The 72089-nt window shown below is 37.5% G+C and overlaps 4 protein-coding genes across 5 annotated transcripts; 2 read left to right on the forward strand and 2 right to left on the reverse strand.

Annotated features, from left to right (window-relative positions):
* Window positions 1-1112: 1112 nt before the first annotated feature.
* On the forward strand, window positions 1113-1523 carry LOC143576179 (uncharacterized). Its single transcript, XM_077060334.1, has one exon. It carries the CDS (start codon window positions 1113-1115, stop codon window positions 1521-1523), a length of 411 nt encoding a protein of 136 aa, XP_076916449.1.
* A 507-nt stretch (window positions 1524-2030) lies between these two features.
* Window positions 2031-2483, forward strand: LOC143576171 (uncharacterized). The gene has a single exon (XM_077060327.1). The coding sequence runs from the start codon at window positions 2031-2033 to the stop codon at window positions 2481-2483; it is 453 nt and encodes a 150-aa protein (XP_076916442.1).
* A 9818-nt stretch (window positions 2484-12301) lies between these two features.
* LOC143576178 (protein PIN-LIKES 3-like) lies at window positions 12302-21063 on the reverse strand. 2 transcript variants are annotated; one of them, XM_077060333.1, is made up of 10 exons: window positions 20704-20742; window positions 20546-20625; window positions 20334-20463; window positions 14677-14798; window positions 14323-14580; window positions 14145-14237; window positions 13977-14077; window positions 13567-13619; window positions 13293-13478; window positions 12302-12588 (listed from the first exon to the last, which is right to left on the reverse strand). In XM_077060333.1, exons 3-10 carry the CDS (start codon window positions 20449-20451, stop codon window positions 12464-12466), a joined length of 1056 nt encoding a protein of 351 aa, XP_076916448.1. In that variant the 5' UTR covers window positions 20452-20463; window positions 20546-20625; window positions 20704-20742; the 3' UTR covers window positions 12302-12463. The 2 variants fall into 2 exon arrangements, with proteins under 2 accessions (XP_076916448.1, XP_076916447.1); XM_077060332.1 differs by having other exon boundaries at window positions 12313-12588; window positions 20334-20458; window positions 20704-21063.
* Window positions 21064-40699: 19636 nt separating this feature from the next.
* On the reverse strand, window positions 40700-44486 carry LOC143576177 (protein PIN-LIKES 3-like). Its single transcript, XM_077060331.1, has 10 exons — window positions 44269-44486; window positions 44103-44182; window positions 43814-43938; window positions 43049-43170; window positions 42688-42945; window positions 42510-42602; window positions 42343-42443; window positions 41918-41970; window positions 41654-41839; window positions 40700-40958 (listed from the first exon to the last, which is right to left on the reverse strand). Exons 1-10 carry the CDS (start codon window positions 44401-44403, stop codon window positions 40834-40836), a joined length of 1278 nt encoding a protein of 425 aa, XP_076916446.1. The 5' UTR covers window positions 44404-44486; the 3' UTR covers window positions 40700-40833.
* Between the last annotated feature and the right edge of the window lie 27603 nt (window positions 44487-72089).

Genomic DNA, 72089 nt, shown 5'->3' on the forward strand with positions numbered 1-72089 from the left:
GGTCCAAAAACCTTAAGCAAAGATGGAAATGGTTTTCTTAACAAAAACTAACTTAGAAGAACTGAAAATATCATAAGCATATACCTGAGAAGGTTTGAAATGCAAGATTCGGTCCTGTTGACTTTCAAAGTCAAACTTAAGCAAAACTAGTTAGAACAACTTGCAAGTTCAAAAAATTCGGGAGAGAAAAATGAAATGTGCAGGGAAAAATGGTTGAGATGGGTGGGTATTTATGGGGAAAGATTAGGGTTTGAAGGATTGGGTAAAAGCTTTATCCAATTGATAACCGGTACACTTTGATGCTTTATCTAAAAATGAGTTTTGATTTAAATAAATTATAACCAGAGATAGAAACATGTTTAGAGGGTTCTAGAACAATTAGGGGTTGAGAATTGGTTGGTATGGATGGTACAACACGAGTTTGGACCTTAAACAAGCTTAAACGAACAGAAAACATTAAAAACTGATTTTCTTTTGCTGAAACAAGTAGGGGCTACTCTGCAGGGGGCTGAGGCTAGCCCTAGGTGTCACGTGAGGTGAGGTTCTAGGCCAAACTTTCCTCTTTTTTTTTGGCAATTTTAGCCCTTATAGTTCGTTTTAGGTCGTTTTGAGCACAAAATAAGCGTTTTAAATGCCGTTAAAGACTTTGGAACGAAATGATAAGTATGAAACATGATTATAACATAAAATTCTTTGTTTTAACAATATCTAACAATCTGAATGCCAAACGGGCCGGGTTTACAATACAAAACGAGTACAAATGTGCACCAAAAATGTTGCCCAACATAGATTAACCACTAGACTGAACCTTTGAGAATGCGAACATATTAGGTATCCCAAATATGACCAATACAACCCGAAAACCATATGCTACTAACTATAAAGAGAACAAAATTTTAGCATGGAAAACTCATCTAAATAAGTACAAGAGTGATAGGGTGTAGCACCTTTAAGACTAGGGTGATATTCGGTGAGAACACCCCCCCCCCCCTATCGCGACAAGAAGGGTGATAAGAGGGGGGTGTATTTGTCATTGTGAACCGTTGAAAAATACTTTCGACATGGTTGAACAATTTGTCGAGAATAAGAAGATAGATAAGATCATGTAAGAGATGGCGGAGCAGGAGGGTAAGATTATTAGTGCATTTCGGGCTGCATCACATAAAATAGCTTCTGGTCCAACTAGTTCTCAGCCGCGCAGGAGGCGATCGTATATAATTCGAGACCTTGTGGATGCGAACGATCGTTTGATGAAACACTACTTCAATGACACACGCCTAGACACTAAGTTTGAGCATCGTTTCGGATATCTGGACGTTTATTTTAGTGCATTGGAGAGGGAGTATCCGTATTTTCAACAAAAATGCGACGCAAGTGGATATTTAGTATTCACCGCCATCCAAAAGTGTACTTCGTTGCTACGCATCCTCGCATACGGAAACACAACCGACATCAACGATGAGTATTTAAAGATGGCGGAGAAAACGACAAGAGACACGCTAGAGAATTTTTTTCATCAATAAGATTTGATTTGTTTTAAATTAATTATTTTAACCTACTTGTTTTAATTAATTGTTTTAAATTGTTTAAATTAATTATTTTTAACCTACTTGGTTATAATTTTAATTGTTTTAATCATTTATTTATATAGGAATAATACAATTATACTGTCCTTGTTATCTAAGGATTCCAACTTTAAACGACCTAAGTCGCATATACGATGTACACGAAAGTAAACATTCTTTTCCCAGCATAATCATGTGCATAGATTGAATGCATTGGGAGTGGCGCAACTGTCTAACTGCATGGCAGGTCAATACATTCGTGGTGACCATGGAGTACCAACGATTAGTCTTTAAGTCATTTGTTCACAAGACCTTTGGGTTTGGTCAGCCTACTTTTTCTTTGTCGGGTCCAACAATAACATAAATGTTCTCAACTCGCCGCCTGTGCTAGAGTATTACATCAGCCGTAGCATACCGGGCTTACCGTTTAATGCCAACAATACATAGTACCGTCATGGATACTATATGGGAGATGGGATATATCCGGAGTACTCACTCATCGTGAAGACGTTTCAAGACCCGATCGAAGAAAGAAGAGGATATTTTAAGAAGAAACAAGAGTTTGCACGAAAGGATATCGAGAGGTGTTTCAAGGTTCTAAATAAACGTTGGCATTATGTGAAAAAACCCTGTCGTGTATGGTCGTTGGCAAAAATGAGCGATGCCATGTATACATGCATAACATTGCATAATATGATTTTAGAAGACAATGGCAAAACATTATGCCAACCAGGGAGCGTTCCTAAACAATTTCCTGAACCAACCGAAAAACAACGAACACGAAACAATCACGAGCTCGCGTCAAGTGAGATACATAAGGAACTTAAGGCGGATTTGGTTCAACATGTTTGGGATAATTTTTCCGTTGAAGACGAAGACGTAGACGGAGACGAGGACAAATATGAAGACGAGTCTTAAATTAATATTTTTATACGTATTTTTTACTTTTTGGTGTATTTATTTATTTAATTTAATGAATTTTTATATATTTAATTTAATAAGTTTTTATTTGTTTAATTTAATTATTAAAAAATTTAAAAAAGATGACGTAAAAAAAGTGATGAAGTTACAAAACCATTATACCACTAAAATGAAAATCGCCCTCTACTGACGTGGAGCTACGTGCCGAAAGCCCTAAACTGCACATAGCCTAAGACAACAGTTTTTTATAGATAATATTTATTATTATTATTGTTATTATATTTGAACAAGTTAAAAATGTGGTTTTTTATCAATAATAATTTTTCACATCAAAAGAAGAATGAAAAAGACGGAGAATCTATCATCGCTTGGTGTCAACTTTCTGACTTATTCTTCTTTGAATTATTATTCTCTCCTTTAATATTATCTCGTTGTGCTACAGATTCAACAGCTTTTTTCAAATTTCGCACCACATAAAAAGATGCCACAAAACCCTATCGTTTTATTTTATATGGATGCGCCGACCCGGACCTGCTTGTTCTAGCCCTCTTCACATTCAAATTCTGATTTTAACTTTAGATGTAGTCAAATATATACTAGAAGTGAATAAAAGAAATCAGTTCCTGAATTGCAACGAGTTCCGAAGTCGAACCACTCTAAAAATTGGTCTGAGAGACGCTGGTTTGAGACCAAAATGAACCGTCGTTTGAAACCGAACCACGTTGTCGATTTGTAATCAGTTTGAGATCTACTTTGTATAACCGGCTTGGAACTAAACCTTGCGTACTTGATATGATCATAAATAGTATTTAAATTTATCTTTTATTTAGTTTCCTTATTGTACTATAATTAGGTTTCCTTATTGTTTATCTTTTCCTATTTTTATGTCCTTGTTTTCATATATATTGTAATCTCGTTTGAGAAAAAGGATAAAACAAGTAATCAGAAAATTGTTCAAACTTTGGTTCCTTCTTCTCTTCTTGTTCTTGGAGCCTAACCCTCTCTACGGGTATATCGGGAGATTGACCTCTCGAATCGGTCTCTATCAATTTGGTGCTTTCATTCATCGTCCTCGTGCCTCCTTCATTGCGTGAAGACCTGATTATGGCCATGGTCGACAAAATCGATCGGCTATTGACCCAACAAGAATCAAGTGCCGCTCAAGCCAAGTTCCAATTTGACTCCCTCATTACCACCATGAACCAAATAACCGCAAATCTTACCGCCGCCCTCACCAAAATTTCCGGCACCTCTTCGACGATACCCGAACCAAAAGTAGCACTCACACCCCTAATTCGGGCACCGCCACCATCTCCTGTAACCGATTTGATGCCACCATCTCTAGCCATAATACATCCCACAACCCTAAAACTAGTATCAGCAACTCCACCGTTTCCACCAACTTTTGTGTCACCGCCCCATACCAATTTCAATATGACATTTCATCCCTGTAACCAATCTAAGTTTTCACTCAATAACCTTCAAGCCTTCCACCAAACTCAAGACTTTGAAAAATTAATTGAAAAGAACTTCACATTCCAAATTGAACCTAAGGTTGACTAGACTGTTGGTTCATTGAATCCAGTAGCAAACTTCGTTCCCAAACCCACAACCACGTTGAACAAAATTCCTCTTCAAACCTCCATATCAAATTCAAAAATCCATGCACCCATTCAAGCCGATAACATCCCATCAAAACCGAAATCGGAAAACAAATCAGAGCCAACACCAAAACCTTTCTCAACCTTTCAATGCACCGAACGGACAATTCCGTTGAACTCCAAATCATCGCTCGAATGTGAAGTTGGGGGAAGGGAGTGGTGCCCACCATGGTATCACGTCGAGTCGAACGTCACGGGGATACATAAGTGCCGATCATCATGGTGGGCTGTTATGACTGCACCGAATGCGAATGGAAGGGTTGAATGGCGACCGCCATGGAAAACGCTTTCCGTTCTTGAGGACAAGAACGTTTTGAAGGGGCGAGGAATTGATATGATCATAAGTATTATTTAAGTTTAATATATTAATTAAGTTTATCTTTTATTTAGTTTCCTTATTATACTATAATTAGGTTTCCTTATTGTTTATCTTTTCCTATTTTTATATATTTGTTTTCCTATATATTGTAATTTTGTTTGAGAAAAAGAATAAGATAAATAATCAAAAAATTGTTCAAACTTCGGTTTCTTCTTCTCTTCTTGTTCTTGGAGCCTAACCCACTTTACGTGTATATCGGGAGATTGACCATCTCGAATCGGTCTTTATCAGTACTGGACCGAACTAGTCTTGAATCGAAACCCATTAAAATGGAACTGAACCTTTTCAATTTAGAAATAGGGATAAGCATTTGAGAACCGAGTACCGATACTAGTACTCATGTAGTATCAAAACCTTACTGATAGATTAGGTATGGTATTCAGTACCTGCTTTTGTTGAATCCGGTCGGTACCGATACCATATAGAGATAAACATTTTGTAAAATATGACAATACTGGTATTGTTGTTGGAAAAATGGACCGATCTGATTAATTAGCGTGGCTGACCGAGTTATGACCCATAAGAGTTACATCGTGGGCAACGAACTAAAATCCACTTAACTAGTTTAACTGATAATTACGAACGATATGCGAAACGAATCATAGCTATATTTATGATCATTAACGGGTTCGTATTATTAATAATTTAAATGTTTATTTTAATTAATAAGCTTATTGCATGTATTAAATGAGAGACAGATATATGGATCAGTTGAGACAGATACATGAACCGATGTAATGATGCATATGCAACTCACCTCGCCACTTGTCGCCCATGCACGTTTGCCTCTCTACTTATTTCGTATGCATGTTTGCCTTGCCATTTGTCCAACCTATGCATGCATGTCTGCTACTTGACAAACATGCATGCATCTCCATATTCTATGCAAATGGATGCATGGAGTTTGAGATTAGAGCTTGGATGATTGCACAAAACTCTCTAAAACACCCACAACCGCTATCGACAATACCGTCGGCCATAGTCGTTGCCGCTACCGCCGGCCTACATCGTCGTTGCCACCCGGCATTGTTGCCTCGCCGATGCTCCTATTAACCATCGCCACTGCAGTCAAAGCCCACCGCTATCCGTGTTTTGTCAGTTCGTTTCACTAGCGTGTGTTTGTTGAACCTTGGTATCTCAACCGAATTATTATTAACCGAGGTACATCTTTCTCATAGTAGTTAGATTATTAATTGTTATGCTTGTATCGTATATAATTGTGATCTTGTCATGTTTCGTTTTTTTTGTTGATTACTCGCTTATTTTTCCATTGCGTTTATATTTATTAACCCGTTTAATTTATTAACTATTATCGAATCGGATTTTTGATAATAAAATTTTGACTGATCATAACTGAAATCCAACGATTGTATGAATAGATAAGTCACGGTAGGTAATTACTGATGGCGTGGGTACCCTGACCCACTCATATGTCACACCCAGCCTAAAGCGTAAATGCCGAGGCGTGAGCATGATTGTTCACAGCTCGAAGATACTATCTGTCACACCCCGACTAACACAATGCGGAAGCGTAAAACGGGAATGTAACAGACACCTCTGGTATCAACACATTGTTTATAAAGAAACATCACAAACTAATTTACAATATATTACAATTCATTGTTCTTTCATTGTTTTACAGTCTAGACGATACAAACAAAGCTAGTTCGTTAACTATACGATCTTACTACTAGTATCCTTGCTTCTTTCACATAGCATCAACCACACACTTTTGGGAAAGTAACAGATCACCAAATCATTCCGATTTAGGTACACCTGAAAAGCAGTTTAAAACGGGTCAACTACTAGAGTTGGTGAGTTTCACGAGTTTCAAGAAAACAGTAATGAGTATTCACAAGTTAACACTTGTAATCATGAAATAAGTATGTATGTATGTAAATGATGTAATTATGCTAAGCTACAGTGAAGCCTTGACTGTATGTGCTGCGTGCATCCATTTCTCACGCTCAATCAACCACTGTGGCCCCTTTCCGCCCACAATATGCCCCAAGTAGCTATGTCTAACACTACATAGCGTGTTGTATAATTATGGTCATGTGCAAACGGGGTAAAGTCTCAGTAATACATGCCGGCTCCGTTTGGGTTTGTCAAACCAATAGTACTATTCACAAGCCACCGGGTCGAAGTTAATCACTGTGATCGTGGGGACTTTCGTGTGTTAGCACTTAGATAATTCACATCAATACATGTTTCAGGTATGTATATGTAATCAAACATGCTTTTCACCCCAAAAGTTCGTAAAACAGTTTAGAAGTGGGGTCATGAAACTCACGGTTTAGTAGATAATCAGTACCGTATCAGCTCGTGGTTAAACTCACGGTTTAGTAGATAATCAGTACTGTATCAGCTCGTGGTTTGTTCGGTCCGCTATCAGTAGTTCCTATAATCAATATTATAATAATATTAATATTTTAATATTATTATAATCTCAATACTAAACTGGGCTGTATAACTAATCTGAGTGTAGCTGGAACGCCCAGAAAGTGGCAATAGGCTTACGTTGTGATGTTGTTCAATGTCTAATACTTAGAACTGAACTTGGCTTAGATTCCCGTTTTCCCAGCTGGGCCAAGTTGTTCGTTTACGCGTTCAGAAAATAGTTATGGGAAAATAAGCTTGGGTAAATGTATTGGTTAATAAAATGATTAAGTTATAAAGAAGGATCACATACTGGGGTCCTGGATTAGCCACGGGGCCCGTTTCCGTTTATTCAGTTTGATTTAAGGAGAGACGCGCACAATCCACCCGGATTGTCCAGGTTTCTCATAGAAAAGTTTGTTTTTACTTAATTAGTCCAAAAATATGATTTTTGATCACTCTTGGTGTTTTGATATTCCCGCAGGTTCGTTAGTCGCAAACTTGCCGGTTTTTATAAAAACTGAATTTGTTTAATATTCAAATTAGCATAATTAATTAACCGTTAATCATTAAATTATGAAAATTTAGCCACTTATCAATTAAAATATGTAGATTTTTATAAAAATATTTCTGGAATTTATTTACTGATTTATTAATTTATAAAAATTCATTTTCTCAGCTATATTTCGCCTGAAAATCGTCCGTTTACCCCAAATAATTTCCAAAAATTCCATGAAAATTACTGAATACTCAAATCATGTCCCAAAATAACCTGTATTAATTCCAGAATGTAAAAAGCTCGTGCGATATTCTTTTCGGCCCAAATTCGGCTAAAAAAATTCACAAGAACGCATATCACAAAACACCTTTAGACTTCTCCAAATGATCCCAAAATTCATATGTGATCAAAATACATCAAATTTGAGTTCCCAGAAAAATTTCATATTTTTTGAAGTAATTTAGCTATTTTTCCCAAATAAACGTCCCAGTTCGGTAATAAATTCGCCAAATATTTTCGGATGGTCGAAAAATTACCAAATTTAAAAACGGACTCATTGACATGGTTCCTGATGTTCCTGCAAAATTTCAAGGCCTAAAAATATGCACATCACAACCATAACTTTAACAGCCCGTAAGCAAGTGTTTCGGCATTACCTTAGCGGTTTTGGCTCGTTTCCGCCTTTCTAATCAACTTTTCAGGCTCTTGTGCTCCTATGTAGGCTAGATACAAGTCCTATATCACAAACCAAGCATGTTTCATCAATAGAACAGCCCTTTAACTTAGGGTTTCGGCTAGGGCACAAAAACGAACTTTTGAACCGTAAAAACGCCGTTTCAACCCTTTAATCCGTGTTTATGGCCAAAAAAAACTATCAAAACAGGTTCCTTACCATGTGTACGATTAAAACATGTTTATGGACCATTTTTAGGATTTTTACATGAATAGGAATGATTTTTAGTAATCAAGACTTGTTTTTATGGTATTAATCAAGGTTAAACAAGTACAAAAGTTACTTATTTAAGCTCCTTACCTTAGGGTTTGAAGGATTCTGGAAAATCAGGTTTAGAGCTTCTTGGACCTCAACTTCTTATCAACTAAAATGAATGATCAAGCTTACAAAACAAGTTTTATAAAAAAAATGGGGGTGGGGTTGGCTAGTCCGATCGGAAGCCATATGGGCCCACTTTGGGCCCATTTTGGCCCAAGTTTCTGATTTCTCAAGCCCAAATACGAAAAGCCCGATCCAAATTTAGTTCGGGTTCGGTTTTTGGCACGGAAAACTTATCGGGTGCGTTAAACAACGCGGAAATGAGTGTTTTTCGTCTAGTTTTGTGTAAAATTATAAAAAAACATACTATATGTTTGTAAAAATCAAAAATATTTTCACGGATCACTTAAAACATTTCAAATAAGTGCTTGGTAAGTCTTTTTCGACTTAACGGATGATACAATGCTTGGTTTGTAACTATCTTTCGCGTTTAAATCTATAGCGGGTAGTTAAACGAGCATGTTTTCGTTTAACTTGTTTGCTATCGAACTAAGGCCATATTACTAATATTTTAGCTTGTATAGATCGTATATCACTTATAGATGGTCCCCCGAGATATCTGGGTCATAACCCGACCCGTTCGGTTAATCGTTCGTTTGTTACGCCAAAGACTTTTATTTGCTTAATCGGTAAATACGTACTGAGGTGTACCTTGTTTTGGCTCAAATGCCACACTATCATAAATAAAATGTGACAATATCTATTAAGTTAATTATTTCCAATTACAGTGCACAAATATTCATAATACAAACCAATAGTATAATACATGTAATCCAATCAAGATTTGAATAATATTTGTCTCCATTAAAATCCTAATGTCTTTCTAAGTGTCCATAGTTCAACTTCAATTCAATGGCAACCTACATATGCGTAGAAAATGGAGTTTGTCAACAACACATGTTGAGTTAGTTTATCACCAGTTTTTGACACCAAAAATAATATTAATACAATAAATTAAAGAAATAAGCAAAACGTAATAAATGCAGTAAGTGAATCAAACCATGAACAAATAAGGTGTCAATTAACCATTGCCAAGAGAATTGCGCCATGAGCAAGTAATAATGAGACTGTTGCCTAGCGAATCAGACGCGGGTAAATAGTAATGAGAACCCCAGACAAGGGAATATGTTGGACCTCTCCAAATATAAATGGGCACATAAACAAGTAAGCACATAATAAGTATATTTGATCAATCACACATAATTATACGTTCTCTCTCTCTCTCTCTATATATATATAATATGAAATATGCATATGTCCCCAAAACGTTGTGAAAACTTAGTAAAATAGGGGAATGATAAAACTCACCTTGGTTTGAAGGCAAGCGATTAAAAATATGATAAACCAACTAAGATTTAAACGAGTCGTCCACTAACGCGTCAAACGAGATAAACAACCAGAATCTGAAACTTTGAGATATGATAATATAAGTAAAAACAAACTTAATGCCGCTGGAATCGATCCAAACGGACGTCTAGAACTCCGGTTATGTTAAATTAAACGTTTAAGCGAGTCAGTACTGACCATAATCCGAGCAGCGAGTCGGAAGTCGGGTTTTGATCAGTAGCCTTAAAATTTGTTACGAGAATAAAATTTTTCTGGACCGAACGTTGAATCCGACCAAAAGTATGAGAAAACGTAAAGTCAAACTTGTTGACTGTTTTGCCCTTTAACGAGTTTTAAATGAATTGACCAGTCAACACCCTTCAACCACCGAAATTGATTGAAGGTTATTGACCAGGGAATATATATGAACGATTTCTTAGTTTACAACTTACCCGTAAAGTGAAAGGATCAATCACAACGAAGATTCAAAGGTCCAATTATAAGTAAAGTCAAACGAACAAACTTGTATCTTCAACAAATAAGCAAAACCGAAGATTTTGATGAGGATCAGAGGCATGTGATGGCTAGGATTAGTGAAATAGTGTTTAGGGAAAGTTTATGGCAAGAGAAATAAGGGTTGTTTCTATAGGAAACACTAAAACGAGATGGGGTAGCAAACTTACCCATCCCACGTACATGACCACGTTGTTCCTCAATACCGAGGGCCTGCATAAGCACATCATGTTGTCCACATGTTTTCCCTACATTACATCCTGATTGCTGTAGTTATCCTGTAATTGGGATAAGAACAAAAGATATTAAATTCAGCCCCTGTTCTAAAGCAAAATATATTAAATCAGTTGACTTCATTGCATTATAAGAATTGAAATCAAAAGAATATGAACCTTGATAGGAGAAAGCCACTTATATGATTTTATTAAAGTTAACGAACTTCGGATTTAACTAGGCTATCAACAACTAGGTTAATTTAGTTAACCGAACTTCCAATCTTAAACGAGCCATCTTTATGAACAGGTTCGATTTGCTAATCTTATGAATAGGTTCATTTTGCTAATCTTATCTGTTAAATCTATACATGACTATCAGTAAAGTGTAAGCTACAAAGGGTAGTTGATAAAATAACATGGTTGATAACTTTAAACCCTAATCGATTATGAAACCATCAATTAACAGTAGACCAAAGTAAAATTGAAGGCACATACCTCACTTGTGGCGGTGGTTGATGGCGATAATACTTCAATCAACTCAAAACCCTAACCTAACAGAAGTAAAATTGAAGACGGATGAGAAGGGAGAAAGAGGCTAAGTGAAATTGAAGAACTCCTACCAGATTTTAAGGACCGATGAGAAGGATCTTCGTATGGCGGCGGTTGACGGCGTATTGATGGTGGTGGTGGAGAAAGATCGTCGTGTGGCGGTGGTTGTGGAGAAGGGAGTATATCTGATGAGAAGGGAGTATATTTGGAGTATATCTGATGAGAAGGGAGATGGGGAGTATATGTGATGGGCGCTAAGTTTTTAGGCACACGGGTGTTAAGTTTTTTTTTATTTGGAATTTCAAGATGACAAACAAATATGACACGCATTGTTTATTTTTGAAATTATGACATTGATTTAATGACGTACAAAAATAAATGTCATAAATTCTCTAATTTTTAAAAAAATATGACTTTTTTTAATGGCACTCACATTTGTGCGTCATAAATCGATGCATGTCATTGTGAGCATGTTATTAAAGGCCTTTTTTCTAGTAGTGTAAAGGTTAATCCTATGAGACTCTTCCTACGGTGAGGTTAACAATGTTGTTGTTCTTAGCAGATAACTAGGACGTTCTAAGTTGAGGAGATCCTCAAACCCTTAGCTGTGTCCTTGTTGTAGCAACACTAACTTTTCTTGCAATTCGATACCGCTATTTTCAATACAGTATTGATCACATCCTTACTTTTCTTGAGACTTTTGATAAAGATGACGAAGCCAATGAATTCCCATTATGATGCCTTGAATTGTGAGAACTTTTAATGGGTGTTTTTCAGGGGAATTTCTAGATCATCGATTAGGGTTGTATGTTAGGATTGTATAGTCTGCGTCTCTCTACTTAATGTTAGGCATCTAAAAACAAATTACTGTAATACCCTTTCATACATAGATGGTTACTCCCATCAAGTAACCTAATATATATTAAAGGGTTAATTAGGTCATATTGTTAATCTTAATTAAATAGGCTGATCAGGTCATTAGAGGCATTTCTAACAAGGTTTTTAGTAAAAACTGAGGGAGGTGTTTGGGTGAGATTCTAAAAATTGCTTATTTGCTATTTGAAAAGCAAAAGCAATTTTAAAAAGCTCCAATTTGAAGCTTTTGTATGAGCTTTGCCAAATATCTTTTGCTTTTCAAAATTCAAATAAGTAAATAAGCAAGTTTTAGAATCTCGTCCATACACCCTCTGAGTTTCAAATGCACCTACAATTCTTTCTGTAGTGGAACCAGGACCACTGGTTCAACCATTTTTTCATGATTGACACAAGCATGACCATCATGAATACAACAATTATAAGTCTCAGAACTTTACGGTACGGTTTTACATGATACACAACATTGTCATTGCCAACAAATAATAGTAAGTAAACTTTACTAGGTTCTTTATTTTGTGACTTCCTGCCATCAAGAAACAAGCCACATGAAAAAGGTGGACCACAGCGTGAGAGCTATTGCAGCCACGCCATAAGTCCATAGCATAATCACAGAACACTCGCTTTCACCCACCTCAAACAATTGTGTTATTGTACCTGCCAATTTAATCAAAACATTAATACTACGGTTTTAGAAATCATGTATGGCACATGGGTTAATTGTAAAAAATCAAAATTTTGAATAGGAACAACCAAACGCGACCGGTTATGAAACTCGTCTGACTCGTTCACCTAATCATCTATAGTTATTTTTATGATTTTTTTCCCTTATTTTGTAAGTTTATAGAGTAATAACTAAGTTTCATAAGTGTTTCACTAAAGTCATTTTATTTTATTTTATATTTTCTGTTTTTTTCCTCTAAAAATAAAGTATTTCAATATTAAGTTTTTTTTTTTAAAAAAAAAAGCCAAAAGTAAGAAAAACTGAGTAACTTTAATGGAACATATGTGAATCCTCTTTGCTATTTATATTCCTGTTGATTAATTTGAAGTATGGAAAACAAAATATTACTAAATTATAATCAATTTTAATATTTACATAAAACTAAAGAAAAATTTAACAATCACTAAATAGTAATATATATTCCATTTAGCTCAGTTAGCTTTTTTATAACTTAAAATATTTTAGGAAAAGAACTCACAAAATGGGAACAATTAATAAAAGTTAAGTGAATTTTGGAAAAAAAAAATTAAAAAAAAAAGTTTGAGTGACTTTAGTTATACACTTGATAAACTTACTATCACGTAAAATTTTCAGACTGTTTTTCTTTATCACAAAAATATGTAAAATATAATCATACCAATAGCCATCGCAGGAGGAACAGAGTATTGGATCAAAAGAATAAAACGGTATAACGAATCCGATCCCACGAATCCAAGATGGTGTGCAACTTTCACTATGCCAACACCCACGATTGGCAAAGCGACATAACGAACCGCTAGTATTCCTATCATCAGCCACACCCCTACGCTCGATTTCTTCATACCTAATTGAAAATGAAAATGACTAACAAAGATGTTCATTTCCAAATAGTTAAAGAAGGAAAAAGAGCTACATGAGAAAAAGAAAAATACCCTTATAGAGATTAGCCCCCACAATCAATGTCATAGCTGGAACTGTTGCCTCACTGTTAATTTGATCAAAAACCAGAAAAGATAATAAACAATCAAAAGAAAGCATAAGTTGAACTTAACATTGGACTTAAAGATGTAGAGGAACGTTCTTTTTAGAACCAATATCATGTCGAGAACTGCATTAAGTATAATGCATTCCCACCCACTTTTTCGCATCCCGAGTTGTTAAGAGTTGTAGTCTCATCATGATCATTAATGAATAGGTTTAGATTATATGTGAGTTAGTCGTTCTAAAAGTAACTCACTTTCTCGAGCCCATTAAATCAGAAAAACATTTTGTGCAAGTGTATTATATGGTTTTTCCATTCACGACATAATATTTATTCTGAAAAAGGTAATTATGTGCATACCCGAGAATACTTGCAGAACCATCAATGACACGAAGAGCAGCATTATCGCCGATCATTAACTTTCTAATCGGAGAGATCACTCCTATCAGAAGCCCAACGATCTGATGGCAAGAAATGGTTATATGAAAACATTTTCTCTTACATAAAAAAAAGGTTGCAAGATCATACCGTGGCAATGGTGACCGGTGTTAACCACATTTTGAGGTTGATTTTATCAGAAAAGGCATTAAAAAGCCTCTTAATCTTTGTAAACATAGTCACCTGCTTATTCATTGTTTCATTACAACAAACATCATGTAAAAACATGAATTCTTGACATTTTCAATATAAAAAAAAAGGTTATTACCTTTTTGTCTTCGACATCTTCAGGTACTATATTGTGTTCCTGCACTTCGTCATACTCATCATCAGGAGCTTCGCAATCTTCAAAACTCGAGCGCCGAGATTGTAGCAATGACTGGGTGTAGTTTTCCGTGAACATATCCAGAGTTTTACCTGAACAATCAATGCTAATAGTCGATGCTTTCGCGACCTCTTTGCCACTCAAGTTCCCGTACTTCTGTATGATGTTGTAAACATATGACCAAATATAAACCGCGCCAATCTGAAATTCAAAACCCACGAAAATAAATCATTTGAGACCAAATTCAAGCCAAAACTCGAAATCAAAGTTAACACGTGATCAATTCTTGACATTTACCGCCATAGACAGTGAAACCAAACCTTGCCCGTTAGTCGAGCAAGCTAATTTGTCCCCAAACGGGCTGTTACTCTCTTCACAAAGTGAAGGAATGATGATTAGAAGCAAGTTTCCATGGTTTCCTGCGAACAATAATAGATTACAGGATTGCAATTTGTAATCGTATTACTAATCTCACTGTGAATAATATGCTACAATAATGATCTTCCTGATCGACTATTTCAACCTATATATAAACAAAATTAATTGTATTTTTAAACTCCTATATTATCTCTACTCTTTTAACTGCTGGATTATCAATTCCTAGTTTTCCAAATAGGTATGTCTCAACACTCTATCCCTTAGTTCTGATTCTGACCCGCAAGCATTTTGACACCCAACAGGAAGTAACTCTCGCTTATCAATGAACTTGATTATTGGGACACACGACTCTTCTCCACTAACATGTTGTACCATTATTTGCTTCTTTTTCCACACATTCTTGAATAAAATGATACCGAGCGTCAATGTGTTTCCTTTTCCATGAGGCACGATAATCTTTATCTACCCTTAGTTCTACTTTGCAAGTTTCCCGCCTGATTAATTCCTCAAGTAAACTTTGTTACAACTTGCATGACACGTTGTTATAGTTGCAATTGTAAATTTTGCTTCACATGCTGTATGGCCAAAGTTTGTTGTTTTTGACTACCTCATCAAGCAACCGGACATGAAAAGTAGAATACCATCCCCGTGGTGCTCCTCTCGTCACTCTGAACAGTAGAATGACTACTGACACTATATTGGATTATTTCTTGCCTACATTCACTTGTATTGAATCCCAAGTTGAGCAGTTCCTTTAATTAATGTATCTAAGTATATGCTTAATGGCTTGCAACTAGCTCTTTTTAGGGGTTGTAATTTATTAACTATGGGTTTAAGTAATCTCAACACCATACCCGATATAAAATATTGTCCCATACCTAGCCTAAAACATGTCCGGTATGTAGCGGATAACTGGTAATCACTTATTTTTAGAAATCTTATGGTTTGGTGGGAATTGTGGGATTGGGAAAGATAAGTAAAATAATTTCGGTGTATTTACATAAAAAAAATAAAAAGTAAAGAATGTCGGGTATATAGTTTGCTAAATGGGTATATGTAATCAAGTAATTGGGTCAAGTAATCGAGAATATCACCAAATCCCATACCTGTCCCGTACTCATGAAAATTTCAAAACTAACCCCACACCATGTCCCATACCTAGTTACCTGACACTACACTCGTCCCAGATGTTTTGGGATTCGGTTATTTCCATCGGGGTTCGGACTACATTGTTATCCCTATGACACCCAATGAGGCTTCCATAACAGTTTTCCATAATTAGAGTCGTTTTTCATCATTCAGATTCCATTGGATACTTAATCAGGTTGGATTCCGTCATTCGGGTTTAGTATTTTCTAGCTCCACGCCACTTTGTGTAACATCCTGTTTTTGATATATAAATAAAGATGCTTAAGGATAAAAACAATGTTAGTGGATGTACTTGATAGGGTTAAAGGACTAAAAATGATCTTGCCTTATACGTTATCACTTCATTTGCATTTTTTTTTACTTTGTAAACCACTTCATACCAATGGATTTGTGGTCTGTTGGTAACTTAGTCAAGTGTCAAATCTTGTTTCTTTGGACTGACTTGATCCTGTTCCTAATTACCTGTTCCTAAAGTTTATTACAAGATACATTTTGGGTGTGTACATGTGTACACATCCACGATGGGTCTAAGACTTCTTGTTGGTGTCTGGTCAATATTCAAAGACTTACCAAGTGTTTCATCAGCTGAGCTTTGTGTTGAAGGTGACATAGGATCCATGGCTATCGAGTTTGAGGCATTTGGTGTTGAGGGTAATTTGCTCGAACTAGGGGCAATATTAGTTAAGGCGAAGATGGTTTAACCGCATTTGGTGTTGATTGGTTTTCCCCACTCAGCCAAGATGCAGGTTGCTCATCTTCTGATTGAGCTAGATGTTTTTCTTCTACAACTAACTCAACCCAAACTTGAATGCTTTTGATGTGTTCTTCCCAAGTGACTACTCCAATCGGATTTCTTGTGTTCATTAAACAACCCACTCGGACTCACAAAAATTTTCGAGCTTGTAAGTCATACCAACAATACGTCTTTCTACCGGGTGCGGTTCCTAAATGTACCATTGCATTACTACAGTCTCCAACTTTATGAGTTTTGGAGATGGAACTTTTACGTGTGAAAGGCACACAAAGACCTTTAAATGTGCAAGGTAAACTTCACTCCTTTAAATACTTCATATGGTGTCTTTTTCTTCTAGGATTTGGTTGTAACTTGGTCGTATATAAACAACATGACGGACAACCCCTCCCTGAGTGATTTGTGGAATTGTTATTGTCTTCAATTAAATTTAGGTTCTTCCAAGAATAAATCAATTTTACCCCTCTTTCACACCTTTTTACTGTGGAGTGTATGGTGCAATTAAGTTTCAACCGATTCCTTCCTTTTAATAATAATCGGTAAAACTTTGAAGGTGAACTCACCACCTTGATTGGATCTAAGGGTTTGTACCTTATAAGTTTCAGTTCATTCCTTCACTTCCCAATGTTGGGTGAAACTTTAAGAGCTGAACTCACCACTTCGATCAGTTCGAAATGTTTGTATTTTAAATGAGCTCAAGTTTTACACCAATTCTTCTACTTCTTGGGCCGAAAAGGCTTCATCCTTGGACTTTCTCATATAAGCTAGCATATACCTATCGTAGTCATCCAGGAATTGAAGAAAGTACTAGATTTCCATTCCATATACTAGCCCACAGATATTCACATAAAAAACTTGAAGCGTTTCATTTTTCTAGGAATGCAAGGCTATGTTACTTTCTCACAAGCCTGGCTACAAAAACATGGGTTAAGTGTTAAATAATTGGCACTCCAGGTACTAGCTACTTACTCATCATATGGCGCGGTACTTGGAAGTTTAAGTGGACTAGATGAGCGTGCCACAACTAGGGGCATTCCTCCATGTGGGATTCCAAGCACAGGGGTGAGGCCATGTAAAGTTTGACTTTATACAACTTATTTACGATCAGATTACCTTAACGAGCCTCCCATCACCACCACTATCATAAAACTAAAAGGAATTCACCTGTTATAATTACATTGCAACCTTGTTTGGTAAGTTTACTAAGAGTTAGAATGATACTACATAAGTGTGAATAAAATACACATCTGTAATATGATGCTGCTTGCCGGGTTTGCATTTCAATAAATTAAAACTATTTTTATTTCCGCCACGGATCCATCTCCAAATCGTACCCTTCTAGCAATTTGTTCAACAGTATTTGTAAAGTAAGATTTCTTAACCACCATGTGGTTTCTTGCCTCATCATCCAAGCCCCAACACTTTTTTTCCTTGGCGTGCTTGTTGGATTACACTTTTTCTCCATTAAGTAGAACATAGTCTCTCTTTTGTTGCACGGTTGCTATCGTTAGCAAGACAACTTCATCTTCCTGAGCTTGTTTGAAATAATTCTCTACTTTCTGGCATCTTGGACTCGGCCATTCAAATGCGTAGTAACTGGAGATATTACTATGAAAGCATTTTATATGCCCTTGTCTCGATTTCAATTGTTATCTTTCTTATTGTCACTATTCCTTGAATGACCTCCTCGTCCTCTTTCAAAACCACAATCTCTACCATTGCCATGGCCTTGACCATCGAAACCAGAAGACCCGCAACCTCGACCTTTGTTTGCTTGTTTTCAATGTTATTGCCTCTCCGTTTTGTTTGTGCACTAGACCAAGCAAACAAAGGCTTCCCTTGAGCATCTCCGCTTGCAGGTCGTACTTTTATACATTCTTCATGGGCCTTTATTCGTTCAGTTGCTTCATGAGTCTTGTTCGATTGATGCCACAAATTGAAGAAATTTATGTGGCAAGAAATTAAGAACATATCCAACAATAGTTGCTTCACTAATGTTAATTCGATCGCATACAAAGTATCGGATCGTCAGAGCTTTTTTGAGAACTTGTCAATCGTTTAGTTTCATTCTTTTGAAGTGTCTCCAGTTCATTCTTTAACGTCTGTAAGCAGACCTTCAAAACCTAGTCGTCTCTATGGTATCAGACCCACAATGTACCCTAATTAAACGTCTTTAGCATGCCAATCCTTTGCAATTTAAAGTAAAACATATTCAGGTAATTCTTGGAAGATGAAGTCCCTTGCGGTCTTACGCTTATCATCATCTAAAAAAGTCATGGACCTACGTTAGACCACCTCAAATGTACCATGAATGTCCATGATGGCATCCATCTTGATAATCCAGGTTGTGTAATTAGTGGGTGTCAACACCGGACACTGACACATTACTCCAGTGTATTCTCTTACCGAAATGGTAACAACAAAAATGTTAGTGGTTGATATCTTTTAGATTCTTAGCTGTTAGATTGTTCTAACACGTTGGCCTAATCAGTTGTAATATGTCGTTCGTGTAAATTCTTGATTGCTTGATCTTGATTGAGTGACTATGATATCAATTGTTGTAACATAATTGGTATATATATAGCACCAATAGGTCAAAGAACAAACAATGATTTTTGAGAAACACTCCGCATGTGGTTCTTTTATTAATCACACTCAATAATAATGCGTTACAACAACGATCATCCCGATCAAAATTTTAAACTACCTAAAGATAACTGTAGCTAGACTACTGAGATTAAAATTTGTACCTAGAGGGAGGCTCATTACAGAAGATGATTTATTGTGAGAGAAAAAAGAATAAACCAAAATCGATAAGATAATATATATATGCGATGGATAATTTGAGAACCTTTTTGAATTTTAAGAAATTTAAGAACCTTATTTTTAACACACATCTAATTAAATATGTTAGAGTATATAGTTCAGACTAAATCTGATTAAAAAATTAAGTAGGAGAGAATAAAGATTCACAGTGATTACACTAATTTAAACGTCCGTTACACCTATGTAAATAGTCAATTCGGTGCATAAAAAATGTTGTAATTTTTCTACGTACATGTAACCTACGTATATTACGTATATGTAAAAAAATTCAAAAAAAATTTTTACGTTGAATTCTTTCGAGTTCTTAAAACTCAAAATGATTCTCAAAAGAAATCAGTCATATATATGTATGCGTGTGTGCACGCGAGCGCACACGAAGTATTAAGCTAATTTGTTGGTATGTAATTTGGTTGCTATTTTAAACATTTAAATATACATGTGTAGGTATAATTTGTCTCAACACCCATAAGTTTATTGTTTATTGTGTATAAGACATATACCTACACATAATACACAAACCTATACATGTGTTTGCATATTTGTTTAGAATGTTTGAATCGATTGATATATCATTGTATTTTAACCATTTTTTTTGCTTTTTAAAATTGTAATTGTAAAATTGATTGATTAATTCGGCAATTGTCTAGCATTAATTAATTATAAAACTAAAACAAGATTAATTATATTTTCATGAAGCTCCAATGTTATCTCTGATCCTTTTTCTTTCAGGTGAAGCTCTTTTACTTTCTGACATTCGAACTCACCCTATTTAAAAAAAACACTATTGGAGGCGGTAAGTGATCAATAAATTAGTTGAAAACAGAGAGAGAGAGAGAGAGAGAGAGGGCACCCGCAGCGCATGAGCCGATGACTAGACCATGCAAGTGTTGTGGGGTTCTGGTGAGTTTAACAAGTACCCATCCAAGCCCTGATCCGATTATAAATGTGAAAAGGATGTTCACCGGCATGAACCATCTACACTAAATTAAATATTTAATTAACTATATATTTATAAAACTAACACTACAAATCACGATATTTAACTAACACAATTGGACTCACAGAGAAACTATGGAGGAGGCTGTGACAGTATCAGCAAGGCTACCGCCCACAAGTGCTGGAATGAAGACATAGAACACAACCTGTTCAAGAAACATAGGTAAAACTATTAGTTAACTGATCATTTTAAAGCAAGATTCATTTTCATGCGTATGACTTACGTTGTTGAGATGGTGGCGAGCGGCATCGCCCAAGATATTAACACGGGGTACACCAAGGAGAAAGCCGACTGCGGTGATCAACAGCGTCTTGATAACCGGAATCAATGCTACGACAAACAAATCTAGAAACGCCATCGACTCCACCGGTGTACTTGGAACAGTTTTGCTTAAGAAAAATGATATTAAATTATGGGACACCCGAATGCCGGGATAAGTTTGGTAACGAATATTCTTGTTAAAAGTAAATTTGGCAATGCAACTGATTAAAAGAAGGAAGATTCAGGAAGGAAAATGACAGGAAGATCCCTCTTGGAACTTATACATTCCAAATGATATGTTCGGGAATAAGTCGATTAACATCCATTCGTTTTAAAGAGAAAAAACGTAATGCGACCTGCCAAAAAAAAGGTGCCGCAAAAATAAACCGCTAAAGTGATAATACTTTTTTATCATTAAGTGATCAATGAGTAGAAATATATATAGAACTAGCTAGGTCAGTAAGAGTAGAAACATAATTTACATATATAAGAGTGGCATCCGGTACAAATGGAACTTAACATAATTTACACAAATAACTAGAATATTTATTATTGCTCTATAGTTTTGAATTAGAGTAATTACACTATAAAAATAAAATAAATCAATAAAAATTACTCTTGTTCAAAACTTATAGAATAATGCAATTTTAACATAACTACTTTAGTTATTTGTACGTTTTAATTTATATATATATATGGGAGATTTCAAATAAGAACCCCTTTGAGTTTTAATAATTCGAAAGAACTCAACGTAACGAATTTTTTTTACACATGCGTAATATATGTAGGTTGCATACACGTAAAAAAATTACATAATTTTTTACGCACCTAGTCGACTTTTTACACATGTGTAACGGACGTAAAAGTTAGTGCAATCACCTGCATCTTTATCCTCTCTCCTACTTTGACTTTTTTGCCAGATTTAATCTCAACCACATATTCTAACCAATTTAATTAAATGTGTGGCCTAGAATGAAGTTCTTAAGTTCTTAAAACTCACCATGGTTCTCAAAAGATCCATCCCCTATATATATATACAGGGAAAAGTTAATGTGCAAATAAAATTAACGTGCTAATTGTGAGAATCAAATAGAGTAATTATGATGATTACTCTATGATGTAATTACATAATTATTCTACTTGTATATATAATTACTCTATTTGATTCTCGCAATTAGCATGTTAATTTTATTCGTATTTAATCCAAACCCTATATATATATATATATATATATATATATATATATATATAGGTTAGAATAAAAACCCACTTGAGTTGTGAAAACTCTAGAAACTCATTCTTAATTACATGTTTTTAATTAAAGATTAAATCTTGTGCTCCACAATTAAAGTTAATAAAAAATGTTAAAAGTTTATTTACATTTTCTTTCTCCAGAAAACATATATAAAAATTTATTAAAAAAATGTAAAAAAGTAGAAAATTTTTTTTTTATGTTTTCGATGTTTTGTATTAAATGTAACAACATATATTACATGTAACACAAAAAAAACGATGTTACATAGGGTTTTCACGGATTTTCTCAACTCAAGAGGGTTTTCAAACTATACTTCTCCTATATATATGTATATGTATATGTATATGTATATATATATATATAGGATCAGGATCATGTGAAAACTTTTTGTGAATTGAGAACTATAAGAACTATTTTGGATCACAAAAAAACCCAAAAATAAAAAAAATCATAAAACAAAAAAAACACAAAAATAAAAAAAGTAAAAAAAACCAAAGTTCTTATTTATCATCCCGGTTTCTAAAAAAAACATAAAAAAAATTCTCGGTTTAGCTAAATTATACATATACATATATGTATAATATGTACATATATGTACACACATGTTTTTTTTCCTATACACATATGTATAATTTAAGGTAAATGATAATGTACATATGTGTACATTACATAACTAGAGATTAAATGAAAGTATACATATGTGTATAGGTATAATACGAATTAAAAAGAAAAAAAATCGGTTTTTTTATTATACATATATGTATAATATGTACACACATGTTTTTTCCTATACACATATGTATAATTTAAGGTAAATGATAATGTACATATGTGTATTGTAAGGCCCCGTTCCCGGAAGCCCTACTTTGACGTTGGATTTACTCATAAACATAGTTCTTAAAATCAGAGTTAATTAAAAACTTTTCGCGGAATACATAATATTAAACATTCACCATCACATTACAAAACAATAATTCTTGTCTTAACATAACACCACATTTCATAACACTTCTATGCCAAGATGCCAGTCTCTCCAATCCCTGCCATGTGTCCCACCTCACGCCAGCTGCCTCAACCTATTTGCCTGCATGCATACTAAAGGTCAGCTACGCTGAGTGAGTTCTAGTTTAATAGTTTACAGGATTATTCTTTCACATTCTTACAAACATACAACTATTCGTACATTCTTAAGGGTCTGCCACCCGACTTCTTATACAGATATCGTAGAGTCGGCCACTATATTCTTGCCCAGGTATTAGAAGGGCTTGTCACCCTGACTCTTACTTCACATTCCTTCTAGATTCTTACAAACATGTTAAGTTAAACAACTAACATATACAAGTTCTAACCTCTTTCTTTCATTCTTACATTAACCATTTGTGTTAATCACATAGATATATATATTTCTTGCATTAATCATTCACGTTAAGCACATAAGTATATAGGTTACTATTCTTACAAGTATGCACACAGCCCCGAAACCATCTCAAAGAAAAATGGGGCTAGAACTCACCTGGAGACGATTTCTCTCGCCGTTAATGGTAATGCCCTTCATTAGCTGTGCATGGCTAACTATACAATACATTACGCGCGTCAATTAACCATTACTATTGCTTCTTACATCTAAGTTAATGAAACCCTTAACTAACGGGGGTCCGGGGGCAGCGCCCCTGGTAGCGGGGTCTAGGGGCGGCAGTCCCTAGCAGGGTCCAAGGGGCAGAGCCCCTGGCTGGGGTTGAGCTGTCAAGTCAGCTCGGAAAATTTTTATTTTCATTAACGGTCCTTTAACAAAAACGCATCAGAAAATTAATTTCATGAAATTTCGCATGGGAATTTCGCTTCGCATGGAACTTTTTCGCTTCGCATGGAACTTTTTTCACTTCGCATGGAACTTTTTCGCTTCGCATGGTTATGCGATGCGAAACAACCTTTTTCTTCGTTTTTACCATTTTAAAGTCATTTTTCTCCTTGTTTCCTCCTTAGGACCCGGTTTTACCCTTTTTATGGGTTTTGGGTCGTAACAACTTTGTATACCCGTGTTTTATGAGGTCTGAACATCACCTTTTTGTCCTATTTCATACTCGTGAGGCTAAGACTCACCAAGTTTATGTTTTTCTTACATCCTATAACCCGATCTACTAAGATATCGATTTGCATGTCGAACTCAACCACAAAACTTAACCTTGTTGGCTAAAACTCACATTTGGCTTCGAGTTTGGTTCGGATCTTGACAACTCGAGGATCTGGACGTGATTCTTGTTGTTTGAAGACACTTGATCACCAAGATCTTCCTTACTTTAGCCCGGAATCGGATTCGAGTCTTGAGAGAGAGTATGTGTGTGTTGTGGGAAGAAATGGTGAAGGGATGGGGGGATGACCTTATATAAAGAGCTATGGACCCCACCACCCACTTCCTTCACCAATCCTAATCCTTATCCAAATAAAAACATGCACACATTTAAATGAGCGACTCACACGAAACAATAATTTTCTTTTATTTAGTAATCTCGTAATACGGATGTTACATGTATATTACGTAACTAGAGATTAAATGAAAGTATACATATGTGTATAGGTATAATACGAATTAAAAAGTAAAAAAAAATTTGTTTTTTTTTTAATGAAACCGGAATGAAATATAAGAATTTTAGTTTTTTTACTTTTTTAAAATTTTCTGTTTTGTTTGTTTTATAATTTTTTAATATTTTTAGAGGGTTTTTTTAGTGGTCCAAAATGGTTCTCAAAGTTCTCAATTTGTCAATGGTTCTCTTAGGATCCTTACCCTACATATATATATATATATATATATATATATATATATATATATATAGGGGAGAGATATTTTGAGAACAATGTTGAGTTTTAAGAACTTAATAACTCAATTCTAGGCCACACATTTAATTAAATGGATTGGAATATGTAGTTGAGATTAAATCTGACAAAAAAGTCAAAGTAGGAGAGAGAATAAATATGTAAGTGGTTACACTAACTTTTACGTCCGTTACACATGTGTAAAAAGTCGACTCGGTGCGTAAAAAATTCTGTAATTTTTTTACGTGTATGTAACTTACATATATTACGCATGTGTAAAAAAAATTCAAAAAAAAATCGTTACACTGAGTTCTTTCGAGTTCTTAAAACTCAAAGGGATTCTTAATTGAAATCTCCCCTATATATATATATATATATATATATATATATATATATATATATAATATAAGCAAGTTACTAACAAAATATTTTAATTAAAGTTTCGTGTACGAACGAAATAGTAGATGGCATACAAACAACGTTAATATAGAGAAAAAGGCAAATAAAAATTTAGTACGCAAAGTAAGCCATACACAACCTGGATCTCTTATCTAACTCCGACTTTGCGGTCCAATATTTAGCTAATTTTAAGTTTCTAGAAAAAGACATGGATATTAATTTAATGATTCATCATGGAACACGGAATGGATGAGGAGCCTCGCAGCTGAGTTAGCGGCCTTGCAAGTGCCTCATCTTCATACGCCATAAGTATACTTTAAATCCTCTTAACTCTATACAACTATCACATCATTATTTTTCTCTCTTTCGTTCCATCTCACCCAAAGAAAATAGTTTAATCCATTTAACTTCGTCTCACTCTTATTAATTGTTACTTTAATATATTATTCTTTGCTTTAAGGCCATGAGGAATGCTCTAACGTCCAGCATAAATTAAAATGACATGACACTTTAAAGATGAATTAAACCACTCCTCACTTGTGTTAAATTTGTTAAAAAGAGCCATGGATTATGCTTTTTGCGGGTTAAAAGGCAAAGATCAATATATTAAATTAACAGTTAATAAGAGTGAGATGAAGTTAAATAATTAAACCATTTCCTTTGGGTTAGATAGAGTGAAAGAGAGAAAAATGAGTGATGTGGTGCTTATGTAGAGTTAAGAGGGGTTAGAGTATACCCCATGGCCTTAACCCGTGAAAAACATAATCTATGGCCCTTTTTAACAAATTTAACACAAATGAGGAGTGGTTTAATCCATCTTCAAAGTGTCATGTCATCTTACTTTATGTTAGGCGTTAGAGTATACCAGTAGGCCTTATGCCGTCGCCTAAGTCAATTCCACAACGATGATACCGTAAGAAAACATGAGTGACTAACAATCAAATTAGTTAAATGTGCAATCCAAAAAATTAAGAAATGGTTACAATGTGAAATACGAGCACCCGTGGATGGATAGCCAGGGAAAGGCCGACACCGACTGTTGGACTTAATTGGATCGAACAACACCGGTATTTTGTGAGAACTCCTCACGACTCTTTCAATATTATTAAGAACGGAAACCACACAAAATACAATAACCCTAAACCATCTATTTATACTATAACCTTAACTTATTCACCAAGAAACCTAATTAGACTCAAACTAGGAAACCAAATAAATAAATAAAAATAACCAATCTTGTTCCTAATTTAATGAACTAAACCGACTTAAACTAAAACTCTTTAAACTTTAAACCTTTATCAAGATTAATCCTTCATCCACCCTCTTAATCTTGATATGGACTTGTTACTCTTCAAAATAGTGTTGGATCTAAATCTTCACGAACCTAATTAGTAGCTTCTTCTTTCGGTTTTGGTCCGGGACACTCATATACAAAATGACCATATTCAAGACAAGTATAGCATCTGATATGAGCTTTACCTCAACCCATATCCTTTCTCTTTTTGATTTTCATTGGGTTGGAACCGACCACCTCTTCCTCATCCAACGCCACGTCCTCTACCTCATACACGTCCATGGTCGCTTTTCCCTCATCCACAACATTCACAAACATCCTCTTCTTTCTTCGAACTTTCTTGTCCATCAGCTTTAGTAAGCAACAACTTACTTTGTCCGCTATCGCCCGTCTCATTTTGCTCTCTGATTCGTTCCTCATAGGCCTTCAACCTGCCTATTGCTTCTTCGAATGGCATGGTGTCCAGATCTGAATATTGCTCAATAAAAGCAACAATCTGAAGATACTTCTTTAGCACCGAATCTAACAGCTTTCGCACTAACACTTCATATTCGAGAGTTGAACCAAGACTAGTAAATCTTGAAACAAATCCGCCTAACTTTCCAGCAAACTCTTCAATCATATTTGTCTCCTTCATTCGTAGTTTCTCAAATTCTCTTCTTACACGTAAAGCTTCCCATATATCTTTCGCACTTCGGTTCCTAGCAACTTGAAGGAGTATATCCTCTGTAAAGCTTGATAGATAATCGCCCTTGCAATCTTGTTCTTCTTTTCATCTATGGCTCCATCGGTTACTGGCTTAATTGTCTCCCACAACCCTTGTGCATCCAAAACTGACTCCATTAGAATTGTCCAAGTGTTGTAGTTCGTTGTTGTCAACATTGGTACTTGAAACCAGGCGGTGTGGTTTTCTTGAACCGGGCCATTTCTTGCATTGTTTGGATTATTAGCCATTCTTTTCTTCGAATCTTCTTAACGTCACACAGATCGTCCTCTTTGATTGCTCACACAGATACGATCACAGCGAATCACACAGATTTACGCTGCTTTTTCTTTCAACGAATCACACAGATTAACGTTGTCTCTTCTTTCAACGAATCACACAGATTAACATTGTCTCTTTTTTTCAACGAATCACACAGATTGACGTTGATTCTTCTTCTCGATCGTTCACACAGATACGACCGTCTTCGTCTTCTCCTTGATCGTTCACACGGATACGATCGTCTTCTTCACTGTTTGATTGCTGCACTCTTGCAATCCGTCTTCTCGGGTGGGTTCGATCTTTTTACTTGCTATTCAAGTCTTTCGCTTGGTTGACTAATTCTTCGATCACCTTTCCTTTTTTACTTTCTGGCAACAATAATTGAGGTGTACGTGTTTGTTGCAATTTCCTATGCTGGCTTTTCTTTCTCTCTAATTAATTTGAGGTGTGCGATAGCATGCTTTCTTTATTTTCATTCAATTTGACTTTTTGAACGTGGATGTTTGCTTGCTTCCTTCAATTTAATTCAACTTCTCCAAAAATTAACAGGAAACAATTTGCTTCTTTATGCCTTTTTCGATGACCCTCAAACTCAACAGCAGTCGCACCTAATGTATATCTTGAACCTCCTGCTCAATCTTGAAACCCGGTCTATCTTCTCTTTGACCTGCTCTGATACCAATTGTTGGACTTAATTGGATCGAACTAACACGAACAACACCGGTATTTTGTGAGAACTCCACATGACTCTTTTAATATTATTAAGAACGAAAACCACACAAAATACAATAACCCTAAACCATCTATTTATACTAAACCTTAACTTGTTCACCAAGAAACCTAATTAGACTCAAACTAAGAAACCAAATAAATAAGTAAAAATAACGATCTTATTCCTAATTTAATAAACTAAACCGACTTAAACTAAAACTCTTTAAACTTTAAACCTTTATCAAGATTAATCCTTCACTGACCAGGGAAAACAGGGAACACCACCTCCAAATCTGGGGTTGAATCATGTTAACTTATGATTTGCTGATCATTCTTGTTTGATTAAGTTTACTTATGTCATGCGCTACGTTGTTGTGTAGTTGAAGAGGTAGGTCCCAGCAGAGCCCAGTTGGACCCGCAAGACTCACCTCAAACAGGGACGTCTGCGCAGAAACCAACTGGATCCGCAGGACCAACCATGCTCAGAGACGTGACGTCCTTACGCGCAGTACGCAAGCTGGTCCCGCAGGAAATGCCTCCCAATGGTGAAGGACTCCGCCTGTCCCCGCAGCCTCGGATACAAGCCATTAGGGAAGGCCACCCGCGCAGCAAGGCTACACGCACAAGGCACTTAGCTCTCAATCGTTCAGTGTCACCTGAAGGAATGAGCGAAGCCGGGAACAATCCCGCACAAGAGCGGGAGGGGGAATACTCCCGCCCAAATAAGCCAGTCCGTACGATACGGGAAGATCTTCTGTACTGCACCTGACGAGGTATGGGAAAAAGATTTGACTAAAGATACGACAGCTTATAGACAACAGTATGGCGAGCAGCATGCTCCTACACTGTATGTCACTATTAGTCGCTGCCTACTCACCAACTCTTGTCATACCACGTGCGTAGCTGGCAGTTGGTGGAAAAGGAATAGTATACAGCAGGCCTGGTCGCTATCAGCCGCTACCTACCCACCAACTACCAGCAGGGCACGTGCGTAGGCTACTGTTGGTGGAACAGGAACACTGTTGCAGCCGGCCATACCTCCTTGGAAACCTATCTTCGGCTATAAATACCACAAATGGTATGACCATCTCATCTTATCATATCTTATCACATTATCATCATATTATACCTGATATCTGCTCTAGCAATCTCTTAATATACTTTTATATTTAAAGAGCAATCTAGTCTGATTCTCACGCCGGAGGGTGGTCACAAGGAGGAACCCCCCCCCCCCCTTCTCAGTGACGAGCTCACGGTGTCTGTTTTGCAGGTTATCAGAAGAACCATCTTCCAAGGGTCTAACCCCTCGTGGGAAACATCTAACCCCCAGGTTACCAGTAATCTGTCCGGGGTCTGGTTAGTGTTTCTTCATTGGCGCCATCCGTGGGACACGTGGCAAAAAGCAAGCTGGCAACTGCTGTTGACAGGACGCGTACCATTAATTTCGCGGCCACGCGCCCGAATAATCGCGCCCACGCGCCTGAAAAGCGTCTGGAATGACCATGTACTGTCACGTCACCATAACTTCCTGCACGTCCTGACACAGTCAGAAGAAACCGTCGCACGACGTTTCAGAGATTTGGACTGTTCCTATCTTCCCACCAACCTTTCGAATTTCAAAATTCAAATTTTGAAAATATTAAAAAGTAAGCGGGAAAATACCCCTTACCTTGGCAAACAAGTAACCGTAAGACGGATGCGGGTACAGTGTAAAGGCAAAACCCTTCACGTACCGAGCACCCGCAGGGAATTGAAGCCAAGAAAAACCTTGGCAAACAAGTAACCGTAAGACGGATGCGGGTACAATGTAAAGGCAAAACCCTTCACATACCTAGCACCCGCAGGGAATTGAAGCCAAGTAAATTTTGGCGAACAAGTAACCGTAAGACGAATGCGGGTACAGTGTAAAGGCAAAACCCTTCACATACCTAGCACCCGCAGGGAATTGAAGCCAAATATTCCTCGGCAACCAAGTAACTATAAGACGGGTGCGGGTACAGTGTAAAGGCAAAACCCTTCACATACCTAGCACCCGCAGGGAATTGACGCCAGGAATACCTTGGAAGTAAAGTAACCGTAAGACGAGCGCTGGTACAGTGTTAAGGCAAAACCCTTCACATACCTAGCGCTCCGCTGGGAATTGAAACCAAGAAGGATCTTCTGGGCAATGCTTGCGGAAACGGAAATAACATCCCCGCATAGCGGGAACGTCGAGAACTACGTTGTTTGAAGCTCCAGGATGGAATTGGTGGTTTTAACATAATTGATCACTATGTTCAAAACTACCAAAACCTCATGGAGAGTCCACACAAGTGAGACTCAACGCTCCTGACTTGCGAGGAGGTTACAGACCTACCCGCATCATACCCAAAGACCAAGCAGGAAACTCGGGAATTTCTGCAAGTGACAAGGACTTCCGCGGGAAGAATCCCCATGGAAAACCTTAAAAAAACCCTTTTCAAAACCCTTTGCTTAAGTCCAAAAGTTCACCTCACTTTATTAAACACGCATGAGAAGAACATTGGACTGGGGGGACTTGAAGAGGTAGGTCCCAGCAGAGCCCAGTTGGACCCGCAAGACTCACCTCAAACAGGGACGTCTGCGCAGAAACCAACTGGATCCGCAGGACCAACCATGCTCAGAGACGTGACGTCCTTACGCGCAGTACGCAAGCTGGTCCCGCAGGAAATGCCTCCCAATGGTGAAGGACTCCGCCTGTCCCCGCAGCCTCGGATACAAGCCATTAGGGAAGGCCACCCGCGCAGCAAGGCTACACGCACAAGGCACTTAGCTCTCAATCGTTCAGTGTCACCTGAAGGAATGAGCGAAGCCGGGAACAATCCCGCACAAGGGCGGGAGGGGGAATACTCCCGCCCAAATAAGCCAGTCCGTACGATACGGGAAGATCTTCTGTACTGTACCTGACGAGGTATGGGAAAAAGATTTGACTAAAGATACGACAGCTTATAGACAACAGTATGGCGAGCAGCATGCTCCTACACTGTATGTCACTATTAGCCGCTGCCTACTCACCAACTCTTGTCATACCACGTGCGTAGTTGGCAGTTGGTGGAAAAGGAATAGTATACAGCAGGCCTGGTCGCTATCAGCCGCTACCTACCCACCAACTACCAGCAGGGCACGTGCGTAGGCTACTGTTGGTGGAACAGGAACACTGTTGCAGCCGGCCATACCTCCTTGGAAACCTATCTTCGGCTATAAATACCACAAATGGTATGACCATCTCATCTTATCATATCTTATCACATTATTATCATATTATACCTGATATCTGCTCTAGCAATCTCTTAATATACTTTTATATTTAAAGAGCAATCTAGTCTGATTCTCACGCCGGAGGGTGGTCACAAGGAGGAACCCCCCCCCCCCCCCTTCTCAGTGACGAGCTCACGGTGTCTGTTTTGCAGGTTATCAGAAGAACCATCTTCCAAGGGTCTAACCCCTCGTGGGAAACATCTAACCCCCAGGTTACCAGTAATCTGTCCGGGGTCTGGTTAGTGTTTCTTCAGTAGTTCATCATCAAAGGTTTTGTTGGTGCGGACAAAACCTCATGAATGATGGCAGAAGACGTAGATATTATCATATTATAAGATGACAAGTTTGAATTTTCTTGTATCATAAGAAGTCATACAAGCTAAGCCTCAGATAGATTAAACCAAAGAAAATAGAACAAACAGAATGGGCCCTATAATTATTCCTTTTTAAACGTCATCTATAATTAGTGGTTTTAATTTATTTACTACAAGAGTACAAGACTCGAAACATAATGGAAAAATAATAATGAATTGGTTTGACATATTTAGCATGTTTAATAATAATAACGAGTTGTGTTTGGGTTGAGATATTTATTTGGGTTGAGATACTTATAAAAGGATCAGGTCAACATTTTTAATTAAACATAACCTTATGTTAACCCATTTAATAGAATGACCGGTCAATCCACTAACTTATTTATGATCAGGTTGATTCGTTTATATAAATATGTAAAACATGTTTTGCTCGTGTTATGATTTTAAGTGTATGCGAATTAAAGTTGACACATAAATATATAGGTCTTATTTGGGTTTAACTATTCAGCTCGACAACCCATTAAACCGGCATGATTAACACCTTTACTGGTTGTAGAGGAAAAGACGCCATATTTAGTTATGTCCAACACATATGATTGAGAAACCATATGCTTCAAACGTCAAGGTAATTCTAAGTCAAAAATCAAATTAGGTCAAATTTATAAACCAAGATCTATAGTAATTAATGGGTAAAACTATGTTATTGTATTACATATGAAATAACTTGCTTGATCACAGAATTTGTTATCACAAACATGAAATCTTCAAGAAACTTATTAACCGAACCTCTCAAAACTCTCAAACAAGAATCTCACAATCTCACAAAATGGTCTCCAACGGTTGGAGAAGATAGAAGACATGTACCGATGAGATGAGAAAAAAAAATGAAAACTCTCTTCTTCCCTATTTATCAAGACCCAACTTGTAACTAGAGGTGCACAAACCGGGTATTTTCAGAAACCAGAGGAACCGGTTTCGGGTACGGTCAACAAAAGTCAAAACCGGATCGGGTATGAACCAGTTCCGGGTATAGTTAGGTTTTTGACAGGAATTTTCGGTTTCGGCTAGGCTAAGGTAGGGTTTTGACCGGGTATTTCTGATTCCGGTGAGTCCGGGTCAGTTCCAGTTCCGGGTACGGCTTCGGGGAGAAATCCTATACCCAGTCAGGTATGGGTAGTTACCGGTTCCGAGTCAGATAAAACGGGTCGGGTCAGAAACCGGGTATTTTATGCACCTCTACTTGTAACTATTTATGGGTCAAGCCCTGACATTGACTTATCCCCCCTCAATGCTTAAGCCCACACAAACTCTATCCAACAATATTCTTCTTTGCTAAGCTCGTTAAAGACCAACAATTAAAAGCATCCACATAAAAAGAAACACAATACCAAAAATTATAGAGTATTTACACAACCATATGTTTGACACTTAATTGAAAATAAGTATATATTTCAACATTTTCAAATGTTAACTAGAGTTTAACTAGTAAGGGAATTAGTTACTGACTAGAATGGAGGCCGCGTACAGACTCATGGGGGTTGTGTTTTATCCGGGGAATCCCTCAATTGGTGGACCGTTAGGGACTCCGTCCGTCCGGACTCGTGGCCGGCTCGGGCTACCTTTAGCCAATGGGGACCGCGTACGGAATACCCGGCGTTACTTAATTGGTCGTTTCAAAAAAAAAAAAAGAATGGATGGTAATGAGATAATAATTAATATGATTAATACTACCTCATTAACGAGAGGTATGATTAACTTCAGGAAGTCTAACAAATTAAAGGTCTCAAAAACTTAATTGGCACCATATTAAGATCATGAATTTTAAAGGAAGAGTAGAGCCAAAGAAGTGCATGTAATAACATTAGGGGTGGTAAATGTGACCGATATGTTGAATGGGTTGTAATAAAATGTATATAATGGGTCAGAATAGGTCAAGCTAAAAAAAGAAAATGATTTAAACGGGTTGATATTTCTTGAGTTTTTATTTTTTTTAATGGAACGAGAAAAACGGAGGAAATTTTTTAGTTTTTTTACCTTTTTAGTTTTTGATTTATATTTCGAATTATGATTTTTTAATTATCTTTTTTGAATATTTTATTGAGAGGTTTCTGAAATCTCAACCCATTTTGACCAATTTCAAAAACCCCTCATTAAAAAATTCAAAAAAAGTAATTAAAAAATCATAACTCGAAATATAAATAAAAAACTAAAAAAGTAAAAAAACTAAAAAGTTTCATTCGTTTTTCTCGTTCCATAAATTAAAAAAAAATAAAACTCAAGAAATGTCAACCCGTTTTGACCCATTTCAATCATTTTCTTTTTTTAGCTTGACACATTCTGACCCATTATTTACATTTTATTACAACTAATGCAACCTATGGGTCACATTTGTCACCCCTAAATAACACATTATAGTGGAATATAATAATGACACTGTTATATGTTTGTGCAAAATTTTGTGTTCAATGAGGTTTGATTGTGGAGTTAGGTAGAACTTGCAATGGGAGGATGGCCGGAAATATAATTTAATTCATGTTGTCTAAGTCTTCAGATACTGATAATCGTATGTCGCCTAGCTTAGGCGTATACGCTGATAAAAAAACCTACTGTTGGTAATTTCCATCTAATTAAACCCGTCACATGTAAATTATCGGATTGGACTTATTTAGGCCAATGAGATTCATTAACGATATAATGGTTTATGTTGTTGCAGTTAGAGTTCAATTATAATTTATATTACTTGACGGTTGTTGACTAAGTCTGGGTACCCTTATATATCATAGTTATGATCAGGCTTATGGTATTATGATATGAAGGATTATTATAATATAGATTTGATCTAGTTTTTTTTATTATAATAATATGAGAGTTTATCTTAATTTGTGTATTTGTTTGTCATCTTGATTATCAATTTGTTCTTGATCACTACGCCCATCCTAAGGTCGGTGGCGGATCCAGAAATTTTTTTCAGGTTGTGCACTACTTTTATATGCTTCAATTTCATATAATCGGGTGTAAAAAATTCCGGGTCGATTCGATGGTTCGGACAACTTAAAACTAACAAACTAACAAATTAAAACTAAAATTTAACAAATAACTTAACAATTAACAACATCAAGAACAATTAAATATTTAACAAATTAATCTAAACTTGAATTTATAGTGGGAGAATTCTAAGAATAGTAGCAAGGGTGAGTACGAGGAAGGAAGAGAGACAGCCACTGTGTAGGTGTGTGTTCTATAAAACCCTAAATTGATATAAGGCTTACTTAAAAAAATTAGAGTTGCTGTATGGAATCGAACCTGTGACCTGTCTACAAAACAAGCAGCTTACCAACTAGTCCAGAGCTTGTAGTGTAACTAGAGCGGTTCTTTTCTAATTTATAAGGTGGTTCCTATAATATTTTATATATATCAATATACTATTATTTCGAAACTCGGGAACCACCCATTTGCACTCTAAATCTGCCCCTGCTCGAGTCCGGTCCTAAGGGGGGCTGGTTGGTCGACACCACAGGCCCAACACCCCGCTAGGCCCAATTTTTTTTTTCAAAAAATTATATGTATTTTTATTTATGCAATATATATATTTAATGTTTAAACTCAATTACATAACCACTAGCTTGATCTAGTGATAAAGGTGTATTACTAACAACAAAAAGGTTTTGGGTTTTAGTCTCATTTGAGAAATGCTTAATTCTATATTTATACAAAAGTTTTTTACACAACCTAAATTATAATCAAGTAAGCCCATATCAAAATTAAATTATTTAAACACAGCAAAATACTCCTTTTACAAGCCTAAAAAACATTTGATTTTTGTCCCAAAAGTGTTTTTCTTTCTCGGAGCCGGCCATGGCCCAACATCTCTGTTATACATCAGGCATACACGCAAAATTGATTTTACAACCAATATAGATGTACTACGTGGGCGTATGCATATGCATGTGACGAAATTTTTAATGATAAACATCTTGTTTATAGTTTTTAAAAAGGGTGTACTAATGCAACTAAACTAATATGTTGTACCATGTATACTTTCACATAAGGGTTCTGTAGGTCCAATAAACGGGATCTCATAACTTGTCTTGGATCAATCCGTGTAGCTAGCTAGCGGAAATTACTAACAACACTTAAATCTCGGATCTTGTTTTGGGCCCAATCAAGAACGAGCTAAATGGAAATAAAGATATTACATATGTTACCTAAGCTAACAGATACAAAAGACGTGCACATTATAAATGGGCTTTACAGGGTGAAGTTATTCTACAATAAGTGATAAAAATGAGAAGTATTTGTGGGCACACAAAAAACCTAAAAAAATCATAATTCAAAATTAAAAAAAAAAGAAAAAAAATGTTTTCCCATTTTTCTCAAAAAAAAAGACACAATGTTGAGGAAAAAAAATCATTGTTTATTTTTTATTTATCATTGTGTTTTTTTGTTTATTTTTATCGTTGATTGTGTATTTTTTTCACCTTGATATTGTGCTTTTTTTTCTAGATATTGTGTTATATTACTCAACGGTTTGTTATATTTTACGATTTATTGTGTCTTTTTTTTATTTATTATTGTTTTTTTATTCATTTTTGTCATTTTGTCTTTTTTCTCGACATTGTGTCTTTTTCGAGTTTTTTTTAACGAGAAAAATAGGGGAAATATTTTAGTTTTTTTTTAAATTTTTATAATTTTATTTATATCTTGAGTTATGATTTTTTTTATTATTTTTTAAATTTTTCTTAAGGGGTTTTTTTGTATGGCCAAAGATTCTCTTCATCATTCTTATTTTTATCCCCTTTGCATTTTAACTTTTCCCTTAACATAAGTTGCCCTACATATTACAACAATGGATTATAAGCTCGGGTTGAGAAGTAAGCCCAATAGACTATTCATGTAACTAATTAAAGAAGCGAAGAGCTAGTACGAATCGTCTTTGCAACGTAAACGAATGCCTTTACTTTGGCTTTGAAAGTCTTTCTGTTCCTGATTCAACTCCTTCATGCCATTGATTGATGTAAGTCTTTCAAACTAAATCTTTTGTAAAAGAGTATAAAGTATTACATTTTTCTTATGAAATGCCAACTTTAAAAAAAATTAAAAGAAAGGAAAAAACAAAAGACCAAGTTACAACCCAGTCAAAATAAAACAGAAACCAAACGGAATAATTGATAATGTTTTGATACCTAATTAGGATTGGCACAGTAATTTTGGAAGCCTAAATAAAAATTAGATTTTGTAGTTCTTTCATGACAACTATGAATAAAAAATTTAAAAAAAATGCTTGGAACAAGTCAAAAATCATGACCTAGAGCTAAACAACATACAAGTTTACCACTAGACTAGTAGATAATTTTATCTTTAATCTTTCAATTATAATATATTTGTACTTAATGTTTTTGTTTTCTAGATTGGTGGCCTTAATCAAGTATGAGTCTAAAGCCCTTACTTGATTTCGGTGGCCCATGTTCCTACCCTATACCCAAGAGTATAGACCATAGTTACCTAATTCGCGGTTCGCTTCGGTACGGCTTCGCGGTTCGGGTACGCAATTCGCTAAAAGTAACGTATTCAGTACGGAGGAGGTAGGCTCATTTCGGTACGAACCGGTACGGTGTACCATGTAGTTCGGTTCGATATACTCAAATAAAAAAAATCGCTATTTATAATTTATATATAATTGTATATATGTCATGTTAATTTTATACTTTTTATGTATAAACTTATAAGTTTAAGAATCAAATGAAAACTAGTGAAAATAGAGGGAGTTAGTTGTTAATAAACACAAACTAATTTTACTATTTATTATTCTTATGTAAATATTTAGAAACTTTAAGGACTAAATGTAAGCTGGTGAAAGCTTAAAGGGTTAAATGTCAAACGAACCAAACTTTTTAAAACCTACATCAAAACCAGTAAACCACCCACGTTCTTACTCAGATACGCCGCCGTCGCTTCCAGTTTCCTCATTTTCCGGCAAAAATGGCAGCTCCGCTATCAGAAATTGGCATCGCGTACCAGAGCGAATTGGAACACTGAATTCGTTTGTTTGGTATGCCGTACCGGAGCGAACCGGAACATAGCGAATTTCGTCTGGGTTCATCGCGAACCAATTCGCAATTCACGGGTCTTCGGACGAATTCGGTAACTATGGTATAGACTATTATTGTTGGCTTGAGACTTGGATTCAACCTGTTTAATTTGCCTAAACGTGTTAGGTCAATCAACGGTTGAATCATCTCATCAATTGTGTTTTTTATGTTACTTAATTTTTTAAAAACTGTTTAGTTGTTTGTATTCGTATAATACTTTTTATTTTTATTATTTATTAAATAAGGATTGAATTTCACACTGTGTGAACATATACATTTCTTCATGAGCGGATTATTTTGTAGAAAAAGGAAGAAGATATATGGTATTACAAAAAGAGGAATGGAGAGGGTGGGTTACAGATTTAGGGTAAAAATAAATTCAAATAAAGATAAAAATGAGAAGCGTGAGAATAATTTGTGATCACACAAAATACCTTTAAAAATATTTAGAAAAAATATAAAAAAATCATAACTCAATATATAAATAAAAAACGAAAAAAATAAAAAAACTAAAACGTTTCCCCTGCCATTCCCGTTCCAAAAATAAAACAATGAAACGACACAATACCGAGAAAAAAGCCACAATGCCGAAAATGAACAAGCAACACAATGATAAACCAAAAAAGACACAATAGATCGCAAAATATAACATAATGACGAACAAAATATGACACGATGTTAAGTAATATAACACAATATAAAAAAAAAGACACAATCAATGATGAAAATAAACACAAAATATAATGATAAACAAAAAGACATAATGATCTTTTTCACACAACATTGTGTTTTTTTTAGAACAGGCAAGACGGTGGAAACATTTTTATACTTTTACATTTTCCGTTTTTGTATTAAAATTTGAGTTATGATTTTTTTATTAACTTTGCATTATTCTTTTATGATTTTTTTTTGTTACAAATCCTTCTTATCATTTTAATTTTTGTCCCATTTATGGTATACCTTCCTATGAATTTAATGCTATAGAGAGAAATGAAATAAATTATTAGAAAATGACGTTATTAATTTGATCCCATCACGCTTTCAGTATACTTCTTTTGTTGGAGGCCTTTCATTGGGTTTTGAGATGTCACAATTCAATATTATATGATCTATCTTCAGGATTATATTTTTCTTTCGAAGAGACCGGATTTATAGACTTGAAGGTTGGACGATTCCTCGCTCTTCTTGGTTAAAGAGGTTAGGAACAATAATTGATTGTGCTATTCTTCCTAGAGCCGGAAACCCCACTAGATGAAATAGGTTTCTCCCTAAATAAGTAAATATTTTTGCTTGGCGTGTTCTTCTAGATAGATTACCAATGCGAGATAACCTAAGTCGTTTACGGCTTGAAATCCCTTGCATTTTGCGTCCAATTTGTTTGTCACAAACGGAAACTAGTAACCATGTTTTAATTGGTCCTTGCCACATTGCGGAGAAGGCTTGGAGGCTAGTGGTAATCTGGCGAGAAACAAACATTTTGGTTCCGGCAAATCCGAAGACTTTGATAATGTTACTAGATGACGATGGGTATATTAATTTGAAACAAAAAGTGTTAATTGAAATGGTTCGCCTTACAACTTGGTGGACTCTTTGGAATTTCATAAACAAGATCGTTTTTTAGCTTAATAGAGTTAGAAGTGGAGACATTTTTTAGAATATTGTTCAGCATTCCTTTTTTATGGTATACCAGTAGAAATCGTAAGGTTGGATTTGCTTAGGATGAGTGGATTAAAACCCTCTCTTTTTTTCTTTTGGCTTCGTCTAGTTTGATTAGAGCCTGTTATTATATACCATCACAGCTTTAAAAGAAGAAGAAGAAGGCTTTTGTCCATATTTCATATTCCTATAGAAACACCATATTATTTCTTTTTGTAGTGAAACCGGAACCACATGTCGGCTAATACTGAACCAGAATTAGACGGATGCTTTTTAAATAAGGTTTCAAGAGAAAATTTAAGAGCATTCTCAGCCTATTTCCTACCATATATTCATATATATATATATATATCATATAATTAGTTTAGAGTTCGTGTTACACACGAGATAATTCAAATTATAAAATTACAAGTAAAGCAAATAATTACATAGCATAAATGAAAAAATATATTACATCTATGTTTGTATCTATACTATGTGTACATAAATTGATTTTATTTATATCGCAAAAAGTTTTTTTTAAACAAACTTAATAAAAAAATGTCCGTGCAAAAACATACTCGATAATGCTTCTTTCTATTCAAAATTTCATTCTTAATGTGATAATATGTATAATTGAAAGAATTTTGGTTATGAACCAATTTCGGAAATAAGTTCTCGTTCGATAGTAATTCTAACCACTCAGCCTAAATACAAAAGGAGCGTTACCTTTATTGATATATTTATCAATTCACTACCCATAAAAGGAAATGAGAACATTAAATTGTAACGACGGATGTTCTTCAAGAACTATGTTTTTCTGAGCTACACCATAAAAAATATTTTGATAAGTTTCAGAAGACTTCTCCACTTTGTCATAATGACAACATAAAAAATAACATGTTAACCGATCCAATTTTGTGAATATTTTGTTTCATTTGAGCATAGTTTTCCATGACATGCTTTTCATACAACGTTTTAATCACAATTGAAGGAAAAATTAAGGTTAACATAAATATTTCAAAATTGATAACAATCACTTTCAGAAAATATTAAAAAATTATACGGTGTGGTGAAACCTCAAATTTAACTTTTCCATATAATATTTCTCTGTCATCTACTCACAACCATTCATAGTATCCATGGGTTGACCCAACAATGAGTGTTGGTTCCATCACTTTTTCATGACTGACAAAAGGCTGAGCATCATGACTAGATAACAATCGTAAGTCATAGAGCTTTATGGTTTTACAAGATACACAAATATGCAAACAAATAATAGTAATAAACTTAATAGGTTCTTTCTCTTGTGACTTCCTGCCATCAAGAAACAAGCCACATGAAGAAGGTGGACCACAACGTGAGAGCTATTGCAGCCACGCCATAAGTCCATAGCATAATCACAGAACACTCGCTTTCACCCACCTCAAACAATTGCGTTATTGTACCTGCCAAGTTTATCAAATCGTTAATATTGTGGTTTTTGAAGTCATATTGACACATAAGTCATTTACTAAAGATCTAAAAATTTGAATAGAGTCAACCCAACCCGATTTATATATTTATATATGACCCAAGCACATTTTGATATAATATCCAATGTTGTTAGCTATGGATTATTTCTTCATTTTGTAAAGAAGAAATTTACAGACTAGTAACTAAATTTCCTAAGTGTTTCATGACTAAAGTCATTCAAACTATTGAAATTTAACTAAGTGCTTTAGTTTTATGGATTTTTTTTTATAAATGTTAAAATTTTTTGAATTAAGTAATCTAAATGGAATATATGTTAATCAGATTTAGTATTTATTGTTTTTCAAGTTAAGTTGAAGAAAGAGAAATAGCAAAGAAGAAAACACCACTGAATAATAATCAAGTTTAATACCTACGCGCGTTAAATTAAAATCACTAGATAGTAATCAAATGTACTATGTGTTCCATTTATCATAGCTAGTTTTTTTAATTATTATTTAAAAAATATTAAAATTGAAACATATGACAAAAGTTGAGTGATTATAGGCAAAAAAATATATATATATTCCGGTACTACACTTGAGAAATTTGATTACTATTGCATGAAATTTTCCATTTTGTAAAATATGACTGCTTTTCTAGTCACAAAGATGCATAAATATAATCATACCAATGGCCATCGCGGGTGGTAGAGAGTATTGGATCAAAAGAACAAACATGTACAATGAATCAGATCCCACGAATCCAAGATGGCGTGCGGCTTTCACGACACCGATGCCCAAGATTGGCAAAGCAACATAACGAACCACTAGAATTCCTGTCATCAGCCACACGCCTACGTTCGATTTCTTCATACCTAATTGTAAATGAAATTAAGAATGTGCATTTCCTAGGAGTTATGAAACAAAGAAAACGGCATCATGAATACACATACCCTTATAAAGATTAGCCCCCACTATTAATGTCATGGCTGGAACTGTTGCCTCACTGTTGATATGATCAAAGACCAGAAAAAGAAAATAACAAAAACCGCAAATCGTTAAAAGTTGGACCTACCAATGAAAGGAATGCCCTTTAGATCCAATGTTATGTCAAGAACTGTGAAAACCATATTATACACGTGTACACTGCTAAGTATATTGCATTCCCACTCACTTTCTCTGTCCCCTAGCGGTCAAGGGTTGTAGTCTCGTCATGAAGATTGGTGTAGATTAGATTTATATTGTGTGCAAGTTGTTTTATAAAAAGGTTACGTTCTATCTCACATTAAATCAACAAAACATTGTGCACAAGTGTATTATGTGATTCTAGTGTTCTTGACATAATATTAAATCTGAAAAAGATAAGTGATGTGTATACCCAAGAAGACTTGCAGAACTGTCGATGACACGAAGAGGAGCGTTATCACCGATCATTAGCTTTCTAATCGGAGAGATCACTCCTATCAGGAGCCCAACGATCTGATGGCAAAAAGTCGGTATATGAAAACAAATCCTGCATCTAGAGAAAAAGTTACAACATCATACCGTGGCAATGGTAGTAGGTGTTAACCACATTTTAAGGTTGATCTTATCAGAAAAGGCCTCTAAATATCCTTTAATCTTCATAAGCACAGTCACCTGCTTAAATTCATTGTCTTAATCACGACTAATATCATGTAAGAACATAAAATCTTGATGCTTTCAATTTAAAAAAAGTCAGTACCTTTTTCTCTTCATCATCTTCGGGTACTATATTATGTTCCTCCACTTCTGAATATTCATCATCACGAGCTTCACAATCTTCAAAACTTGAGCGTCGAGATTGTAACAATGCTTCGGTATAATTCTCCGAGAACATATCCAAAGTTTTTCCCGAACAATCAATGCTAATAGTCGATGTTTTTGTGAGGTCTTTGCCACTCAAGTTCCCATATGTTCTTATAATGTTGTACACATAGGTCCAAATATAAACCGCACCAAGCTATAAGCAGAAACCTCATGAAAGTAAGTTAATTTTTGCATCAAATTCAGAACAGAACAAACACGAAATTTAATTGAGCACACATTGGTTTCAAGATATTTACCGCCAAAGATAGTGAAACTAAACCTTCCCCATTAGCCGAGCAAGTTACTTTGTCTCCAAATGGGCTGTTACTCTCTTCACAAACTGCAGGAACGATGATCAGAAGCAGGTTTCCAAGATTTCCTGCAAGAGCAACAATCATTAATAACTAGGGACAAATAGTCCGATTCAGTGGTGAAGCTTGGACAAAAACGTCGAGGGTGGGGGGACGAAAGTACGTATAAAAAATTCAGATGAAAATTGGTAAATTTTCACTGTGTATAAAAAATTCGGACGAAAATGGATAGATTTACATTATCGCGCAAGAAATCAGATGACTATCTTTTGCCCTTGACCCAATTAATGAAATCATACACGGCTTGGTGGGAGTGTGATAGATGTGTGAAAAAAAAAACGATAAGTTTAAATTAATAGTGAAGATTTATTGAATTTTCGTTTAAGAATAACAAGTTTTAAATTAATGACTCGTTCAATTTATCAGTTGTTTTAATTTCTTAATAATTGCATTTTATTTCTTATTGTCAATCTGATGAAGAATTGAAAGAGTGATTTTTCTTTGACTATCTTTTTTTTTTCCTTACACCCCGAACCAAAAGAAAACAACAACTCTCAAAAGCACTCGTCCTTGGACATTCTTGCACAAGAACATCAACCCCCTCTCTCCTCCACATCACATCCTCTCTTTAGCTCTAATACCCTGAGAGCACCCTATCGAAGGTGCGGGAAACGAATCAATTAGTTGAAATAGAGGTAAGCGAGAGCGCACCCGCAGCACATGAACCGATTACAAGACCGTGCAAGTGTTCAGGGGTTCTAGTGATTTTAGCAAGCACCCATCCAAGCCCTGATCCGATTATAAATGTGAGAAGGATGTTCACCGGCATGAACCATCTACAGTTTATCAATAAATTATGTAATTAATTAATCAAAAAACTAAGTGATGAGTCCATGGTAGCAAAAATCGCGCCTAGATACCGAGTACTCCCTGACTAGACTGAGCACCTAGCGACTTCCGGAATTACAATATTTAACTAACTTAATTCAGTTGCACTCACAGAGAAATCAAGGAGGAGGCTGTGACAGTATCAGCAAGGCTACTGCCCACAAGTGCTGGAATGAAGACATAGAACACAACCTGTTCAAGAAACATATACATATATATAGGTAATTAGTTAACAGATTTTAAGGTTAAATTCATATTTCATACGTATGTCCACTTACGTTGTTGAGATGGTGGCGAGCAGCATCACCCAAGATATTAACACGCGGTACTGCTAGTAGCAAGCCGATGGCGGTGATCAGAAGCGTCTTCAGAACCGGAATCAGTGCTACAACAAACAAATCTAGAAATCCCATCTTACAAAATCAAATGAAAAAAAAAAAACGAAATGAATAATGAATATAATGTGAACGAAATGAAGCTACTCCCGAATGCCAGGAGATAATTAATTAAATAAAATGAAGTATTTGGGAAAGCAACAAGAATAAGAAAGAAGACGCAGGAAGGAAAAAGACAGGAAATTTCCGGTTGAATTCTTGCATTCCAAATGACATGTGTGAGAATTAATCGATTAGCATCCACTCATTCTAAAGCTGGAGTATAAATGTTACCTACCAAACATACGTGCCGCTAAAAAAAACCGCTAAGGTATAATATTATTTTAGTAGTAAATATAAAACTTTTTGTAAATGCTAAAATAAATGATCTAAATGAAACATAACTACAAATTAGTTATCTTTTGAAGTTAAAGCTTTGGTAGAAGGTAATTCTAAATAAAAAGTCACTAAATAATAATTAGCTTTTATAAAGATTCAATTTAGTTTAAAATAAAAGAATATTAAAATTTGGTTGACTTTTCAAACAGAAAGATAATAATTAACTGTACTAAAATAATGTTAAAACTTGATTATGATATCTTATTTAAAAATACTTAAATTGTTCACATGTGTTAGATGGGATGTAAAGTTCTAAACTACAACTGGGCCTCCAAGTTTGAAACCATACCTGAAGAGGTATGTACCCGCCTCAACACCGAGCGAGGCGGGTCAACCCACAAGATATAGACAAGAGGCTTGAAATCAAGACATTATGAAGGCACAAAGCCAAAACCTATGCGCATGGCGCATATCACATATGCTCACGCATATCACATATGCTCATGCATCACATGCTCAGGCATCACATGCTCAGGCATCACATATGCTCAGGAGGCACCACAGATGCTCAGGCATCACATATGCTCACGCATCACATATGCTCAGGCACCACAGATGCTCAGGCATCACATATGCTCACGCATCACATATGCTCATGCATATCACATATGCGCGTGGCGCATCCGCGCGTGGCGCATATCACATGCTCATGCATATCACATTTGCGCATGAAACATCTGCGCGTGAGAATAAAGAGAAGACCTCGCGCATCCTCAGGATAGGCTCATATCACACATGCACATAATCAACCTCGTCCTTATCCAAATCAGGATTAGGGCAACCTTGATTGTGCACGTCAGACAACCTTCCAGAAGGTATCTTTTTAAGGAATAAGAATATGCTGATGTTGACAGCTGCCAATGAAAGGTGGACAACTCAGCAAAACCCATGTGCTACCACGTGATTATAACCAATGAAAAAGCACCAGGTGTCCCAAGGACACGTGGCGCAAAGCAATTGGAGGAGGCCAACAAGGCCCTAATTGGGTCTGAGCCCAATCATTGGAAACCCTAGCACTATAAATACCACATCAACTCCACAAGGAGAGAGACACCCAATTACACAGTATTCAGCTATATTAAGCAATACACTCCATTCTCCTTACTCTCATATTATTATCTTCTCCTACAAACTCTTATTCTCACACCGGAGGGTTACCCCAAAGAGGACCCCTCTGTCCCTTTCTGAGGGGTAAGTTTACGGTGCTGTTCATTTTGTAGGTGGAAGAATCCAGATCCCAGAGAACCATCGGTGAAATAGCATAATTACACCCGAGGAAAGTAGATCGTCTACCAGTGAGTCGATCCACGTTTCTTCATTGGCCAGGCATGTACTTGGACGCTTTAAAAGAGATCCAAAAATGCAAAGCGTGTCAAAGCTATGCGCCAAACACCATGCGGCCAAAGAACAACTTGATTCCGGTGACCTCCGCATGGCCTTTTCACAAATGGGCCATCGATATTGTGGTCCCCCTACCGCAAGCGCAAGGGCGAGTAAAATTTTTGGTAGTGGCAGTAGACTATTTCACAAAATGGGTTGAAGCCAAGCCACTAGCAAAAATCACAGCCGAAGCGATGAAACAGTTTATCTGGAGCCACATCATATGCCGTTTTGGCTTGCCCATGGAAATTGTGAGCGATAATGGCAAACAATTCACTGACAGGAAGATATCCAACTGGCTCAAGGAATTGCGCATCAACCAAATCTACACTTCGGTATACCACCCTCAGGGGAATGGCCAAGTGGAGCGCGCGAATCAAAGCTTGTTAAATGGGCTGAAGAAAAGGTTGGAGGGAGAATCCCATTCTTGGGTCGAAGAGCTACCTAATGTCCTGTGGGCACACAGGACATTAAGCAAAACCAGCAATGGCGAATCCCCGTTTAGCCTAACCTATGGAACGGAGGCTATGATTCCAGCAGAAATTGGATGCCCATCCCATAGAGTGCTCATGATGAACAAGATTGATAACGAGCGCGAAAGGAGGTTTGATCTCAACTTACTTGAAGGGCGCAGAGAGGCGGCTATCATCAGTGAAGCCAAGTACAAGAAAAAACTGGAAAAATATTACAATCAGCGCGTGAAAGAATGCCACTTCAAGAAGAATAATTTTGTCCTTCGAAACAATGAAGCTAGCCGCGCGATACCCCTGGGAAAGATGTCCCCCAATTGGGAGGGACCTTATCAAGTCTCGGAAGAATTGGGAAAAGGCGCATACGCTTTGAAAGATTTGAATGGAAAGAAGATCCCGCGCGCATGAAACGCGGCACAGCTTAGAAAATGTTTCATGTAAAAATTGTCAAATTTGTAATCAAGGCTCTTTAAGCCATTATGAATAATGATACGCGCTATCTTCTCTTAATGTGGATTCTATTACCTTTTGCATACATGTTTCACACTTCCCTTTATTAATTTTGAGCAATATGACAACATTGTATTGACATCAAAACAAAAATAAAACGAAGTAAAACATACATGCGCGAGCTTCAAGCTCAAACGCGTTAACGAGTCTTAACTCTAAAACGTCAGGGCCTTAGCCCAATAATATGAGCCTTAGCTCAGGGCCTTAGCCCAATAATGTGAGCCTTAGCTCAAATCACTCACAACATCCATCCTACATGCTGCGCAGCCTGACCATAAAAATACCTAAGCACAACTAAGGCAAAGCAAATGCCAAAACATAGTTGTTAAGGTCTCAGGTCGAGGTCGCGCATGAAATTGTAATGGATATCAGAGTAACATATACTGACACGTAAAGGCTAAAAAACTCATAATTCCCTATAATAAATGCGCGATAACGTCGCGCAAAAGAGGAATAATGAAGCGCCAAAGCACGTGTCAACATAGTCAGGATATTGCAAAATCACTTACAATATGACAAGGATTAAGTATAATAATTTCCTTACAACCTTGTTCTTATTTCAACGTGCAAGCATATCTTATATTCAACAAGCAAACATGCAATATAAAGAGATGAATGGGGAATGCGCAAGATGCGAATAAGGGAAAAACAAAATTTCATTTCAAAGCATTGAAATTTACAAGTTTACAAGATGAGATACAAAACTACAAATAAAAAACAAAAAACATGAAGGGTTTCTCAAGTCTCCACGTCGACGTCAACCTCTTCATCGTCCTCATCACCGCCCTCAGCATCTAGCGCAGCCCACTCCTCGTCATCTCCAAACTGACCATAGTCAAGATGTTCGTCCAGAATGGAGTCGCCTTCTGTCATAATAGTGTCAGGAGCGGGTCCTTTGGCCACGCCAGAGCCGCTAGCAGGGGCAGCATTCCCCGCGCCATCATCGCCGCCACCAGCCCCTTCGCACTCGTCAAGTAATTTCTTTAGCGCGCCGAGATCGGGCTGGTCAGCAAGCGCGGATATCTGCAAATCATAAGGAAAAATATGAGTACAAAAAGACTTGGAAAATAAGTCAAGGTAATCTCATTAAGGTTAAAATACCTGCGCAAGGATGGGAATGGGAGTATTCAAATACTTCTCCCCCATCGCGGCCATGTCCGCGCAGGCAACGTCGCTCTGATAAGGGTAGTCGGATGGTTTCTTCTTCAGCATGCCATATTCATAGCCATCCTTAAACCCTTCAGCTCGACCCACCAAGCGCGCGGCAGCGTTGCAATCCATCACAAGGGCCTGAAACTCGTCTGAGTATTTCATCGCGTAAGCGCAACGAGTCATACCCTGTTAGATTAGCCATTGGCGATCCTGCGCGAGGGAAGCAACAGACGTCTCAAGAGCAGGAATCTGAGAGTTTAAAAACTCAACAGTTTCCTTAGTCTGTTTCAGCTCCTCTTTGTCGGACGCTGCTGCTGCCAAGGCTTCTTCCTTTTCCGCTCGCGCAAGCTCGAGTGCTTCCTGGCTAGACGCTGCCGTCGCCAAGGCTTCATCTTTCTCGGCCCGCGCGGCCGCCAGCTCCTCCTTCAGGCGCGCAACCTCACTCTCCAATGATGATTTTTCAGTTATAGACTGGACAAGAGCTTGGTCACGCGCCTCCGCGTCAAGCTCCAAGTCGCGCACTCTACGCGCGTACTTGGCCGCGTCCTCCTCGGCCGCCAGTAACTTCTCCCGCGCAGCCTGTAGCTCGTGCCCGCGCTTCACGAAGGCGGTGTTGGCACTTGCTCTGTTCTCGCTGAGCTCTGCTTGGAGTTTCTCAGCTCTCTCTCGAGCATCAGAAAGATGCCAAGCAGACACTTTAGCCTCTTTCTTGGCTTCCGCAAGAGCATCACGTACTTTTACGTAATCATAGCGAAGCTCTTGGGAGGCAGCAAAGAAAGCCGACCCAGCAAATAGATGATCGTTGAGCAAGTCATCGCGAGCGCGGCCCTCCTGAAACCTCCTTTCAGCTGGAGGCACAGAATGAGCCCAGAAGTCCGCACACACACCCATGGACTGAAATGAGCTGTCCTCAGTAATATTCCATCTCGGGCGGTAAATGTGATCGGCTTCCTGCAAACACAAAGTAATGATCTAAGTCATAAAAACACTAATATGGAAGTCCGCACAGCGGAGCAAAAACGAACCAATACCTGCGGGGATGAAGCAGAAAAGTCAGCGCCGGCCCCACGAGAAGACTGCGCCACGAAACCTCGTGGTGCTGCAGGGCTGGCGCGGCCGCTGTCGGAGCCTTCAGCTGGAACCTCCTCATCCTCCTCTGAAGCAGGCCTTTTCTCCTGCGACCTAGAACCAAAGTCAGTCTCGCGAGGAGGGCTGCGCGCAGGAGGAGGTGAGGGAGGTCTCGACGCCGCCAGATCGGCGCGTAAAGCGGCCTCCTGCTCCTTAGTAATCCCGATTAGGGGAGATTCAGCGCTTGCAGGAGCAGGAGCAGAACCAACGGCGCTGGCACCGGCGCCAGGAGTGCCGCCAGCAGCTTGTACGCCAGCTATGACTCCTATGAAAAAATCAACAAAAAGAAATGGTTCATGACTTGATCTAAAAGAAAAAAGTCAGAAAATAAAAGCGCAATACGTACCTTGGCGCAACTCCGTTCGCGAGTCAAACATCGCCATGAAGTCCATTCTCCCCTTTTTCGAGGGTAAAACAGGGGACTTCGAAGCGACCTCCGGCGCAGGCTCGGCACCTTGTTGCGCCTGAGATTGATCCACCAAGGTCGCCGGCTCTACAAACATTTGAGTGAGCAAAGATTCATTAGTAATTCTATCAGAATCGCACTCATAGAACCATAAAGGATAAGCAAAGTATACCTGTCGAAGAGGAAACGGCAGGCGCAACGCCGCTCCCCTTTTCCGCCGCGCGAAGGGAGGAAGTAGTGACACCATACCTCGTGTGGACAGGAGGTCTGCCCACTTTTTGAGGCAGGGAAGACAAGGAAAACTTGGTGGTAAACACCTGGGTTTTCTCATGTCCCTTCGCCTGAGTAGGAGGATCCTGAACAACAGGGGCGTCATCTTTCTTCTGTTTCTTACTGGCCCCTGCGCCAGTTTTCCCTTTAGCCTTACGCTTTAGTTGGGGCGCCTCAGCCTCCTCCTCCTCCTCCTCTTCCGCGAGCTCCAGCTCGTAGTTCTCAAGCGCGTCTACAATACACGCAACAGAAAGGTTAGCCAAATCTGGTATTATAAAGGCATAAGCATAAGTACAAAGGCTTACCAGGCACATCGCTGTCAAAGAGAAATCCCAGATCAACAGGGATGAACATGTCATCGAAGCGATCGGGGAAGCCAACCTCCCCAGCGCCCAGCGCGACGGAGCCACCCTCCATATGCTCATCATAGGCGGCGTGGACATACTCCTTGCTGACTGCACAAAACAAGTCAAATGATATCAGCAAAACGAATTATATTCGCGCAGAAGTAAGGCAATGAGATTAACTTACACAAGCCGTCAACTTGGATAACGGGCTCAGTCGCGCTATCGGCCCACCTCCTGCTCATACCAACCCCCACCAGCGCCTCCTCACAAATGTTCTTGGCGGGGGATGGTTCGGTAGTCAACTTTTTTACCCAGACGCCAGTTGGGTTCTTGAAGACACCTACATCCGCAGGCGCAGAAGAGATCGCGCGCATGGTCATGCGGATGGGGATCACACCAGCCTTAATGTAAAAAAATCTCTCAGACCAGTCATGAAGGCTCTTGAATGAAACAGTGCAGCACTTGACCTTCTGACTGCGAGGAATAAATGAGAACCAAGAATTTTGGATCTTGGGCTTATAAAAAAACTGAAAGCGCCGAGGGGTGGGCTCCTCGCGCTGAGATTTGCACATGAACTCAAAATGAGTCATGCGCACAAGTCCAAACGGATGGACTTGGGATATATGAATCCCATAAAACCTAAGCACCGCACCCACAAACCTTGTCATCGGGAGACGAAGGTTGCAGTGGGTGAAAAAATGGCAGTAAAGGGATATATAGCCGGTAGGCGGGTCCGCAGCCGTTTGCCCGGCCGCCGGCAGCATGCAGCCATACTCAGGGAGAAAACCCTGAGAGGCGATAAGGCTGTCAAAATCGGCCTGCCTCAGTTTGCAGGGGATCTCATCCCACTTCTTCACTGCCTTGGTCCTCCCTACCTCCTCCGATGAGGCCTCAGCAGCCCTCTTCCCCTTGCCGGTCTTCTTCAACGTAGACATTACTAACGATTTAACACGGCGATGGATAGGGGAGATTGTGTTGTCTGAGCTATCAGACATACAACTGTAAAAACGGACAAAGGATGATCTGAAGAACAGAGATCTGGAAGCAGAAGACAGCTAATCGGAATAGAATGAAAGAAAGGAAAGCTTCGAATAAACAACAAAGAAGATGAAGAATAAAAACTCTAAGGGCTTGCTTTTATAGGCCCAGGAGAGAGAAAATTTGGTACTAATCGAACTTCATGCGCCCCCACTCGCAGGTGTAAGCCAACGCGAGCGCGACACGTGTCCCTGACACTGTGTGAGGGGACACGAAAAGAAACGATACAGGTGCTGCCAGAGTTCACGCGCCACCAATCGCAGGTACGGACCAACGCGAGCGCGACACGTGTTCCTGACACTATGTGAGGGGACATGAAAGGCAACTGTAGCACCTCGAGCACACGAAAGATCTGACACGTCTCCATCACTGACGCATGTCAGCAACGACCAACCACGTACAGGGACGATTCGTTTTCAACCAAAAGGATAGAATTTCGCGCAACGATGATTAATAAGAAGAAAAAGACAAACACCTACTAAAAGAGCAAACTATTAAGTCTAATATCAATCTTATCTCGCTCGCGCGAGACAAGACACACATTAGACTGGGGGCTTGAAGAGGTATGTACCCGCCTCAACACCGAGCGAGGCGGGTCAACCCACAAGATATAGACAAGAGGCTTGAAATCAAGACATTATGAAGGCACAAAGCCAAAACCTATGCGCATGGCGCATATCACATATGCTCACGCATATCACATATGCTCATGCATCACATGCTCAGGCATCACATGCTCAGGCATCACATATGCTCAGGCACCACAGATGCTCAGGCATCACATATGCTCACGCATCACATATGCTCAGGCACCACAGATGCTCAGGCATCACATATGCTCACGCATCACATATGCTCATGCATATCACATATGCGCGTGGCGCATCCGCGCGTGGCGCATATCACATGCTCATGCATATCACATTTGCGCATGAAACATCTGCACGTGAGAATAAAGAGAAGACCTCGCGCATCCTCAGGATAGGCGCATATCACACATGCACATAATCAACCTCGTCCTTATCCAAATCAGGATTAGGGCAACCTTGATTGTGCACGTCAGACAACCTTCCAGAAGGTATCTTTTTAAGGAATAAGAATATGCTGATGTTGACAGCTGCCAATGAAAGGTGGACAACTCAGCAAAACCCATGTGCTACCACGTGATTATAACCAATGAAAAAGCACCAGGTGTCCCAAGGACACGTGGCGCAAAGCAATTGGAGGAGGCCAACAAGGCCCTAATTGGGTCTGAGCCCAATCATTGGAAACCCTAGCACTATAAATACCACATCAACTCCACAAGGAGAGAGACACCCAATTACACAGTATTCAGCTATATTAAGCAATACACTCCATTCTCCTTACTCTCATATTATTATCTTCTCCTACAAACTCTTATTCTCACACCGGAGGGTTACCCCAAAGAGGACCCCTCTGTCCCTTTCTGAGGGGTAAGTTTACGGTGCTGTTCATTTTGTAGGTGGAAGAATCCAGATCCCAGAGAACCATAGGTGAAATAGCATAATTACACCCGAGGAAAGTAGATCGTCTACCAGTGAGTCGATCCACGTTTCTTCAATACCTATATGATTTAGTTTGTTTTAGATAATATCTATATTTGAAAATTTGCAACGAAATGTTTATTCCTTTATGTTTAGGTAAAAACTGTGATATTATAAAATCCAAATAAAGAAAGATGATTTTTTTACATGACATTATTTAGGGTCTTTTATTTCATATGGCATCATTCTAGCAACATAGGATGTCATGCAAGTAGTTTCTTATTTTATCATCTCTTCTTCTAAACATAATATGAGACACAGACCCGTTTAGTTATGTTATAACTCATGACCCAGTTTCTATGCTAAAACAATGACCCAGTTTCTCCTCAATTGCATCCCTCTTTATATGGTAGTAAGGCTTTGTAAATTCTTTGTAATGGTGTATAACGCCCGGATCCCCTTCACACTGTTAACTTTACCATCCATCTCACTTGATCTTGTTCTTGCATGAGGTGGCATTTCCCTTGGAAATTCCGAGGCAATAGATGAGTAAACGAGATGGAGTTCGACATGCTTTAAGGATGGCAATGAGTCGGGTTTGTGACGGGTTTAGGTATTCCTAAACCCATACTCGTTTATCAAAGCTCGTCCCAAACTCGTCGGGTTTTAATTCGGTAATTACCAGCTGGGTATACGCGGCCCAAAACCCATCGGGTTTCCATCAGGTTTTGACAAAATATAATCGCTTACAAATAATGATTTGCATAAGAATAAATCTACTCAAATAAAAGAATACCACTTTGTGCCACTTGTCACTTTCTCAGCCTTCCTTATAGTTTTAAACTCATTTTCAACAAATGGTTTCATTTTCGGATCCCGTGTGGGTCTTACCCGACTCAATTATTAATTTCTGGATCTATATATTGTTATAACCTTATTTATTTTTATTCAACATAATCGCCACCCTCCCCGATTAGAAACCCTAGGTCCATCTCTTCTTTCCAAAATGTCTTCTTCGTATGATAACGTTTACTGTTTCTTACATACTAATTAAACACAAAGAATCTCGACATACAAATTTGTTTAAGGATCCTCATCTGATAAAGTTAGGGCTTCTTACATAATTCAAAACTACATGAAGTTAGGCATTCAAGTGTGTTCTTTGTATCTTGATACACGAATTTAGGGCTTTAGGTGTGTTCCTCAACACTGGATTTGTTAAGATTTTCGGTATATGCTTTTATGAAATTCGGTGGTCGATAGTTGTTTAGAATATTTAGTATTTGCTTTTATTTTTTATTAGTCTAATTCACTAATGGATTTACTCTGTTGGTTATAAGTTTGTTAGAATAAACAATGTAGGGTTAATCCATTTTACTCTATTATGTTGGTGGATCATGTGTAGGATAAACACATTTTACTCTATTAGCCTATTTGATGGAGTTCCTAAATCTTATGTTTTTGGATTATATGCTCAAATAGAATTATTGTTCTTTAAAATGGTATATATAACATGAATGATATGTTTTAATAGCTTCACTTTATAAGTATTGCTTACTTAAGAAGGCGTCACAAGTTATCTATTTATGCTTTGCATTGAAGAAACATGTAGTACTTGGATGTTGAATATTAACCTTTTACTTCCATTGATACGATTTTGGTTATTGTTTATTAATTCAATTTTATGTTGATTAACAGGGATTTAGTGGCAGTCTTAGAACCAAAACCCAGGGTGGTTTTCCTCCAAGAAGATGGAAAATCTGAAGATTGATTTAACTCAGCCAGATACAAACCCACCCTAGCTCCAACTCTACAGTCGGAAGCTCTGCTGATTTCAAAGGTAAAACTCACGAATAGCACACTTTCAATTGTTTTTGTCTAGTGATTCGCTTGATTTACAAGCATTTTAGTATGAGCGAACCATAACTTCGAAATATTAAGGCTTTTGAATTGTTCGTTTTGATCTACGTAATATATCGATGTAGTACCTTATGTTTTTACTTCAATGGTAGGTAGTAAATTGATTTGATTTTGTCTTTCTTTCAAGAAACATAAACCATAAATATATTTGTTTGTTGTTTAATTTAGTGATTAATATGGTTGCATTTGATCCATGTGAGGATTTTGGCATTTAGCTTAAAAGGTTCTTATTGGGCCATGTTATGTAAAGCCTCAATCTTGAATTTTTGGTATATTTCATCAATTTAATGCACAATTTTGAGTTCATTGTAAACTATCAGCCAAGATTTTGATTTAATATTTAGTGATTACATAAAAAGATGTATAATAGATTGGATTTATTCTTATTTTGTTTAATTATACAATTTGTGGGAAAAAAATCTCTCAAGGTCAAAAGCATAAAAAAAGGCATATGGTTTCTTGGTCTCAAGTTTCTTGGTCTTAAAGGGATACTTTTAATTTAATCACTTGATTGAATCTTATTTCTATATTTTTCAATCTATTTCTATAAAATGTCAATTTAAGATTAATTTTTATTGATTTTGTTACGTGTGTAACCAAATAGGCAATGGTGGAATCAATACAAGCATTGTCAATAATAACAAAGAAAGCTTCTGAATATAAATTTGTTAGTTCTGTGGTTCTTATGATTTTGCAAACTCGAGTATAGTTTTATACTTTTAACTTCTTTTTTAATTTCAGCTATTTAAATTATTTCTTTATTTTAAATGAATACAAGGATTACGATCTACACAAGGAATTGGAGTTGTGTTAGTGTTATCTTTGTTGTTGTTTGGGCATGAGAACAAACGCCTTACTGGAATTTATTCTATATCATGTAGATACTTATGACAATTACCTATTTATTTATCGACCTTTTATCTATTATGATAATAGCATTACCTGTTTATTAATACATGGTTAAGGTGTTTAGTATTGTTTACATTCAAAATATGAAAGCTATACACAAAATTTTAAAATAATACAGTTAGTACAAATCATATCCAGTATGGTTTAACTCACAACCCCTGTTAATATACACTGTTTTATTTTTACAGGATAGGCTTAAAATTCTATCATTAATTGATGTTATGTTTATGAACTTATGATGGTAAGTATCAAAATTTGATATGATATACTTTCTAAAATTCACATCTATATTGGTAAAATTATAAGTCAAATATACAGTCAAATATGCAGTCCAACTCTCAGTTAGTTATTTACGGAATTTCAACATTATATTTTCCATTAGCTGACCTTTAACATTAGTATATCCTTTTCATTTATTCTAGCAATTACATTCATATGAAGAAGGTATATTGACTAATGCAAGAGTTTTATTAAAATTTATGCATAGCCTTATCAAGAATTCCAAGCATACATGAACAAAAGATATTGATTCTTGATAAACAAGGTATTAATCAATACAACCACAAATGTAAACTAAAAAGAATTTTTTTTTACCAATTTGTAACATATTTGTGTAAAATTATTATTTTGTAATTCATGTAATTTTAATATAAATTGTCATTGTTTTAACAATATATGATCTTTGTGTTGTTGACTGTATTTCGCTTAATGGCTAAATTTTGAAATTTTCTCAATTACCCGTGTAATACACGGGTCACAAACTAGTGTCTCATATAATTGTTATAAACAAGTTTTGACAACGAATATATGTAAAGTATGCTCTCTCTCTCTCTCTTCCTATATATATATATATTTATATTTATATGTGTGTGTGTTTGATATAATTTAAGAAGCATTTGAGTTTTAAAAACTTGAGAACTCAACGTATGAACCAGATTACACATTATTATTTTTTTAGAATATGAAAAGGGAAGTTTATGGGGTGTTTGGGATTTCTTATTTTCACCAACTTATAACTTATTAACTTTTAAAAAGTAATAAGGTGTTTGGGATTGCTTATATTGTAAGAGGAAAAGTTTCATAAGTTACACTTTTGTAACTTATTAACTTAATAAAAAGTTATAAAGATGGAAAAAAAGGAATCCCAAACATCCCTTAGTCGTCTAACTTTTTTTCTCTTTCTTCATAATGATTAATCTTTCTATTTCTTGTATGGATATTTGGGAAAAAAAATAAAATAGATATATAGGATTTCAAAGAATTCATTTTATTTATATCACGCAAATTCATTTTGTTGAAAGTTCACTAAAGTACAACAAGGTTGAAAAGTGGGTGATGCAAATTTTCCTGAAAGCTTGAATTTTAATTATTCAGAGCATAATTATAGTGATTAAAACTTTTGTAGTAAACGAAAGTGTTGTTAATTTGTTTTCTTTTATCTTGGTTAACGAATTTTGTTTCAATATTATAAATCTAATTCATGTTGGATTTTTTTTATTAACGTAAGAATGACTTTCAACGGGTATTAACAAAATAAGTTTTTTTTTCTTTAAATTGTGTTTTTAAATAATATTGTTATTTTAATAAAATGAATGATGGTTTGTTAAAGAAATGTAACTTGTACGATGTTATTAAAGAAATGCAACTTGCATTTATCACATAACATATGTAATATGTGTAAACGTTGTCACATAGGCCCTAGAGGGGTAATTTTTACCACATCTTTTTCCTTAAATTTCAGTCGATCCATTTCTTTAATCATGTCCAAATAAGTATTACGTGTACTGTATGTAACTTGTATAATTTGCGTAATTTTTAATATATTTAATTTCTATATAATATATTTATGTGTTTATGTAGTGTATGTAACTTGTATAAATTCTTTAATTTGGGTAACTTGAGTAATTTGTGAATTTTATGTAACATCTTGTGTAGTTTACATATGTTGTGTAGTATATATAACCGCTAGTTTATATAATTTTGTCTATTTCGTGGTTGGGTAATCAATCTTATTTTGATAATTTGTGTAGTTGGATGTAATTTGGGTAATTTGTGTAATTAGTGTATATGTAATTTGGGTAATTTGTATAATTAATGTGTATGTAATTTGGGTAATTTGTGTAATTGGTGTAGATGTTAGATTTGGGTTTGTTTTGGTCTTCAAAAATGCTATTTTTTTTAGTTTAAAGTTACATATATTAAAATTTTACATAAACATAAACAAAAATTTTTTTATATATAAAAAAATTGACACATATTTACTTGTAAAAGTCATATTTTTTTTTATAAACATAAAAAACGATTTTTTTTATTATGTAATTTGGTTTAGAAGTCAATTAAATAGAAAAAAGAAAAAGAAAGACATTATGATTTGATTTATTGTTATTCGTGCAAATGTCTTTGCCTAAATACACTTTCAGAATATAATATTATGGTTTATCTTTCCTCAATTAGTTTTTTTTATCATGGTTTAATCAAAATCACAAATTGTTACCCAATTAATTAAACGTGTTGTTCATATTTGGTTCTTAAAGTTCTTATAATTGAGTTATTTTTTAATTTATCCTTCTCCTAAATATATATATATATATATATATATATATAGAGAGAGAGAGAGAGAGAAAGAAAATATTATGCCTGATACATCAGGTATATAATCAGATAAATGTGTTAATGTTATCGGGTAATCAGGTCGGGTAATCATGTATATTAAAAATCTCAAACCCATACCAAACCCGTGAAAAATTTCAAAACTAATCCTAAACCCTAATTGGTCGTGAATTCCAAATTAGGTCGGGTTTCAGATTTCCCTTATGTCGGGGTTTAATTGTCATTCCTATCTTGCTCTAAGGGCTTTAACTTAACTTTGAGTGCATTAATAGACATAATTACAGAAATTGTCCTTTATCTTTCACCTAAATTTCACTCGTTGTCCCTGATCTTCAAAATTGATCTTTTTGTCCTTTACGTTTCAAAATCCAACAGTGTTTGTCCTTTTCGCCTAACCCGGTTAGATTTTCTCGTTAAGTCAGGTCAGCTGCTACTCACGTGAGGGCAATACAGTCTTTTCAACTCTCCTTCAAATTTCCCCCAATATATACCCGCCCTAACCCCCTGACCATTCAATAATTCATCTTCTTCATCATCGCTATTCGATAAGTTAGGGTTCAGCAACAAAAGACCGATCATCAACTTCGCGACACAAGCGAAGAATTTGACCTCGATGATCTATATGGTAATGTTGCGTCTTTCGCTACAATTTGTAACCCTAGGTGACGATTAACCATTGATAATCAACTTAAAAAAACTTTTTTTGCAGGCTTATATCCTAATTATTTCAGTTTGTGCTTGCATACTGGTGGTAGGTTAACAACACCTCCAAACCGTACCTATGTTGGAGGTAAGGTAACATTTGTGGACTTGATAGACATAGACAAGTTTTCAATTCATGAGCTTGACCTGATGTTGGATATGTTAGGCTACAATGGGACAATGTCAATGTACTACCAGTTCTTGCATCCTGAAAAGAACTTAGACAATGGCCTTGAACACGTAAGTAGTGACAAAGATTGTTTGAAGTTAGCTACACATTTGGAAGAGCATATGCTCATCCATGTTTATACCACACATGGTGTTAAAAACATAAAGGAATTGTTTACCTCACCAACTAAGTCTAAGTCCATCACTATTGAAGAGATTGATGAACCTGGACCATTTGCTATTGTGCCTTTAAAGTTAAATGAAGATGTTGGGAAATCTAGTGGGGCTAGGCTGGATGCTAGGCAATCTAGTGGGGCTGAACATGATGTTGGGCAATCTAGTGGGGCTGACAATGAGGACATAGATGTTGGTCATTTTAGTAGGTTTGGAAATGACAATAAGGATATAGATATTGGTCATTCTAGTGGGTTTGGGAATTATAAAGAGGATGTAGACATTGGTGACCAAAGTAGGCTTGGGAATGAGAAAGAGGATATACAGGAGAATAGGGTTGATAATGAGGGCAGTGGTGGAAATGAGGATGATGATGATACGTATACTGTGGATGAGGAGAATAACATGACAGACCTTGAAGTGGACATGAGTAATTATAGAATGAATGTTTATACAGATGTTGAAGATGGGGATGATTTAGAAACTGGCCAGCCACTAGATTTTGGTGAGGATGTAATAGAAAATGACAAGTTTCTTAATGGGTCAGAATCAGATGAGAATGAGATCAGCAATAGGAAACACATTTTGTAGAGTATAAGAAGATTGAATGAAAACATGTCAAACTTTTATCTTGGCCAGGTATTTGGAAGAAAAGAAGAGGCTAAGAAGTTGATTAGAAAATATGCAGTTGAAACTAGAAGGTTAATTAAAATTAAACAAGATGATCACATAAGAGTAAGGGCAGTTTGTAATGGTTCTAAGCCAGACTTTGAGGTTGATGACTATGGGGTACATGTTGCTAGCCAACATTGTCACACCCTCAAATTCCACTAACGGAGTTTTACCGTCAGAGGGTGTGAACTAACAGGATCGGAATCATCAGTTATAATCAAACCATAAAAACAAAGTTTTAAAACCATGAAAACGTTTACGAGTAATTAAATGCAGAAGCGTAAAACCATAGAAACCAATGTTGCGTCACGCAGGACGACTTAAAAACCCAAGCAATAATAGTTAAAACATGTTTGCATATCAGAATGTTCAAAAACCATGCATGATCCTATACCGTGCGCCCGCCTCGGCTACCTGAGAATAACATACTAAAAGTGTCAACACGGGGTTGGTGAGTTCACAAGTTTGTATAAAATAAAGCGTTTAGCTTTTTGCGTTCAGCGTTTTGCGTTAAGCGTTACCAGATAGTGTTAAATCAATTATATATCGATAGGTAGCTAGCCTATACAACAAGTATTACTAAGTGTTCGACACCGAAGCTGACTGTTTATCAAGTGCTTTGTCACCAGGTCATCCAGACCATGGTACGTGTTAGCCAAAATTACACCGGCTCGACCTCCAGTCGAGTTTAGCGTTGGGTGGGGTTTGTCAAACCCAGTAGTATTACTCAACAGTGACTCGCTATTCCAAATATTAACCGGTTCGATGTGTAGGACTTCAAATGTTTTGTTTGTCACTTAGCCTTTACAAGTGATATATAATTTACTAACAAAATCTTAAATGCGTTTATCGGAGTATGTTATCTCCCCCAAGTGAAAAGCGTTTAAAACAGTTTAAAGGGGTTAGTGAAACTCACTGTTTGCGAAGTATTCCCAAAATAATTCACCAAGATGCGCGTCACAGAAAAACTCTCTCTAGCGTTCTAAAACAACAAAGAGATTTTTCTAAGTGTCGGAATATTATCGAGTCTCTAGATCCGGCACATAATACCTATGCACACAACATGTTTCGTGTTTCGTTTATGAATCGTGTGTGACTTTAACAAGTGTATTTGTGATACGTTACATGTGTGAGCAATTATTTACGTGTCATGTATTCATAATGTACATCACTAGCAATTACTTCCCGTAAGGGCAATTTGGTCAACACATAACAATTAACTAGCAATTATTCCCCACGAGGGCAATTTGGTCAAATCATGACAATCAATTAGCAATTATTCCCCGCAAGGGCATTTTGGTCAAAACACGACAATTAATTAGCAATCATTCCCCTCAAGGGCAATTTGGTCAAAACACGATAATAAATTAACAATCACGTTGTTTCATGCAACTTTCACAAAATTCAGCAACTAGTTTCTTAACGACAGAATTTCTACTTAAAAAACTAGTCTATCCCGCCGATCATAGCATCACAATTAATTTACCAAAAATCATCACAAAAGCATATATGTCTTAGGTTTCCAGAACATATTTTATTATATTTTTATTCCATATAGGTTTCTCACAATAATCAAATCATTACAGCAAACTTATAACAGTCAAATTCATGCGCAACAGAATGTTATTTGAAATTCCCGTTAAACGAAAAATCCAATAAATGCAAGACCACTTGGGTTAGGTTTCTAACTCAACAAGTCAACTTTCAGAAGTGGAACCAACCCAACTGGTCTCGTAGTTCATGAGATATAACATTTACAAAACAACCTAACAGCAGGTCTAACAACTCAGCTTTGCACAACGTTTTTGTAAAATCATAAAAGTTAACTTTTACACGTCCAAAAATTGCAAATTTATATTCTTTAGAAACTAGACTCAACCTAGTTTACTGTAATATCAATTATCTCAATCAATTTTCAATTTTACACCCCGTTACAGTCAATCAAACATCAACAACACAATCTGTCCAGAAACTGTTTGCATCCAAACTCAACAATTTAACTATCTATGGACCACAAATCATTCATATTACATTCTAGACACCATAACTACTATCCATGCATATCAATTACACCATACATACATAGTTAGGGTTTTATTTGATCTCAAACTCAAAGACACAACAATTAACATGCAATAATATCAAAACTAGTTATCAAATCATCATCAATACACCATCAAATCAACAACAATCATATGAACACCATACATAGGAAAAATCGGACCTAGGGTTTGTAATTTATACCTTCAAAAGCACCAATACAAGCAATAGGAAGGTAGGAGATGGCTAGAAACGGATATAGGATGCTTCAATTGTGAAAGACAAGATCAAAATCCAAGAGGTATGTGTGTGTGTGTGAACCGATTGTGAGGAGAGGGGGGGGGGGGGGTTTGGCCGTCGGTTTTGGGAAGAGGGAGAGGGAGGAGAGGTTAGGGTTTTATAATATTAATAATAATAACATGTTACACTTTAGTCCCTAAACTTCCAAATGTTACATCTCTAGCTTAATTAATTGGGTTCTTGTTTCTTGTTTAGCATTCCACATCATAATCAAGTAACACATATGTCTAACACATAATTATCACATAATTATTGTTTTGACGTTTTTTGTTTATTCACTAATCGTTTGCGTCAACTCGTTTGCGTTTCGGTGCAATTCCCGAAAGACTACACGTGTAGTAAGTGTCAAGCGTCATTTAAACCCTAGTTTAAATGTAATGAGGTGTGCGTTATAGATTCAGTGATCTAAAGTTTGAATTGACGGAGTTAACGGAGTTAACCTGAAATTGACGATTGTCACATCATTCCCATGTTAAAGAATTTTCTTCCCGAAAATTTGAGTCAAGTCGTGATGAGTGTCTGAAAAAGTAAGAAAAATTTTCAGTTTGTCATATCATCCCCTAGTAGAAAGAAATTTCGTCCCGAAATTTAATTCATACCTCCGGTGATTTCTGACGGTTTGCCGGGTTTCGCGGTTTTCTGTGTTTGGTCAGCCCTTCAAAAAGGTGAGGATACTTTTTCATCATTTGATCCTCGCGTTCCCACGTGAACTTCGGTCCACGTCTCGAGTTCCAACGAACCTTAAACAATTGGAATTTTGCTGTGCTTGAGCGTTTTGGTTTCCCAATCCAAAACCTCAACTGGTTCTTCAATGAAGCGTAACTGTTCATCAACTTGCAGTTCATCCAAAGGGACTACTTGAGTTTCATCGGATAGGCATTTCTTTAAATTCGATACGTGAAAAACATTGTGTACACTGCTGAGTTCCGCTGGTAAGTCCAGCCGGTACGCCACTGGACCAACGCGTTCCGTTATCCGGTAAGGACCAACATATCGTGGGTTGAGTTTGTTTCGCTTTCCAAAGCGAACCACACCTTTCCAAGGTGAGACTTTGAGTAACACTCGATCGTTCACTTGAAATTCGAGAGGTTTTCGGCGCTTGTCGGCGTAACTTTTTTGGCGATCTCGTGCTGCTGCCATGCGATTTCGGATTTGAACAATCTTTTCTGAAGTTTCGAGTACCAGTTCTGGACCAGTGATTTGGCTGTCACCCACCTCTGCCCAGCAGAGAGGTGATCGACACTTCCGTCCGTACAGTGCTTCAAACGGCGCTGCTTTAATACTTGCGTGGTAGCTGTTATTATACGAAAACTCTACCAAAGGTAAGTGAGGTTCCCAACTTTTTCCGAAATCCAACACACAGGCACGCAGCATGTCCTCTAAGGTCTGAATAGTTCGTTCACTTCGCCCATCCGTCTGAGGATGGTATGCTGTGCTCATATCAAGACGGGTGCCTAGTGCGCTCTGTAGTGACTTCCAAAAGTGCGAAGTGAAACGGGAATCTCGATCGGAAATAATTGAGACAGGCACTCCGTGTCTAGACACCACTTCTTTCATGTAAACGCGAGTCAGTCTTTCCATTTTGTCCGATTCCTTAATCGCTAAGAAGTGTGCCGACTTAGTCACCAGTCAACGATCACCCAGATGGTATCGCATCCCGTCGGTGTCTTAGGTAATCCCGTGATGAAGTCCATTGAAATGTGTTCCCATTTCCACATTGGAAGTTTCGGTTGTTGTAGTAGGCCAGATGGTTTCTGGTATTCTATTTTGACTCGGGCGCAAGTCAAGCATTTGCTCACGTAGGTGGCAATGTCGGCTTTCATGTTCGGCCACCAGTAAAGTGCCTTTAAGTCATGGTACATCTTATCTGAGCCAGGGTGGATAGAATATCGGGACTTGTGTGCTTCGTCCATCACTAGAGTTCTCAACTCTCCGTATCGTGGAACCCAAATCCGGTTCTCAAAATATCAGACCCCGTCCGATTTGGTTTCAAGTTGCTTGTTCATGCCCCGCATGAGTTCTGATGGAAGATTATCATCTTTCAAAGCTTCGAGTTGCGCCTCGCGAATTTGATCGGGTAAGTTGGCATGAATCGTGAGTTGCAATGCTCGCACTCGCCTGGGTTTATCAGTTTCTTTCCTGCTGAGAGCTTCGGCCACTACATTGGCCTTGCCAGGGTGGTACTTGATGGCACAATCATAATCCTTAAGCAGCTCGACCCAACGACGCTGTCGCATGTTCAGCTCCTTCTGATCGTAGATATGTTGGAGACTCTTGTGGTCGGTGTAAATGGTAAACTTGGTACCGTACAAGTAATGTCTCCATATCTTAAGGGCAAACACCACAGCTCTGAGTTCCAAATCATGGGTCGTGTAGTTCTTCTCGTGAATCCGTAGTTGTCGAGAGGCATAGGCTATTACCTTCTCGAGTTGCATCAGCACACAACCGAGACCTTGTATCGATGCGTCACAATGTACCTCAAAATTCTCTGTTCCCTCGGGGAGGGCTAAAATAGGGGCGCTACAGATTTTGGTTTTCAACAGTTGAAAAGCGGATTCTTGCGCGTCACCCCAATTGTACTTAGTACCCTTGTGAGTCAAAGCGGTGAGGGGTTGGGCAATCTTTGAAAATCCTTCAATGAAACGCCGGTAGTAGCCGGCCAGTCATAGGAATTGCCGCACCTCAGTCGGGGTCTTAGGTACTTCCCAGTTTTTGATGGCCTCTACCTTACCGGGATCGACATGGATACCATTCTCGTTGATCACATGTCCTAAAAAGTGAACCTCGCGAAGCCAAAATTCGCATTTCGAGAGTTTTGCGTACAGTTGTTCCTTCTTCAATAATTCCAGAATTAACCTTAAGTGTTCCTCATGGTCAGCCTTGTCCTTGGAGTAGACGAGAATATCATCAATAAACACAATCACAAACTTGTCGAGGTACGCCTTGCATACTCGATTCATGAGATCCATAAATACGGCTGGTGCATTGGTTAGACCAAAAGGCATAACCGAAAACTCAAAGTGACCATACCGTGTTCTGAAAGCCGTCTTTGAAATATCTTCCTCACGCACTCTTAATTGATGGTAACCAGACCGCAGATCGATCTTCGAGTAGTAACTCGATCCTTGAAGCTGGTCAAACAAATCATCAATTCGAGGTAAAGGATAACTGTTCTTGACCGTCACCTTGTTCAACTCCCGGTAGTCGATACACATTCGGAAAGTCCCGTCCTTCTTTCTGACAAATAAGACAGGGGCTCCCCATGGCGATGAGCTAGGTCGGATAAAACCCTTATCCAACAAATCTTGCAACTGAGTGGACAGTTCCTGAAGCTCCGCCGGTGCGAGCCGATACGGGGCTCGTGCTATGGGTGCTGCACCGGGTGTCAACTCGATTTGGAATTCGACTTGACGAATAGGAGGGAGTCCAGGCAAATCCTCCGGGAAGACTTCCGGAAAATCTCGCACAATCGGTATATCTTCAATTCGCTTCTCCTCCGCGGGTTTCTCAACAATATGCGCCAAAATTGCCGGATGACCCTTTCGTAGATACTTCTGCGCCTTCATGAGGGTAATGACGCTGGTGGTCATGCCGCTTCTCTCGCCCCGAATCGAAACGATCTCGCCGGAAGGGGTAGTAATGTGGACTATCTTGTCGTGACATATAATCTCCGCTCGGTTCTCGGATAACCAGTCCATGCCGACCACGACATCGAAACTACTAAGCGTAAAAGGAATAAGGTCGATATCAAAGACATGACCTGCCAGTTTTAACTTACATCCCGCAAGTACATGAGTCGTTACTATAGTCTTACCGTCAGCTAATTCAACAGGAAACTTAGCGTCTAACGGGGTTGGAGTTAGGTCTAAGAGTTGACTAAAGGCTTTCGACACAAAACTCCTATCAGCTCCAGTGTCAAACAATATAGAAGCAAAACAATCGTTCACAGGGAACTTACCAGTCACCACGTACGGATCATTGCGGGCTTGACCCGACCCAATAACAAAAGCTCTTCCTTTACCATTGTTTCCACCACCACTGCCACTTCCATTACCTCCATTGTTGTCGTTCTGTTTCAGCTTGGGACAATCTTTCCTGAAATGACCTTCCTGCCCACATTCGAAACATCCCTTCGTCCTCATAGGTGGTTTAGGAGCACCCTTTGCCGCAAGGTCTCCTCTACATTCCTTTGCCTGGTGACCCATCTTTCCGCATCTCAGACACTTGACACGGTCACACGGGCCAGCATGATGATAGTTACACCTGTTGCACTTCGTGTACTTCCCAGCATAGCCGCTCGAACCCTGCCCGCTACCGTTGTTATTGTTGTTGTGACCCTGATTGTTGAAGTCCCGAGTGAGTTCAGGCTTACGGTAGTGTTGTTGTTGTGGGGGGTTCTAGGATGAGGATCTGGTGTTGTCAAAATTTCTCTTTCCGCTGCTCGGGTTGTTGCTGTTGTTGTCAGCACTCGGGTTGTCATGGGCTTTAGTGGTTGAACCCCTAGGTGGTAGCTCACCTTGGGTCACTGCTTGATCCGTTAGTTTGTGAGCTAACCGGATCGCTTGTTGGATCGTGGCTGGTCTGGAAGACGTTACCATGCCCTGAATTTGCGGTGCCAACCGATCAATATACATTTCAATCCACTTACTCGGCGGGTCTACCATCCGTGGACACATCACAGCCAACTCGTGAGAACGGGTAGTGTAGGCTTTGATTTCCAAACCCACCATATTCAATGACCAAAATTCTGACTCCAACTTTGCAATCTCCTCTCTTGGACAGTACTCTTCTCGCATCATGTTTTTGAACTCCTCCCAGTTCATCACGTTAGCTAGTTCCAATCCAAGAATCTGTACGTTCGAATTCCACCAAGTGAGGGCAGAATCTTCAAGTGTTCCAGCAGCAAATTTGACCCTACTGGCAGGGGGACAATTACACATCTCAAATGCCGACTCGGCCTTCTCAGCCCAACGCAGGAAGCCTATAGCTCCCTCAGTGCCCTTAAACGTACTGGGCTTGCAGTCAAGGTAATTCTTGAAGGTACACGTTCCAATTGGACCTCCAGCCTGGTTGTGTACATGTGCGGCTAGAGCGGCCGCCGCATAGTCGTTCAGCAGAGTTTAGAGTTCTGCTGCAGTCAGGTGATGTTACCACGTCCGTGTCCAGCGTTTCTTCCTGTCATTTCCTAGAATCACAGTATAAAATGTTAAACATGAATTTTCTTTCATATGCAACACACCATACACGTAATAAAAAGATAGGTAAGAAAGAAATAAGAAGCAAACATCACATCACAACCATATATTTATCCAAATAATAATTCATGATTAAAACCATTGTATTCGCTACAAAGTATTTAAAACCAATCCTTAATATCATAGAAAAATAATAGTATGGATGGAGACAACCCCTCCATCTAGGTGTTATCATCACTAGATGTCATCATCTGAGGACACCTCTGAGTGTGCCTCCTCCTCAGCCGGTTCTTCCTCCGGTTCTTCTTCAGGTTCCTCCTCGGGATCCTCCTCAGGTTCCTCTTCGGGATCTTATTCAGGTTCCTCTTCAGGCTCTGCCTCAGGCTCGGCCTCAGGCTCTGCCTCAGGTTCGGCTGCGTTCTGAGCAATCTGCATTTGTAAGACATCGCAACGCTCTAGAGCTATCTCGGTTCGGGTCCTTGCTACTTGGAGTTGCTCTTGCAAGTCTATTATTTCGGCTTGCATCTTTCTCATAATCTTCATCTGTTGATCACTAGCCTCCTGCATTTCCTTCATGGTCGCTGCCATGCGGGCAATTTCCTCCTTAGTCTCGGTTCCGTCTTTTAACAGTCCGGAAACGTTCGCTCTCGTATAGCGCATGTAACCCACGTCACGCTACAAGCATGAAACAACAGCTGCGAGAACTCGCTCTACAGGTTCGGTTATGGGTGGTAGGGTGTTGGGGTAAGCAGGATGGTTCGGGGGTGGTAATGGGGGAACATGTTCACGATAGATCATACGTCTGATCATATTAGGGTACCAATCCCAGCTAACTTCGTTTTCGTACATGCCTCCGGATAAGCGATACCTCTTCGGTGCGGGAGCTTCGAGTTCCGGGACTACTCGGGGTGGCGATGCGGTAGGTAACTGCGGTTCCTTCCCGTGAGCGTGAGTCATCGAATCAGATGATGATGAGGGAGGCGTCGACATCCCTACAGGTAAGCCGTGTATGCGCGCGTATGAATGAAAGAGGTAAAGAGATAAGATTACAAAGACTACACAAACATATGCAGTGCGTATCATTATAACTAATGGGTCGTCGCGGTTATAGTCTAGTATGCATGCAGCTTCTAGTTTGCTATAACCAATGGCTCTGATACCAATCTGTCACACCCTCAAATTCCACTAACGGAGTTTTACCGTCAGAGGGTGTGAACTAACAGGATCGGAATCATCAGTTATAATCAAACCATAAAAACAAAGTTTTAAAACCATGAAAACGTTTACGAGTAATTAAATGCGGAAGCGTAAAACCATAGAAACCAATGTTGCGTCACGCAGGACGACTTAAAAACCCAAGTAATAATAGTTAAAACATGTTTGCATATCAGAATGTTCAAAAACCATGCATGATCCTATACCGCGCGCCCACCTCGGCTACCTGAGAATAACATACTAAAAGTGTCAACACGGGGTTGGTGAGTTCACAAGTTTGTATAAAATAAAGCGTTTAGCGTTTTGCGTTCAGCGTTTTGCGTTAAGCGTTTTGCGTTAAGCGTTACCATATAGTGTTAAATCAATTATATATCGATAGGTAGCTAGCCTATACAACAAGTATTACTAAGTGTTCGACACCGAAGCTGACTGTTTATCAAGTGCCTTGTCACCAGGTCATCAAGACCATGGTACGTGTTAGCCAAAATTACACCGGCTCGACCTCCAGTCGAGTTTAGCGTTGGGTGGGGTTTGTCAAACCCAGTAGTACTACTCAACAGTGACTCGCTATTCCAAATATTAACCGGTTCGATGTGTAGGACTTCAAATGTTTCGTTTGCCACTTAGCCTTTACAAGTGATATATAATTTACTAACAAAATCTTAAATGCGTTTATCGGAGTATGTTATCTCCCCCAAGTGAAAAGCGTTTAAAACAGTTTAAAGGGGTAAGTGAAACTCACTGTTTGCGAAGTATTCCCAAAATAATTCACCAAGATGCGCGTCACAGAAAAACTCTCTCTAGCGTTCTAAAACAACAAAGAGATTTTTCTAAGTGTCGGAATATTATCGAGTCTCTAGACCTGGCACATAATACCTATGCACACAACATGTTTCGTGTTTCGTTTGTGAATCGTGTGTGACTTTAACAAGTGTATTTGTGATACGTTACATGTGTGAGCAATTATTTACGTGTCATGTATTCATAATGTACATCACTAGCAATTACTCCCCGTAAGGGCAATTTGGTCAACACATAACAATTAACTAGCAATTATTCCCCACGAGGGCAATTTGGTCAAATCATGACAATCAATTAGCAATTATTCCCCGCAAGGGCATTTTGGTCAAAACACGACAATTAATTAGCAATCATTCCCCTCAAGGGCAATTTGGTCAAAACACGATAATAAATTAGCAATCACGTTATTCCATGCAACTTTCACAAAATTCAGCAACTAGTTTCTTAACGACAGAATTTCTACTTGAAAAACTAGTCTATCCCCCCGATCATAGCATCACAATTAATTTACCAAAAATCATCACAAAAGCATATATGTCCTAGGTTTCCAGAACATATTTTATTATATTTTTATTCCACATAGGTTTCTCACAATAATCAAATCATTACAGCAAACTCATAACAGTCAAATTCATGCGCAACAGAATGTTATTTGAAATTCCCGTTAAACAAAAAATCCAATAAATGCAAGACCACTTGGGTTAGGTTCCTAACTCAACAAGTCAACTTTCAGAAGTGGAACCAACCCAACTGGTCTCGTAGTTCATGAGATATAACATTTACAAAACAACCTAACAGCAGGTCTAACAACTCAGCTTTGCACAACGTTTTTGTAAAATCATAAAAGTTAACTTTTACACGTCCAAAAATTGTAAATTTATATTCTTTAGAAACTAGACTCAACCTAGTTTACTGTAGTATCAATTATCTCAATCAGTTTTCACTTTTACACCCCGTTACAGTCAATCAAACATCAACAACACAATCTGTCCAGAAACTGTTTGCATCCAAACTCAACAATTTAACTATCTATGGACCACAAATCATTCATATAACATTCTAGACACCATAACTACTATCCATGCATATCAATTACACCATACATACATAGTTAGGGTTTTATTTGATCTCAAACTCAAAGACACAACAATTATCATGCAATAATATCAAAACTAGTTATCAAATCATCATCAATACACCATCAAATCAACAACAATCATATGAACACCATACATAGGAAAAATCGGACCTAGGGTTTGTAATTTATACCTTCAAAAGCACCAATACAAGCAATAGGAAGGTAGGAGATGGCTAGAAACGGATATAGGATGCTTCTATTGTGAAAGACAAGATCAAAATCCAAGAGGTATGTGTGTGTGTGTGAACCGATTGTGACGAGAGGGGGGGGGGGGTTTGGCCGTCGGTTTTGGGATGAGGGAGAGAGAGGAGAGGTTAGAGTTTTATAATATTAATAATAATAACATGTTACACTTTAGTCCCTAAACTTCCAAATGTTACATCTCTAGCTTAATTAATTGGGTTCTTGTTTCTTGTTTAGCATTCCACATAACATAATCAAGTAACACATATGTCTAACACATAATTATCACATAATTATTGTTTTGACGTTTTTTGTTTATTCACTAATCGTTTGCGTCAACTCGTTTGCGTTTCGGTGCAATTCCCGAAAGACTACACATGTAGTAATTGTCAAGCGTCATTTAAACCCTAGTTTAATTGTAATGAGGTGTGCGTTATAGATTCAGTGATCTAAAGTTTGAATTGACGGAGTTAACGGAGTTAACCTGAAATTGACGATTGTCACAAACATAAATCTAAATACAAAAAAGACAAAGGCAAAGGGGTTGATAAGGAAAAAGTAAAGGGGCTAGTGGAAAAAAAAAGACAAAGGGGAAGGGGCTAGTGGGAACAAGACCCGAACTAAATAATGGTGGTAGGGGCAAAAGGACAAATTCACATGTTTATCAATGTCCATGAGTCTTGTTTCTTTCCAAAGTAAAAGATTCTCAAAGTTGGGTTGTTAGGACATTAAATACTAACCACACATGCATTCAATCAAGGAATATATATGCTTGCACATCTACTTTTCTATCTAAACAGATGTTAGAACAGATTGAAGAAAACCCTAGCATCCCTGTTAAAGCCGTTCAAGATCAACTTAGAAGGAAGTATGGTGTTGGTGTTCATAAGATGATATCATACAGGGCCAAGATGAAAGCAAAGAAAAAGTTGAAGGGGACTACAAGCAATAGTATTCTTTTCTTAGGGATTATGCTGCTGAGTTGCTTGATAAAAATCCAAGTAACACTATTAAGATTGAGGTTGAAGTACCATCCGCTCATGAAGCTACAACCAGACAGTTCAAAAGGATATATGTTTGTTTGGCTGCTTTA

Source organism: Bidens hawaiensis, unplaced genomic scaffold (assembly GCF_021521415.1).
Source record: "Bidens hawaiensis isolate Kalapana, Puna unplaced genomic scaffold, B.hawaiensis_p1.1 tig00028013_1, whole genome shotgun sequence".
NCBI classification, from domain to species: Eukaryota; Viridiplantae; Streptophyta; class Magnoliopsida; order Asterales; family Asteraceae; genus Bidens; species Bidens hawaiensis.

Excerpts from the sequence above, each read along its gene's own strand:
- LOC143576179 (XM_077060334.1), top strand. The coding sequence starts at position 1,113 with ATGGCGGAGCAGGAGGGTAAGATTATTAGTGCATTTCGGGCTGCATCA.
- LOC143576171 (XM_077060327.1), top strand. The coding sequence starts at position 2,031 with ATGGGAGATGGGATATATCCGGAGTACTCACTCATCGTGAAGACGTTT.
- LOC143576178 (XM_077060332.1), bottom strand. The coding sequence starts at position 20,838 with ATGGCGTTTCTAGATTTGTTTGTCGTAGCATTGATTCCGGTTATCAAG. Across the intron at positions 20,459-20,545 it reads GCCTCCTCCATAGTTTCTCT|ATGGTTCATGCCGGTGAACA; the intron begins GTGAGTCCAATT and ends AATTTAGTGTAG. Across the intron at positions 14,799-20,333 it reads CATCGGCTCATGCGCTGCGG|GAAACCATGGAAACTTGCTT; the intron begins GTGCCCTCTCTC and ends TATTGTTCGCAG.
- LOC143576177 (XM_077060331.1), bottom strand. The coding sequence starts at position 44,403 with ATGGGATTTCTAGATTTGTTTGTTGTAGCACTGATTCCGGTTCTGAAG. Across the intron at positions 41,840-41,917 it reads GGGGGCTAATCTTTATAAGG|GTATGAAGAAATCGAACGTA; the intron begins GTATGTGTATTC and ends ATTTACAATTAG. Across the intron at positions 40,959-41,653 it reads ACCACCCGCGATGGCCATTG|GTACAATAACGCAATTGTTT; the intron begins GTATGATTATAT and ends TAAACTTGGCAG.